We start from the raw sequence: 72,089 nt of genomic DNA, 5'->3' as shown, positions 1-72,089 counted from the left end.
TTCTAGAAGGATTACAGATAAACCTTAGTAAATCATGCATGCTGTTTTCCCAGTGTAGTCAATTTGCATATGATCTGACAACAATGCAGCACAGAAAAAAACAATGCTTTGGAAACACTGAGAATCAATAGAGGGGATGCCTGGAAATGAGCTGTTGCTGGAAAATCTGGGAGTATTAACCATGCTGTCAATTGCAAAAACATTTAACTAACAAGTGTGCTAGAGATCTTTTTATCATTCCCAATTATAAGAGCACAATGCCACAAAGCATAACCCTACAGTAAACTGTAAGTGTTTGGAGCCATCACTACAGAATACAGCAATACAAATTATAAGAGAATAAGGACAGATTGTTAACAGCATTTGTATTTTTTGTTTGACTGACCATACTGTTAGCATAAAGGAGTTACCTTGACAACATACACTATAATAATCTTCTTATAGCTCAGAAGTGGTGCATTCTGTCCAGAATCCATGGAGTTCCACGGTGCTTCCAGGACCTTTTTCTAGGAACCTCAAAACGTGTTGCGTGCCATCACCTCCTACCAACTTCAAAGTACTTAATGGCGCACATCACTTCACAGGATCAGGCCCAAAGTGAATAAGCAAAAGAAGTTTACAAAGTCTCAATCTTTCCTGGAGTTTCTATGGCTAAGCCACCCTGGGTTCCAGCTTTCATAGCTGGCTTTAATCTTTAAAGACACATTACTCTAGTACATCAATAGTGCCCCAAAGCTGTAAAACAATTCCCTGACAGGGGAGAGAGAGCTATAATTAGCCTCTTCCTCCAGGAACCATTACTGCCACCATTGGCAGTTTATTATTATTCACTATTTAAATAGTTCCAAAACATTTACAGACAGACTGGCTACAGATCCTGTGGCTTGGCCCTGCTTCTGTAGTGGTTTCCGTATTTGCTGAATCACTGAGTGTTATGGGAAGCGATTATGCCTCTCAAATCCTTGCCTGTTCTATTTAGGACTCTACTAAAGTAAAACTATTGTGAGTGGTTTGAATGATGCTAATAGAAATGACCTCTTTCTAATTTGTCATTAGTTTAACACTGTTTAAATGTTTTTGTGCCAAGTCTGAATCTTTGCATCTCTCGGTTAGCTTGGCTTTTACAAAGATTTGATCAAATTATGATGATTGATTTACTTTAGTTATTGTACAGTTATTGCACATAAGGAAGTGAGTCCATGTCCTTCCCATCTTACAAGATGGAAATAAAAACACACACCTATTCTGTGGGAACAAAATGGGAAGTAACTCTTGCAGTTTGCTCCTACGAATAAAAAATGGTAAAAACAGTATGTACATACAAAATATGATAAACAGGGCTGTTTCCACCTTACCCTCAATTAATCAAACAACAACAAATTAGCAACTGGCACAAGCTGTTGGTTCAACGTCCCCTCAGCTAGTAAGCTCCTATGCAACAAGGCACAGAATTTTAAAGTTATTTAGGCCTTGCTGTGTTCAGGGTTACAAGATCTAGGTGACTTAGGGTATGTTTACCTCAACACTTGCTGCGCAACAAGCTGAGGTATAAATCTACAGTGTTCCAGTCTGGTGCAGTAATTGTCTGTGTGGCCCCTGCTGCTGCACACTAAAGGTTCCCGAGGGCACATTGGCATATTGCAGTTTGAAAGTGCACTAGGGAACTGCCAGTGCGCAGCAGCAGGTTCCACACAGACAGTATGTGACACGTTGAAGCTCCATTGATTTATACCCCTGTTTGCAGCACAGTATGTTCATGTAAATGTCCCTTAGATGGTTACGTCCTATTTGCAAACACATTAGAGCTATTTTTAATGCTCAAGTGAAAGTCATGCAAACCAAAGTATGTAGACCCAGACTCTGAGACTTGCTGCCATGGTTTCTTTTTCTTTTTTGCCATGTAGACATACCCTAAGTCTCACTGAAAATCAATGGGTTTAGGCTCCTAATTGCCTAAATCATGTTTGAAATTGGGACTTAAGCCTTGCAATGCTGAGCAGATCATGTCTGAATACCTTAAAAAAATCTAGGCCCTAGTCTCCGAGACTTAAAATATATATTTCTGAGGATTGTACAATAACTAAAGTAAATCAATTCTATCAGTAAAGCAATTAAACTAAACTAATTCTGCCAATGGAACAGAAATGATCAAAAACAGCTAACTAAAATCCGATTAACAAAACCAGACGCATATGGGCAATACCTAGCCTCTGTGTCTCAGACTGTCTGTCCACAGTCCCAAACAGTTTACTCTTGAAATATTATCTTTGCATTATAATTGCTGCTAGTGCCAGACCTCTCAAGTGTCTTTCCTTTTGAGGGATGCCACTCAACCGAGTTTCAAATGTATGTGTGTTTCTGTAATTTGCTGTGTCTCTCCCTGACTTTTATCACTGAAAATGTTTTATGTCAAAAATTAAGAATCATGAAAGAGATGATAGAAAGCGTTATTTACATAAGGGAATGAATCCAACAACATTGCATGTTGCTTGCCTGAATAGTTTTGAGGCCTCCTTTATTTTTGGTCTTTGTTAGATATTGCATCCCACATTTAGGCCTTAGCAGGTTGAGATATATGATAGGTTGAAAATGTCAAAGGGCTTTTTAAAATGAAGGTTTAAATTCTGTGGAAACTGAAGGAAACAATGTGGAATTGTGGAAATCCACATAACAGCCCAATCTAACCCTGAGTGGAGTGCAGCAGGTGTTTTCTTGAGCACAACAAAAATATACAAATATTTAGGACAAGAAATGAAGTCATAAAGAGCAAGTTATTTAGAAACCAATAGACCAGTGGTGGGCAACCTGTGGCCCGCGGGCTGCACATTGTCCGTCAAGGTAATCTGCTGGCAGGCCATGAGACAGTTTGTTTACACTGACCGTCCGCAGGCCCAGGTTTCTGCAGCTCCCAGTGGCTACGGTTTGCCATTCCCAGCCAATGGGAGCTGCGGGAATCAATGCAGGCCACAGGGATGTGCTGGCTGCCGCTTCCTGCAGTTCCATTGGCCAGGAACGGCGAACTGTGCCTGCAGACGGTCAGCGTAAACAAACTGTCTTGCAGCCTGCCAGTGGATTACCCTGATGGGCCGCGTGCAGCCTGTGGGTTGCAGGTTGCCCACCACTCCAATAGACTATCTGGGTTATGTTACAAACTTGAAAGGCAGTTGTATGTTAGAGTGAATTTATTTTAGGTATATGTAATTTACGTTGTTTCATTTAATTTGTAGATCTCAAAATGTTCATTTTGAGTATAATAGCAATGTTAGAAGCAGCACAAACCATAATTTTACACTTTTCTACAGGAACTTTATCTGGAAATAACTGATAACTATGCTAAAATCTAATGCGTGGGTGCATGTTATCTTTTTATAAAATGTGTGGTTAAAATACAACTTTTTGTAGAAGGGAATTATTTTTGACATTATGACAATTTCACTGGTTAGACAATGTCGCCCACTAAATATTTGCTATAGTAACGGAAACAGTTCTAATCAGACTGTTGACAAAGCTGTGGTTGTGTAAATATTTCCTTAGGAAATTACACAGAGAGGGTTTTGGTTGGACTTTTGCCAATAAAACTCATAATGCAAATTAATAAGCAGTTCAGTATTCTGCTTACATGGTCATTATTGCATCAATTACTCAGTGAAATCCAAGAACCAGTCCATTTTAATCTGTTACACATGTTGATGATGCATGCATATTTGAAAAACACATAGGTTCATTCTAAAATTGGGGAAAGAAAGAAAGAAATGCCCACATTATTTCCCCCTGGCAATGATATGACTATGCTACCTAAGCCAAATTCAGTTTAATGTTACATCTGTTAGTACTCATTACAGTAAAATCAAAAGGGATGTGGCAATGACTGAGTAACTGTTGTTATGACTCTTAAATGTCGTCTTGATTGCACTAAGGATTTACACTGATACCTGATTCAGCGTCAGCAAGTAGTTTTATCACAGGTACGGTTAATCCCTTATGACACAACCTGTGGTGGAAGTTCATTCACTGAATATGAACCTCCCCAGGTACATTATCATAAGAAGCAGTAATATTTTCTCATGAAGACTTTAATAACCACCTTTAATACTCATGCTGAATATATTTACATAATTCACTGTTTAAGTGCCTAAATTTTTGAATCATGGCTCTCTCAATAAACAAATGTTAAGAAAAACTCTTATTAGTGAAAACCTACAGTATGGGTAGTCATATAAGCGTGAAATGATCATGCTGTTGATCAATAAACAAGAGAAATGCTATGTCTTATGTATCCCAATATATGTCTCTGTAAACACAACCATGGCTACAGACATTTAAACTGCTTCTGCATTTCTGTATAATCCATCATTTTGTTGAAAATACCAAAGTGCTGAGAAATGTATGGAAACTTGTATATATCTTGCAAGTGAAACATGGTAAATATATGTAGGGGATTATTTAAAGAAATTAGTTTTGGTTGCGATTCAAAAAAACATTTTTATAATAATATAGCTTGACAGTAATATTCTTAAGACATTAATTGGAGTAAAATACTCCAGAGAACTTTGACCTACAGAGAATACTTACTGTGGCAACGTATATTATATGCTTTTTTGGCAAGTTTTTATTAATTGTAACATCTGTATAAATTATATTATATGTAATATCATGAAGATGAATGAAAAAAATCTCAAGAGGCCTTTATCTCATTTAATTTAATACTACATAAATCTTATGTTCCTATAAAGTTAGTTGCATTTTCAAACAATCCAGTGTTAAGTCTGGTGATACTTATGTGAAAAAATCTTATTCTCTTCTGTAGTCTCATTAACTGCAGTGTGGCTACTTGTATGAGTTGTAGGATCTCAAGACCAAAGTAGCATGATGTCTAAATAAAAATGTTACACTCTGCTTTCAATCTTGAAAAATAGTTGTACATTAGTATCAAAGAATACCTCTCTCTGAACCTGGAAAAATGTTGTGGTCCCAGGAAGTGTCATTTCATTATTATTACTAATTATTTATTAAGTGCCAAAATAGGGTCATATCACATCATATGGATTTCATAACTCATGCCAATAGGGAGTTCTGCTTCAGAATCCATGGTGTAATATGTCAATGCGATTGACAAAATACAAGACCAATAAAATCATATGTCAAGATTTTCAAAAGTGATGTAGCCATTATGGGTGCCTCAATTTTTGGATATCTAACTTGAGACAACTTGGAGAGACCTAATTTTTCAGACTGTATGTGCTCACTTTTTGAAAATCAGGCCCCTTAGAGGGGACTCACATTGGGCCACTCAAATGGAGCCACTCAGCATCACAAGGTACAAGTAACAGATAGTAAAAAACACAGTGCCACAAGTTCTCACCCTTAATAGTCTATACAGTGCTGCTCTCTCTTGCAACCCTTGCTCAGAGAAGCCTCCATTAACTTTAATTCTGTTTAAGGACCACAGCATCTTGCCTATCTGACCACTTTGCAGGAGCCATGTGCTTCAAGGAAGCACTGTCACTAAGTGTTAACTAAAATCCAATAAAAATATAATTTAAAGAAATGCCTGATTACTGTCTTTCCCTTCATTGACTTTCTCCCGCTTGTTTTATGAATACCAATAAGAAATGTTTGCTATTTTTATATTTATAACTTTAACCCAAGTTTTTCATTTAAGTCAAAATTAGATGCATAGTTTCAAACACATTGAAAGATCATGCATTAAACAAGCAATCTGCAGTATGTTAATGATTCACTTTGAAATCTGACTTTTCAGGTTCTGAATGATGCCTGGTCCCATTCCACATTCACAAATAGTTTTTCACTGATTTGCTTTGAAAATATTTTCATTTAGACTCTTGATTCTTTCATTGGGAAAAAAAAACAAATTACATCCTGGTCTTTTACCAGAAATGTACTATCACCAGAGATTAGAGACCTTCATTTGCATTTTCAACCATTTCCCTCCTGACTGCTACGTGCTTCCCTAACTGATACACAGTCTCTTGCCAATTTATCTAAATCAGTATAAACACCTGAAGAAAGTTAAGTATAATCAATATCTAAGACTTTCCCTGGCCAATTGACTGACCTGGGGAGAAAAAAAGAGTAGGGTAGAGATAATACCTGATCCACAAACAGCATAAGCAAAGATCATGGCCTTGTGTCTCTCACTCATATGAGGGAGGACCTTAATATAAGCCTCATAGCTGTTTGAGGCAGTACACATGCTTATTCAGCCTTCTGGTTTCTATTTACAAACAGAAGACCAGCTGCCCTCTTGGCACCCTGTATCTTCATTGAGTTGTTTCCTGTGTAATGCAAATATATGAAGAGATGTCCCCATCATTGCTGTTGAGGCAGCTGCCATTTTGTGTTCAGATGCCATATGCTACAATGGGGACACACTCATGTTCTGCCATGGAGAGCTTCAGATTTCTTCCTTTGTTATTCTTTTAATGGAAATTATAGAGTTCATTTTAAATGATTATATGTATATGTTCCTTTCTTATGGAAAAAAGTTGGGTATATTATGCTATATTTTAACTGCTAAATCTTTAGAGTGCAAGTTTCTTGGACAGTGGTCTATTTTATGTTTCGCACAACTGTCTTTAGGGTATTCCACCAAAGCCTGAACAGGGCCTGGTGCAGAGATTTGGGGTTGATATCCATTTGCACTAAAGTCCCTCTACACTGCTGGGTTTAAAGAGGCATTAATGTAAATGAGTATGAGTGCACAAGCCCTCACCAACCATTAATGGTGCATAGTCTTTTGTTGCCTTCTTCATGGGGAGAATTTCACCCTGAGAACAGAAAATATTCCATCCTTTTGCTGGAGGTAGTAGCTACTTTTCTGACCATGCCCCTGTACTGAATTGCATCAGAGATAGAATTATAAGGTTAGAAGGGACCACAAGGGCCGTCTTGTCTAATCCCCCTGCCAAGATGCAAGATTTGTTGTGTCTAAACCATCCAAGACCGATGGGTATCCAGCCTTCTTTTGAAAACCTCCAGTGAAGAAGCTTCCACCACCTCCCAAAGCAGTCTGTTGCATTGTTCTACTATTCTTACAGTTAGGAAGCTTTCCCTGAGGTTTAATTTAAATTTGTTATACTGTAGTTTGCACCCATTGCCTCTTGTCCTGCCCTTTGTGGTAAAAGAGAACAACTTTTCTCCATCTTTTTATGACAGCCTTTCAAGTGCTATCATATCCACCATTAATCTCCTCTTTTCCAAATGACACACACCCAATTCCTTCAGCCTTTGCTCGTATGATTTGCATTCCATCCCTTTGATTATCTTTGTTGTTCTCCTCTGGATCCTTTCTAATTTTGCTACATCCTTTCTATACAGTGGTGACCAAATTTGGACAGAGTACTCCAGCTGCGGCCTAACTAGTGCTGAGTACAACGGTACTATTACCTCCTGTGACTTCATTCTATGCCTCTGTTAATGCAGCCTAAAATTGCATTTGCTTTTTTTGCAATAGCATCGTATTGCTGACTCATGTTGAGGTTGTGATACCTGCTTTCCATAAGACTTTGAATTCTGTCAGATCATGATCACCTCCTCCCAACTTCCATCCCTGGTGGTCAAAATCAAATCCAGAGTGGAGGGCCTCCTATCTATTCCCTCAACTTTCTGAATCAGAAAGCTGTCCCCTACACACACTAATAATTTGCAGGATGTGTTATGTTTTGCTGCAATAGTCTTCCAACAGATATCAGAAAAATTAAAATCCCTTATTAATATTAGCTCATGTGTGTTAGCTAATCTTGTTACCTGATTGTAGACAGGGAAGGGGGGCTATGAGACAAGGTGGAGTTTGTGTGTGAGTGAGTGTGTGTGCAGGCCGCTAGGGGCTGTGTGCTGGGAGCGAGGCTGAGCCCTGAGTTGGGGGCGGGGCTTACCTGATTAGGGGTCCTATATAAGGAGCCAGGCACTCAGGCAGCGGCACAGTCAGCTGCAGCGGCATAGGAGGCGGCGAACAGAGCGGCTAACAGGGGAGTTTCAGTGGGAGTTTCAAGGGGGAGGTTACAGGGGAGACCAAGGCAGAGAAACCAGGAAGGCAGACTAGGGAAGAGGCAGGGGTCTGCCAGCAGCCCTGCGCTTGTTGGTGGCCTGCGGTGCGGTGTGAGGCGTGGATTGCCAGGCACAGAGTTGGAACAATATGATGGAGGCGGAGGTAGCAGGTGCAGACACGTTGAGGATGACCGGATGCGGTAGCTGCGGCATGTACATGGTCCTAGAGGGGGTACCTGAAAGGAGTTTCATCTGCATGAAGTGCCGCCTGATAGAGCTGCTGGAGGAAAAGGTAAGGGAACTGGAGATGCAAGTGGAAACTCTGGCTGAGTTTAGAAGGGGATTTGAGCAGATGATGGAACACAGACATGATGAGGCACAGGGGACAAGCTCAGACGAGCGGATAGAAGCAGGACCAAAGGACTCTGAGGAGGGGCTGCTGGGTGAGGAAAGTGGACGGTGGAAGCATGTGAATAGGAGAACCAGGCAGAGGAAAAGACGGGCCAGCGATGGAGAAATAGAACTCAGGAACAGGTTTGCTGGGTTGGAAAATGAAGATGGAGCACAGCAGGCTGCTGAAGGAGAAAGGGAGAGGAAGAAGAGGCGAGCAGCTAGTCCTGCAGAAGGAGGGGAGGAGTTGATGGAGGCGACACCAAGTACGAGCCCTAGGAGGATTGTAAGGGCGAATACAAATCGAGAGGAATTGCGGCCAGCTGCTGTGGGAGATAGACCGCAGAATCGCACTGTCGCCAGGAAAAGGCAAGTCTACGTGATTGGAGACTCTTTACTGAGAAGAGTAGACAGGCCTGTAAGTAGACCTGATCGGGAGAACAGAAGGGTGTGCTGTCTGCCAGGGGCTAAGATACAGGATGTGGACCTGAGGCTGAATACGATCTTAGCGGGAGCGGGAAAGAATCCGTTGATTATCCTTCATGTGGGAACGAATGATACGGCTAGTTACTCGCTGGACTGTATCAAGGAGGACTATGCCAGACTGGGGAAGACGCTCAAAGAAATCGAGGCTCAGGTGATCTTCAGTGGGATTCTGCCAGTTCCTAGAGCAGGGCAACGAAGGAGTGACAAGATTATGGCGATCAACAGATGGCTCAGGCAGTGGTGTTACAAGGAGGGCTTTGGGATGTACGGTCACTGGGAAGCGTTTACGGATAGGCGACTGTTCGCTCAGGATGGACTTCATCTAAGCAAGGAGGGAAATAGAATTCTAGGATGGAGGCTCGCTGACCTCATCAAGAGAGCTTTAAACTAGGAAGTTGGGGGAGATGGTTGGGAGATGTTCGGGAGATCTCCACGCCGGAATATAACCTGGAGAGGGAAGTAAACAAAGTGAGAGGGGATACCCTTGCAGGCCAAAGAATTGATCCAAGGAGGAATAGTGGAGTAGAAACCAGAGTAACGGGTGATGCTGGTGGTAGAAGGTCTGTGCACGACGGGGGAAAGAATGTCACTGACGCCAAACGCCGAAAATTAAAATGTCTGTACACTAATGCGAGGAGCCTAGGTAATAAGATGGAGGAACTGGAGCTACTGGTGCAGGAAGTGAAACCGGATATTATAGGGATAACCGAAACGTGGTGGAATAGTACTCATGACTGGAGCACGGGTATTGAAGGCTATGTGCTGTTTAGAAAAGACAGGAAGAAAGGCAAAGGTGGTGGAGTAGCCTTGTACATCAATGATGAAATTAACTGTAGCGAAATAAGAAGCGATGGAATGGATAAGACAGAGTCTGTCTGGGCAAAAATCACACTGGGTAAAAAAGCAACTAGAGCTTCCCCTGAGATAGTGCTTGGGGTGTGCTATAGACCGCCGGGATCTGATTTGGATATGGATAGAGACCTTTTTAATGTCTTTAATGAAGTAAACACAAAGGGGAAATGTGTGATTATGGGGGACTTCAACTTCCCGGATGTAGACTGGAGGACGAGTGCTTGCAAGAATAATAGGGTTCAGATTTTTCTGGATGTGATAGCAGATGGATTTCTTCATCAAGTAGTTGAAGTACCTACCAGAGGGGATGCCATTTTAGATTTGGTGTTGGTGAGCAGTGAGGACCTCGTAGAAGAAATGGTGGTAGGGGACAACCTTGGTTCGAGTGATCATGAGCTGATTCAGTTCAAACTAGATGGAAGGATAAACAATTGTAGATCTGGGATTAGGGTTTTCGACTTCTCGAGGGCTAATTTCAAAGAGTTAAGGAAATTAGTTAGGGAAGTGGACTGGACGGAGGAACTAGTGGATTTAAATGCGGAGGAGGCCTGGAATTACTTTAAGTCGCAGCTGCGGAGACTGTTGGAAGCCTGCATCCCAAGAAAGGGGAAAAAAACCATGGGCAGGAGTTGTAGGCCAAACTGGATGAGCAAGCAACTCAGGGAGGGGATTAGACAAAAGCAGAAAGCTTACAGGGAGTGGAAGAAAGGCAGGATCAGTAAGGGAAGCTACCTTGGTGAGGTCAGAACATGTAGGGATAAAGTGAGGAAGGCTAAAAGCCGCATTGAACTGGACCTTGCAAAGGGAATCAAAACCAATAGTAAAAGGTTCTACAGCCACATAAATAAGAAGAAAACAAAGAAAGAAGAAGTGGGGCCGCTATACACTGAGGATGGAATGGAGGTTAAGGATAACCTAGGCATGGCCCAACATCTAAACAAGTACTTTGCCTCAGTTTTTAATAAGACTAGTGAGGAGTCTAGTGATGATGGAGGGATGATAAAAGGGAATGTGGATATGGAAGTGGATATTACCGCAACTGAGGTAGAGGCCGTACTTAAACAGCTCAATGGGACGAAGTCGGAGGGCCCGGACAATCTCCATCCGAGGATATTAAAGGAACTGGCGCGTGAAATTGCGAGCCCGTTAGCGAGAATTTTTAAGCAATCGATAAACTCGGGGGTTGTGCCGTATGACTGGAGGATTGCTAATGTAGTTCCTATTTTTAAGAAAGGGAATAAAAGTGATCCGGGTAATTATAGGCCTGTTAGCTTGACGTCTGTAGTATGTAAGGTCTTGGAAAAAATTTTAAGGGAGAAAGTAGTTAAGGACATAGAGGTCAATGGTAATTGGGACGAATTGCAACACGGATTTACTAAAGGTAGATCGTGTCAAACCAATCTGATCTCCTTCTTTGAGAAGGTGACGGACTACTTAGATAAAGGAAATGCGGTAGATATAATTTACCTAGATTTCAGTAAGGCGTTTGACACGGTTCCGCATCGGGAACTGTTAGTTAAATTGGAAAAGATGGGGATGAATATGAAAGTTGTAAGGTGGATAAGGAACTGGTTAAAGGGGAGACTCCAATGGGTCGTATTGAAAGGTGAACTGTCAGGCTGGAAGGAGGTCACTAGTGGAGTCCCTCAATGATCGGTTTTGGGACCGATCTTATTTAACCTTTTTATTACTGACCTTGGCACAAAGAGCGGGAATGTGCTAATAAAGTTTGCGGATGACACAAAGCTGGGGGGTATTGCTAACACGGAGAAGGACAGGGATACTATTCAGGAAGATCTGGACCATCTTGTAAACTGGAGTAATAGAAATAGGATGAAATACAATAGTGAAAAGTGCAAGGTCATGCACTTAGGAATTAATAATAAGAATTTTAGATATCCGTTGGGGGCGCATCAGTTGGAAGAGACAGAGGAGGAAAAGGACCTTGGGGTATTGGTTGATAGCAGGATGACTATGAGTCGCCAATGTGATACGGCTGTTAAAAAAGCAAATGCGATTTTGGGATGCATCAGGCGGGGTATTTCCAGCAAGGATAAGGAGGTGTTAGTACCCTTATATAAGGCATTGGTGAGACCCCATCTGGAATACTGTGTGCAGTTCTGGTGTCCCATGTTCAAGAAGGATGAATTCAAACTGGAACAGGTTCAGAGACGGGCTACTAGGATGATCCGAGGAATGGAAAAACTGCCTTATGAAAGGAGACTCAAAGAACTTGGCTTGTTTAGCCTGGCCAAAAGAAGGCTGCGGGGGGATATGCTTGCTCTATATAAATATATCAGGGGGGTTAACGTTAGGGAGGGAGATGAATTATTTAAGTTTAGTACTAATGTAGGCACGAGGACGAATGGGTATAAACTGGATATTAGGAAGTTTAGACTCAAAATTAGATGAAGGTTTCTAACCATTAGGGGAGTGAAGTTCTGGAACAGCCTTCCGAGGGAAGTAGTAGGGGCAAAAGACTTTTCTGGCTTTAAGACAAAGCTTGATAAATATATGGAGGGGATGTTATGATAGGATCGTTAATTTGGGCAATTGATCTTGGATTACCACCAGATAGGTCTGCTCGATGGTCTGCGGGGAGATGTTGGATGGGATGGGGACTGAGTTACTGCGGAGAATTCCTTTTTGGGTGCTGGCTGGTGAGTCTTGCCCACATGCTCAGGGTTTAGCTGATCGCCATATTTGGGGTCGGGAAGGAATTTTCCTCCAGGGCGGATTGGCAGGGGCCCTGGAGGTTTTTCGCCTTCCCCTGCAGCGTGGGGCACGGGTCGCTTGCTGGTGGATTCTCTGCAGCTTGAGGTCTTCAAACCAATTTTGAGGATTTCAATAACTCAGTCCTGGGTTAGGGGTTGTTATAAAATTGGATGGGTGGGGTTCTGTGGCCTGCCTTGTGCAGGAGGTCAGACTAGATGATCATATTGGTCCCTTCTGACCTATGAGTCTATGAGTGTATGAGTATACAGTTATAGCTATTTTTTTTTTATGTTTTTAATCAGGATAGTGCTGTACTAACACAGCTCTAGGGAGCTGAGTTAACGTGAGCTAGTTCTGAGCCAAAGGGTTCACTGATTTCCACCTGGATTTGCAATTAACTCAGTGTTGGCCAGTATGTGGCTCAAATCCCACCATTGAGGTACCTATTCTGTCTTCCAGACATCATTCTGGTAATAGAGAGGAAGGAAAAAGAGTGATTCTTTTCCAAGTGTCCCCACAGATCCAGAGTTTTCTGAATTTTTCCAGAAAATAGAGCCTAGAGGATTACTGGATGGTGTTCTTTGTTGTCCTCGTACAAGACAGTCAATGGCCACCCCATCTCCAGGAGCTTCATCAAATATTGGGCTGGATGGTGGGACTTTCAGCTTGGTTTGAATGATCTCCATGGATGCCCATGGTATTTCTGGTGCCAGATATCAGTTAAATTATTAATCTAGTAAATCAGACAAAGTGTCTAGTCATCTATATGTAAGCAAGGTCTGAATGAGTTATCCCCTGACAGCTAGCTGGCAGTGGGAGAGACTTCAGGAGCAAACTGTATTTACATGAACACAGCTACTTTGCTTTTATAGGCTGCAGATAAAGTGGTGTTGCTCAAAGTGATCAACTGTGGCTGGTGTTAGGTTACAAATCACTTTAATACCAAATGCAGGGGTAGTGAAATGTTATCAATGTTGTTGTTGTTATTGTATGACTAAAGGGGAGCATAATTGTTCTTAACCTCTCCCAAATGAGGGTTCACTGTCAGCTGAAAGGCTCACGTCAAGCCAGCGGCTCAAATACCAGACCCCTGAGACAGTAATAGGGGTGAGGACAGTGTCCCAGCCAGGCAGCATGGATTCTCCCTAAGGGTCCATAGTCTGGTTTAACCTGTTCCTCCCCACTGTTCAAAGACAAAGCTAATTAGGCTTTATTAGGAGCTTTTTGTTATTTTAAAGTGCTCAAATGAAAGCTGAAATCACTTGTTATGGGACAGGATTTCTGCGCAATCTGCAAAGAGTTGAAAATCACTAAGAGGCTGACCTGCAGAGGTCACAGCAGAGAGGCAGGTGGCAGTAGAAGGTGTCTGACAATTGGACAGTGAGCAGTCATCTGGCAAATGAATGGCTGGTAAGGCATTCAGTGGAGAGGAATGAGTGGCTGGCAATGTGGCCAGCCAGCACAAATGCTCAGATGGCGGAGAAAGCAAGGTGCATTCTTCCCTAGGTGGTAGGTGAACTCACACAGATACACCTCTGAACTCTGGGTCCTCACTGACCATGGACAACCACGGTGAGTGGAGTATGGTAGGGAGTAGAGAGGAGCACTGTTAAGATTCCTTCCCCACTCTGAACTTTAGGGTACAGATGTAGGGACCTGCATGGACACTTCTAAGCTTAATTACTAGCTTAGATCTGGTAACACTGCCACCATCCAGAAATTTCAGTGTCTGGAACACTTCCTGTCCCCCCAAAACCTTCTCCTCCCTGGGCAGCCTTGTGAGGCTTTTTCACCAAGTTCCTGGTGAACACTGATCCAACCTCTTGGATCTTAACACAAGGAGAATTTAACCATCTCCCCACCCTCCTTTCCCCCACCAATTCCTGGTGAGTCCAGATCCAATCGCCTTGCATCTTAAAACAAGGAAAAATCAATCAGGTTCTTAAAAAGAAAGCTTTTAATTAAAGAAAGAAAGGTAAAAATCTTCTCTGTAAAATCAGGATGGAAAATACTTTACAGGGTAATCAGATTCATACAGCACAGAGGAACCCCCTCTAGCCTTAGGTTCAAAGTTACAGCAAACAGAGGTAAAATCCTCTCAGTAAAAAGGAACATGTACAAGTTGAGAAAACAAAAATAAGACTAACACGCCTTGCCTGTCTGTTACTTACAAGTTTGAAACATGAGAGACTGATTCAGAAAGATTTGGAGAGCTGGACTGACATCTGGTCCGTCTTAGTCCCAAGAGTGAACAACCCCCAAAACAAAGAGTACAAACAATGGACTTCCCTCCACCAGGATTTGAAAGTATCTTGTCCCCTTATTGGTCTTCTGGTCAGGTATCAGCCAGGTTTACTGAGCTTCTTAACCCTTTACAGGTAAAAGAGACATTAACCCTTAACTATCTGTTTATGATGGGCACAGAAAAGGAACTTTTGATTATAGAACTCAGGAACATGAGGCAGAAGACAATACCCCACGGACTCTGGAGTAGGTGTCCTGCTCACAGTTTTATGATTATGAATCGTCCGTGTGGTATTTTCCCTAATTAATGTTGAGTGACTTCCCTCCTTTCATTAAAAGAATCTTTTCTACACTCAGATTCTATACTTGCAAGTGGGGAAGTATTGTTTCTCAGAGGCACCCGGGGTGGTGTGTAATTTTCCGAGATTACTGGGTGGGGGCTCAAGTGGTAATGTGTTGAAAAGGAACTCCTAGATTTTGAACTCGGCCCTTGTTGCTGCCAGCTTCACCTGGCAGAAGGTTACATAGAACTAGATGAATGGAATTTTGTTCTTGTTCATACACTTATCCTTACATCTTTCTTTTGTTATTCAAGTTAAAATACCTTCTAGTGGGACCTCACTGGCTTGCATCCTTTTAATGTGCTTGTCTTTCTTCTACTAAACTTACCCCGAGATCCATACTGTTTCTGTAATTTAAAGCCAAGGAGTCCTCACCTCACTATTACTCTGCATTGTATAGGCTTAGTCTGAATCACAGAATCATAGAATATTAAGGCTGGAAGAGACATCAGGAGGTCATCTAGTCCAACCCCTTGCTCAAAGCAGGACCAACTCCAACTAAATCATCCCAGCCAGGGCTTTGTCAAGCCTGACCTTAAAAACCTCTAAGGATAGAGATTCCACCACCTCCCTAGGCAATCTATTCCAGTGCATCACCACCCTCCTGGTGAAATAGTTTTTCCTAATATCCAACCTAGACCTGCCCCACTGCAACTTGAGACCATTGCTCCTTGTTCTGTCATCCGGTACCACTGAGCACAGCCTAGCTCCATCCTCTTTGGAACCCCTCTTCAGGTATTTGAAGGCTGCTATAAAATCCCCCCTCACTCTTCTCTTCTGCAAACTAAATAAGCCCAGTTTCCTCAGCCTCTCCTCAAAAATTATGTGCCCAGCCCCCTAATCATTTTCATTGCCCTCTACTGGACTCTCTCCAATTTGTCCACATCCTTTCTGTAGTGAGGGACTCCAAAACTGGATGCAATACTGCAGATGTAGCCTCAGCGGTGCTGAATAGATGGGAATAATCACTTTCCTCGATCTGCAGGCAATGCTCCTACTAATGCAGTCCAATATGCCATTAGTCTTCTTGGCAACAAGGGCACACTGTTGTCTCATAGCCAGCTTCTTGTCCACTGTAATCCTCAGGTCCTTTTCTGCAGAACTGCCCCTTAGCCAGTCAGTCCCCAGCCTGTAGCAGTGCATGAGATTCTTCCATCTTAAGTGCAGGACTCTACACTTGTCCTTGCTGAACCTCATCAGATTTCTTTTGGCCCAATCCTCCAATTTGTCTAAGACACTCTGGACCCTATCCCTATCTTCTAGTGTATCTACTTCTGCCCCCAGCTTAGTGTCATCCATGAACTTGCTGAGGATGCAATCCATCCCATCATCCAGATAATTAATGTTGAAAAAAACTGTCCCCAGGGGCACTCCACTTGATACCGGCTGTCAACTAGACATCGAGCCATTGATCATTACCCATTGAGCCCAATGGTCTAGCCAGCTTTCTATCTACTTAATAGTCCATTCATCTAATTCACACTTATTTAACTTGCTGGAAAGAATACTGTGGGAGACCATATCAAAAACTTTGTTAAATTCAAGGTATAACACGTCCACTGCTTTCCCCATATCCACAGAGCCAGTTATCTCATCATAGAAAGCAATCAGGTTGGCCAGGCAATGTTAGGATTAATTTTGACCTGAGCCTCTATGTTTTAATGTTAAAAAATATTTGGAGATTAGAAGTGCCAGCTGGCATCTTCTCTTCTCTTTATAAACAAAATATTTAGGGCACCTTACTGTACCACATATCTCTTGATTCCTTGTCAAGAACCCTCTGTAAAAAAGACCACTACTAGCCACCAGCTAAGAAGACATGAGCTTAAACAAGGCAGAAGTGCAGTAATTATGAACAGATCTTTTACTACCATTAGACCTGTGTCTGCTTTTATTGGAGTCAATGGGATCTTTGTCATTAACTTTAATGAGAACAGGATCCAACTCACTAATAGACCCATGCACTAATTTACGGAGCCACTTTTACCTCATTTTAAATAAAGACTGTTTATTAAAAATAATTAAAAACCTATTTATGGAATAGTCATAGAAGCCTATAAATGAGACAAGATGCCCTCGTAGGAAGTAAGTGTTTGGGAATCAAATCAGAGCAGTGTGAACTCAATGAATTCACTGGATCATGGATGTAAGATAACTGGGAACAAAATAACACCCAAAAGATGCAAGCCAACAATGAAATTTCGTATTTCTTCATGGTAGTATTTGGATCATCAGTTATTTTAGACTTAGAGCTCTTTGACCTCCAGAGGAAGCTTTCCTATCCATGCCAGGAATTTGGAATTAAAGTGATTTTGTTGGTCTACTAATAACAACAAGAAAGAAAATTTAGTATGCTTCTGGGGTCAGGGAGACATGAAAAGCAGAATCCACTATAAATCTACTGTGAAGAATGCTTTCTAAATCTAAATTGCCTGTATGTGTGCGTTGATAGTACAGTAACAGGCTGTATAGCAAAATCTGAGATAGATAGAAATGGTAGTTGACTTGGGTGCAGCATGGCTTCTTTGTGCAGTATTGTTGGAAGAATCTGGCAACAGAGCTGGCAATTGGCCATAGGAAGATGACCCCAAGACAGGTGCCAGAATAGGTGCCTGGCACCAGAGTGGATGGAATGGCTGGAACAAATAGGTGTGATCAGGCCTTTTTGTGTCCTAAATGAAACTAGAAAAATTCTCACCATGTTGCCAAAACAGTACACATTACAACAATATAAAAATACAATAGCTCAAGTTATGTCTTCCCACATGGTCAAGTACCCTGGTATCTTCTGGTCATCCTCTCTGTACCTAAATTCAAGCACCCCAGGCCCTCCAATTCTCTCTTCTCAGAAAGCACAAATGTGCATCTCAGTTCCGCCCAGTCTGTCTCTTTTTCTTTCACTATATATAGCCAACCATTACTCAACACCCTGTGTAATATTCAGCCAAATTATCCTCTACTCCCTTCCTCGGAGCACCAATACAGTTTTCCATCTCCCTGAAAATATTGTTAAAATTATACAACTATTTGACAGAGGCTTGTACTGGGAAAGCATCTAGGGCTAAATGATGATTCTGATGCATGCATGGAGCACCTGTTGACTCCAGTGGAAGTTGTAGGGATGACTCTTAAGGCAAAAATTTCCCCTTGCCACCCAGAGAATAGTGGTAAGCACATTTATCTTTTTGAAATATATAGCTATTATTGAGAAGCAACATGTTAATCTGATATGTACCATGCAATTTACACCTGCAAATATCAGATTGAAACCAGCACAAAGGTAATAGCTTGCAGATATAAACAAAATGATTTAATACTTTACAGTCACCTTTAAGCAACTTGCTGAAATGCGTTTCCCACCACACCATATTAATGATAGCTGCTCGATGCTACTAAGCCCCAGTCTTCTTTAATTTCGTAGCAGTTCCAAGCTCAATTTAGATGTGTCTTTTAGTTTATTACTAGTAAATAATTCCCAGGAGATTTAGCTCACCCCAGAAGAATATCTGAAGTGCTATTTTTCAAACTGCTGATTTAAACAGTAGCTCCCAAACTATGGTTCATGGATCAATGTTAGTCTGTGGAGTGCTGGCCAGTCATGTGATGCTAGCTTCTTCATCTTATTTTCTGCTCTAAATTGCATTAAAAGACATCTAAAATATATTTGCTAGCATTACCTTTCCAATTACTGTAGTTGCCACAGGGATGGTCTCAAAGGAGAAGGCAATCTCTGTCTAAAATGGGGTCCACACCAGAAAAAAGTTTGAGGACCCCTGTTGAAAACATCCTTTCAGATTTCAACCATTTTATTTTGTAATTACAGAAAACTCCAACTTTATCAATAAACTGTTGAGATGGTGGAATAGTATTATTTATTGAACCCAACATTTGCTTAATTTAGGTTTTTTTGGTTTGCGAATCTTTCCAGAACCCCTCTTTATTTCTGCAAATCTATTCATTGTTCATATGTATTCAGTGAGGGTAAAATCAGCTTCACCTACATAGAGCCCCATTAGCAACAATTCTTGGGAGTACAGAATTACATTGACTGATTTGTTTCAAAATGCTTACCTCCACCCCATGAGTCTTGGGATGACTAGATAGTTATTTTTGCCTGAAGAGTTTAAATCCTTCTTGCAAGTTATATGGACTTGCATTTTGTGACTGCTCTTCAGTACAATATTTTCTTTCAGAGATATGTGCGATAAAATCTTGCAAATACCATGTTCACACATATATATTTGCAATATCTATATTGAAAATGTTTATGTAAGGTGATTGTGATGGATGGGGATGGCTGCAGCCTTGAGCTTTCTTAACCACTTAGAAAGTGTAGATGTGCAGATGGAGACTGAAAAGCAACTAAAGGTGCCTTTTTTGCATCTTAGATATCTGACATAACATGCAGTTGAGATAAGACAACAATTTTGTAATTACAACAGGCTCATATTTGCTTAATGTCTCTGCTCAAATGGTAAATATGGATAAGCATTTTTCTGACAGAAACATCTGACTCATTAAAAGAGACATAACATACCTGCATGAAGAGCATTTTGATATTTTGTGTAACAAAAACAAAGAGAAAGTGACTTACTTATTCTTTGAGTTTTCTGACCCCTCCCCCCGATTTGATTATCCACCTATCCGAAACAAAAAATGTTGCATGTTGGTATGACTGAGCTGTAGAAAACAGGCTGCTTTACCATTTATAATATGGTGCTGCAGTGTCATTGTCTGCTTTATGAAGTATCAGGGTCTATTATGTATCCATCCAGGGACTGGAACCATTTTCTGGACTTGTACTACTCAATGCTAAAAGTCATGCCTTACAAAATTCAACAAAAAGAAATACTTTATAATCAAATACTTGAATTTTCCAAGAGCCTTTCAGTGCCCTATGAGCATACTGCACATATCTAGAATGACGACAACCATGTTACTGTATGGATATACAGTATGTTATTGTACAGCCGACAGACCCCGGTTGTTGGGATCGAAATGGAGACCTCTGGAGCTTAGCGAATTACGAGCATCTACCACATGAGCTAAAAGCTCACTGTCTCTTAGTTAAGGCTGTACAGAAAACTCATTTAACTCTCTTTAAGTGTTCTTGTTGCCACTAGATGGGCAAAAAGTGTATGGGGTACATAATGTCCTCATGTTCCATTGAAATTTTGCCTGCCATGGTAGGATCTGAGGGAAATTTTTGACATAAAAGTGCCATTTTTATTTGGAAAGCAAAGTGGAGTTCATGTACCACATTTTCAAAATGTATTTTTTTGCATGTAGTTTTGTGACCACAGTTACATGAAGGTGCAAATAATATCAGCTGGAGAGCTATTCATCTAATTCTATTCACACAGAGGTTAAGGAAGTTGCTTGAGGAACACTGTGGTCTATTGTATAAAGAATTAATCTAGCAATCTGGAGACCTGGCTCTGATACTCATTTGATTTGTGATATTGGACAAAACAACTTCTCTGCCTTTCCATTTCCCTATTCCTAACATGTAATAATTACCAACCTTTGTAAAGTGTTTTGAGATCTACTGGTAAAAAAAAGAAATATATAATTGCAGGATATTATTGGTATCCCGCTTTAGAGATGACGAGACTTCTCCACACAGAGATAAAGTGATTTGCTTGGGAGTAATTGTAGCTAGTATGGGGGGAGGGGTGTCTTGGGCCATGAGTGGGGCTCCTAGGTGCTGCGGTAATACAAATAATAATAATAAAAATAATAATTAATAAATAATTAATAAAGCTTCACAACTACCCTTTGAATTACGTGTTATTTCTTCCATGCACAGAGGGAAGAACCGGGACTGAGAGTTTAAATGACTTGCCAAATGATACAGTAAGTCACTGACTCAAGTGGGATTCGAATTTAAGAATTCTTGCCTCTGTACCTGGTGGCTAATCCATTACACACTGCTATGTAATAGACTTTCAAAATACCCTATTATTGCTATTCTTTATTTAAAAAGAGTTTGGGAACCTTAGTTTTACCTCTGACTTCTTCCTAATAATATACCATTCAGATGCAATTTGGCAAAAAAATGGAGATAGTAGTTCAAAGCAAGTCCTGATGATAGTAAATGAGGAACTTACGTAGCTGAACAGATAGCTGCAAAATTGCTGAACAGTTTGTGGGCTTCATTTGTCTGGAATAATTGATTTACATCAGTTCTGCAGAGCTTTAGGAAATTGCTATTTCAAATCAATTTGATCCACTTATGAAGTATAAGACAGTTTAGCTTCTTTTAACTATGCTTTTTGAGATGGATGGGAAGATATTTATTAATCTGTGGATTTTAAACTCACTAAGTCAAAACATACACAATACCTACACAATACAATCTGCTTCTGGGCTGATTGGATTCTAGATATCCAAAATATAATATATAGTATAAAACTAAGTATAATAGTTTTATCATAGACCATCTAAGAAATTAAAATATTTCTCTGAGATCCTCATATACAGTTTGACTCCAACACAAGGGTGCAGAATTGGTGATAAAGTATCTGCAGATTTAATGAATACCCAAGTTAGCCAGAAATTCTAGTACTATTGGGAAATTTAGCACACATATGTTTGTTGAGAATAGTATAGTATAGTAATAGTATAGTATAGTATACTGAGAACACTAGTATATTATCTCATTTGACATTTAAGATCTCATTTTCCACTACTTAATTATCTATTTTGTTCCATTTCATCAATTTGTAGGTGGAAGATGAGATTTGGAACTGAATGGGAATGGAATGGAATATGGTTTCAGCAATTGAAACCCACCAGTTTTTATAATTTAGACTATAGTGTTACTGTACAGACCCTCTACCCTGTTTTTTCTTCATGATGCTTGGATTCTTCCTAAGTACAATTTAAATTAGTAATAAACAATTTGGGGGAAAAATCTCAGTAACTCCCAAAACAATACTTATTGCATGAAGTGAAGAAGAAAGTCAAAGGCCAGGTCTACACTATAAACTTACATCAGTATAACTACATGGCTCAGAGATGTGAAAAATTCACACCCCTGAGTGATACAGTTATATTGACTTAACTTCTATCTTTTCTTCCACTATATCAGACTTTATCAATTAATAGACACCCCCATTTTTGGGCCACAATTATCAGCTGTGATGTGGTATATTACAGCAGACTAGACTTAAACTGGAATCTTTATGGCTCAGTTGCAGTGGGTCTTCTAGGTGAACCAAAGGGGAGCACTGCCTGTTGTGGGAAGAACTGCGCTAAATTTATCTGTTTAAATTTCTTCCCTAGAATAATCTTACAGAAGTCTAACTTTTAGATACCAGCACACTTAGATCAGAGAAAACTGTGTGGGATGTTCTCAACTCTGGATGCATAACCTGGTTTGGTTATAATGAAATTCGACTGAACCTTGACCCATTCCCAAACAGAACGGGATCCAAACCTTTTATTCATAGATTCAGAGACTTTAAAGGTTAGAAGGTACCATTGTGATCATCTCATCTGACCTCCTGCTCATTGCAGGCCACAGAACCTTCCCTACTTCTGAAATAGACCCTTCACCACTGGCTGAGTCACCGGAGTCCTCAAATCATGGTTTAAAGTTTTATTAAGATTTAAACTAGTTTAAATTAAGATTCAAACTAGTTTGATTAAGGAACTTGATATATCACCCTCCTGATAATCTCCTGCAGAAGTTTTGGGCTTGGTTTAACTTAGTTTGAGGTCTGGGTGAGAAGTTGAGTTAGTTTTAGTTTTATCTGACTAATTAAACTAGCACCTAATTGGCACTCGTGATGGATAAAATATCAACAACCTTTTTTCCCATCCCCTGTGAATCAACTCAGGTAATAGTCAACCACAATTAAATACATGCACAGGAGAAAAAAAAAGAATGGCCTGCGATGTAGTCTACTTTATTCAACTATGTATAAGATTTGCATTTAGAAACTCTACAGCTGAATGAAACACAGCTTTTATTCTGTGTTTACTACTGATGGACTGTTGAATTAATGCTTGTGCTCAGTTACTCTTATCAGATACAGTGGTGTGACCATTACAGCATGTCTGTTGTGAACTTCTCCTTCTTCCTGAGCTACTGTTTTCAAATGAAAGGCCTGTTGTTTAAAATCTAGAATGCTGTCTTATTTCTTATATATCAAGTTGTGTTCCAAGCTAATCTCTGTCTATAGATGGCAGTGATCCATCAGTATTGCAGTGACAGCAACTTAAATGAAGTCATTTGCAATAAAAGATTAATTTTTGAAATAAAAATAAAAGTATATGTGTCTGTCTTCAGGGAGGATCTCATGGTTTTATGAAGCATATGAGCCTACACAGCTCAAAATGCTGTTGTGCATAAGGGATGCCTTGTATTTAAGTCTTTATTTTAAACTATACTGAGTTCCATTGTGTAGTGTACTATCTGTGATATAGTATGTTTTGCTATCAATGTTCTGTTCCCAAGAGCACTGAAGAACTAGAGGAGAACAAGGATTAAAAACCCTGCCATAAGCAGCTACTTCATAAACATTTGATTTACCCCATATATGGCATGTGTCAGGGAGTCACCAGCTTGTTTGCTATGGAAATGCAACCTCCTGAGAATCTAGAAGTGACATCACTTGTTTTTTGGTTGAGTAATCCACAGAGTGATGCAATGCAAGTAGGCAAAGTGTAGCACTGCAGCTAGGGTAGGCCAAGCGTTCTGAGTACCTGGCCAAGTACATGTGTTTGAAGTTCCTTATAGCCTAGGAATAGGAGCCAGACTAGCGATTCCATTAATGCTCATTACACCCACTTTGAACACTCAAAAATATGTTGTTCCAAGTGAAGGGATAAATCTTGCCTCCCAGTGCAGAAGCAGAGAGGCCTCAGTACCGTGGCATCAGTATAGCTCCTGCAGCCCACCAGATACCCCTGCAGAGGGAATATTTGGGAATGAGGGTGGTGCATCCAAAATAAATCAGATCCACTATCCATTCCCTTTCCATACATGGGAAAAGGAGGGCTGGAGCAGCAGTAGCGGGCGCTATTGCAACTAAAAGACTGCAGAGGAAGTGAGACTCTGCTGGCATTATGCCTCCTCTAAAGCCTGTGGTCTGAGAAATGTGCAAGGGAGATCCCTCCTGTAGGGGAACCATGGTGCATGCTGTCTAGTTATTTCCCCAAGCCAGTTGAACTCAAGGATAAGAGAAATTGGTGGCAGGAGCCATCTAAAAAGTCATAAGAAACAGATATAAGGTACAGCTGCATCACAGGAGCTAGTAACACCTCTGCAGCTACACCTCTCCCTCAACTCCAGCAGAGGTGCTGGAACTAGGGGTGTTGCCACATCCCTTGACTTGAAGCAGTTTCCATTCTATACTGCATTTACAGTTTGGTTCAGTGGCTCTTTGCACCCCCCACCCATATAAATTGAACCAGCACCCATCAATTTCTGACTGGTCTGAATAACCTTTCCTCTGGCCTTTCTTTCCTCTGTGCTGATTGAGTGTTTGCTCCAACTCCCTCCTACCCCTTCCCTTATACTTCAGCCTCACCCCACCTGTCTTCTGTGCTCCCCCCCGCCTCATTCTCTTTTTTCTAACCTTTCCCAGCAGTATCCCCTCCTTTGTTTGTCTTTCTTTTCAGGTTCTCTCCTCCCAACACATCCCACCAAAACAAACAAACAAAAACCCAACACAAACTGTAATTAATTATTATTAATTTTTATTATTTAATATAGCACTTAGGAAACAAGGGCCCCATTGGACTAGGTGCTGTACAGACACAGAACAAAAAGACATTCTCTGCCCCAAAGAGTTTACAGCCTAAGTTTAAGACAAGGAGTAACAGGTGGATACAGAGAAACAGAGGTGAGGGTTCGGGATGTTAGTCATCATAATAAGCAGTAATTTTAACACATCACCTACCTAACTATAAGTAACATAAGGGGAATAGTAATGGGAGACCAAACAAGGAGTTTCTGTGGGAGTCAGCAATCTGGTAGAGAGTGGATTTAAATTGTTGTTAAATGAACATGCACCCAGAGCATTTGGGCACATTGATGGGTACATTTTAAAAAGTATAAATAAAATAAATATCTAAATATTTAAGTGCTGTCCCACCTCCTTGCCACTTAAGTGGAAGCCAGGTGCAGTCTCATTCCTTGTAAAACCTGGCTCACAAAAAGTGGAGGTGTCACAAAGGCATGGGGCTTCATGGATGTCATAACAGCTGACTCTGCCCCAGCATTCCCAGAGACATTTTGGAAGCCTCAGTCCTGGTACCTCCAGGAGCTGCTACTAGTGTATAAATCACACCTGCTCATGCTGGACTGTGACATAAGGTCTCAGTCTAGCTCTTTCTTCGCTATTTGACATCCTGCTCTAAAGACTCTCCGAAAGGATATTTCCCACTCACCTCAAGGTTTCCCTTACTAGATTGTTTCTGTTCATCAACAGTCTATAATTTGCAGTTAATTTATTTTCCCCTGCAGCAATGGCAACAGCGTCCTTTCACAGTTGAGCACTGAATTATGCTTTATGTTGTGCATCAGACAATGTTACATGGAGAAACACTGAAACATATTTCTATTCACACTCAAGAATGCTTATGGAAGTATAGCCTTCCAGAGACAGTAAGTTACTTTTAGTAATAAGAAACAGACAGTGATATAGGATTGCCTATACACAGAGGTTATAAATGGGAATAAGCCACTGGCTACACTTAGTCTGGTCCTATTTTAGGCTCTCTTTTTGTTTAATCCTGTGGCTTTTACTTGTTAACTTTGTCATTGGTCTTAAAGCTAGTTGACATTTTTCAAAAATTTGATATTTCAGCAAAAAAATTTAATGAAAAATTGTCACCATTTTCAACCAGCACTAATTGGTATGTATACAAATATTGGTGTCTACATAATATATGTTTCAGTCCTGCCAAACCAGGCTCAAGGTAAATATCTGAAACTTTCAGTAATGCTATCAAATGACCATATCATTTATGTGTTTGGCCAAATAGATAAAACATCTATCTATTTAGTTAAATGCCTAAAAATACAATCAGGTTGCCTGAAGAGGCCATTATAATATATTCTTATATGATAAAGCTATTACTGAAGAGTGTCTATAGCCAAAGCCTACCTTGTTGGTATCCAGGCTCTTCAATTTCTGTCAGAAAGCTGTCTTGTTTTCCAGTGGTAATCTCTTTTTTAGGTCACAAAATAAATCTACAGTTTCACTTCTTTATCCTGGACTAGCAGAAAACCATATGTCTTTTCTACATACCCCATAACTTCAGAGAACATTGGTAGATAGCATTTTCACCCCCTTTATCTGCAAGTGCTCCTGTGGCAATGTCTTACTACTATCTTCAGTTACAAGGGTGAGAAAGAAGATGTCTTCAGCTCTGGTTGCTGAGGGCCCTCACAGGATGTGGAGGAACTGAGAAAGATATATATTCATCCTTGCAGTTACATGATTTTCATCAGCCCCTGTTTCTATTCTCTTTCTCCTACTCTATTGTTCTGCCTAAACAGAAGTGGCACCTGAATTGATAGTTCCCTTATCAAACTTCACAATAGGACCTCAGACTGCACTTTTGTTCTTCTCAAAATGCAGTATTTAAAGATTATGAACAAGATGAAATAACAAGCAGAAGGAGCATTAAGTCATTTAGGACTCTCAAAATTAGACTATCAAACTCACATAACTGGACATACCATGGACCTGATCTGTGGACTAGATGTGATAGAGAGAACAATATTCAGATAGCCCCTTTATTCTACTGCCCAGATTAAAGCACGTTATAGTCTAGACAATCCTAAAGAAAGTGACAGATCTTGCTAACTGCCATCTAGTATAAAATCACCCATATCTGAGCGTTTCTGAACAGTCATCTCCAAGTATATCTATCCAAAGCCAGTATCCTAGATCCTTCCCAAGTTAATTTTCAGGTTATGTGATGGAAAATAAATAGAACTGGTGGTGCTGATAGATGATTTCTTGTTGTCTATGGACAACAGGCAAATATCTATATTCATTTCCTTAGACCACTCCGGAGCATTCAACATCCTCAGTCATAGGATGCTGCTTTCTTGCCTGAGAGATGTAATGGTCTGAAGCAAAAGAGCCTGAAACGTTATGGATCTGTCTTGAAGGATACCTCCAGAATGTGATGCAGACAACTGCCCTTCTACCAGGAAACAGCTCAGGCCAAACCTGAGTCCAGTCTTGAAAAGCATTTACATAGAATCATAGAAGATTAGGGTTGGAAGAGACCTCAGGAAGCCATCTACTCCAATACCCTGCTCAAAGCAGGACCAACCCCAAATGAATTATCCCAGCAAGGGCTTTGTCAAGCCAGGCCTTAAAAACCTCTAAGGATGGAGATTCCATTATCTCCCTAGGTAAACCATTCCAGTGCTTCTCCACCCTCCTAGTGAAATAGTTATTCCTAATAATCAACCTAGACCTCCAGCACTCCAACTTGAGACCACTGTTCCTTGTTCTGTCATTTGCCACCACTGAAAACAACCTAGCTTCATTCTCTTTGATCCCCCTCCCCTTTTCAGGTAGCTAAAAGCTGCTATCAAATCCCCTCTCATTCTTCTCTTCTCTTCTATAGACTAAATAAGCCCAGTTCCCTCAGCCTCTCATCATAAGTCATGTGCCCCAGCCTCCTAACCATTTTCATTGCCCTCCATTGGACTCTCTCCAATTTGTCCACATTCTTTCTGTAGGAGAGGGCCCAAAACTGGACACAGTACTCCAGATGTGGCCTTAGCTGTGCCAAATAGAGAGGAATAATCATTTCTCTCGATCTGCTGGCAGTACTCCTACTAATGCAGCCCAATATGCCGTTAGCTTTCTTGGCAACAAGGGCACACTGTTGACTCATATCCAGCTTCTTTTCCACTGTAATCCCCAGGTCCTTTTCTGCAGAACTGCTGCTTAGCCAGTCAATCCCCAGAGTGTATGGGATTCTTCCATCCTAAGTGCAGGACTCTGCACTTGTCCTTTTGGAACCTCTTCAGATATCTTTTGGCTCAATCCTTCAATTTGTCTAGGTCACTCTGGACCCTATCCCTACCTTCTAGCATATCTACCTCTCCCCCAAGCTTAGTGTCATTGAAAACTTGCTGAGAGTGCAATCCATCCCATTAGCCAGACCATTAATGAAGATCTGGAACAAAACCGACCCCAGGACAAACCCATGGGGCACTCCACTTGATACCAGATTCCAATTAGACATCGAGCTGTTGATCACTACCCATTGAGCCCAATGATCTAGCCAGCTTTCTATCCACCTTGTAGTCCGTTCATCCAATCCATACATCTTTAACTTGCTGGCAAGAACACTGTGGGAGATGGTATCAAAAGCTTTGCTAAAGTCAAGATATATCACATCTACTGCTTTCCCCATATCCACAGAGTCAGTTATCTCATCACAGATGGCAATCAGGTTGGCCAGGCATGAATTGTCCTTGGTGAATCCCTGTTGACTGTTCCTGATAGCCTTCCGCAACTCCAAGTGCTTCAAAATGGATTCCTTGAGGACCTGCTCTATGATTTTTCTAGGAACTGAGGTGAGGCTGACCGGGTCTATAGTTCCCCAATTCTCCTTCTTTCCATTTTTAAAGATGGGCACTGTACTTGCTTTTTTCCAGTTGTCCAGGACCTTGCCCGATTGCAATAAGTTTTCAAAGACAATGGTCAATGACTCTGCAATCACATCAGTGAACTCCCTCAGCACCCTCGGATGCATTGCATCCGGCCCTATGGACTTGTGCATGTCCAGATTTTCTAAATAGTCCTTAACCTCTTCTTTCACCAATGAGGGCTGCTCACCTTGTCCCCATACTGTGCTGCCCAGTGCAGCAGTCTGGGAGCTGACCTTTTTTCTAAAGACTGAGGCAAAAAATTGCACTGAGTACAAGTCAGCTTTTTCCACATCATCTATCACTAGATTGCTTCCCCCATCAGTAAGGGTCCCACACTTTCCCTGACTTACTTCTTTTTGCTAACATACCTGTAGAAACCCTTCTTGTTACCCTTCACATCCTTTGCTAGCTGCATATCCAGTTGTGCTTTGGCCTTCCTGATTACAGCCCTGCATGCTCAAGCAATATTTTTTATACCTTTCCCTAGTCATCTGTCCAAGTTTCCACTTCTTGTAAGCTTCTTTTTGTGTTTAAGCTCACTGAAGAATTCTCTGTTAAGCCGAGCTGTTCACCTGCCATATTTGTTATTCTTTCTGTGCATTGGGATGGTTTGTTTCTGTGCCCTCAATAAGGATTGTTTAAAATACAGCCAGGACTCCTTTCCCCCTCATATTAGCCTCCCAGGGGGTCCTGTCCATCAGTTCCCTGAGGGAGTCAAAGTCTGCTTTTCTGAAGTCCAGGGTCCATATTCTGCTGCTCTCCTTTCTTCCTTTTGTCAGGACCCTGAACTTGACCATCTCATGGTCACTGCTGCCCAGGTTGCCACCCACTTCTACTTCCCCTACCAATTCTTCCCTGTTTGTGAGCAGCAGGTCAAGAAGAACATGGCCTCAGTTGGTTCCTCCAGCACTTTCGCCAGGAAGTTGTCCTGAACACTCTCCAAAAACTTCCTGGATTGTCTGTCCGCTGTTGTATTGCTCTGCCAGCAGATGTAAGGGTGATTGAAGTCCCCCCATGAGAACCATGGCCTGTGATCAGGAAACTTCTGTTAGTTGTCTGAAGAAAGCCTGGTTTACCTCATTCTCCTGGTCTGGTGGCCACCACAATGACCACTACGACATCACCCTTGCTGCTCTCGCTTCTAAACTTAACCCAAAGACTCTCAACAGACTTTTCTCCAGTTTCATACTGGATCTCTGAGCAATCAAACTGCTCTCTTACATACAGTGCAACTCCTTCACCTTTTCTCCCCCACCTGTCCTTCCCAAGCAGTTTATACCCATCCATAACAGTGCTCCAGTCACGTGAGTTACCCCATCAAGTCTCTGTTATTCCAATCACATTATAGTTCCTTGACTGTGCTAGGACTTTCAATTCTTCTGCTTTTTTCCCAGGCTTCTTGTGTTCATGTACAGGCAAGTAAGATAACTAGCTGATTGCCCTACTTTCTCAGTATGAATCAGGAGACCTCCCCTGTTGCACGCTCCTCCTAGTGTTTCCTCCTGGTATCCCAGTACATGCAGACACAGCTGTTGACACTGAGATAAATTTAAGGTGTACACCTTATTTTTAAGATCATCCATGGTGATAAATCCATCTTTCAATGTTTCACCTGAAGGACTGAAGGTTTTACCTACCAATATGGCATATACACCCTTTCTTCACTTACGTAGGACCCCAGAGGGGGAAAACAAAAGATTATAAAAGATTACAGATAAGCCTTTGCCTACAAAGCAGGGAAAATATAAATTATACTTGCATTTCTGCTGAGGTCATGAATAGATACTTAACATCAGGGAAATCTAAAGTCAGCATGAGACATCATCATGTACAGAACAGCTATTACACGTACATAGTATGGTCATAGGTAAACAGAAATGCATACATGGATTAATGCTCTCCCTTTGGACCTCCACCCAGGAAAGGAGCTGCCTCTGCATACATTAGAATTCTATAGAAAATGTAGTTGAAAACTCATGAGTGCCAGCCAGAGGATAGAAAGCTCACAGTAAGTTCAAACTAAGCTGCAGGAGTGAAATGTACCTTTGTGCAGTGGTCCAGGACAAGATTTAAATGGACTTGAGTGGTGCATAGACCAGTGCAGTGAATGAATTTCACATGAAGCTTAGTGGAAAACAAACCAAGAAAAGATTCTGTAATTAGTTATTAAGCATTGCTTGAACAATAATTCACTTTTCAGTATGTGCTCTATAAAGTTTGTGATAGTATTAGTATTATTTTAGTTGAATTCTGGCTTCTTCCAGTTGTAGAAGTTGTTCATTTTTATGGACCAAAACTCAGTCCCTCTCAACTAGTAAAGATATATCAGATGAAGTGGTGGACCACATTGTGACAAATCAGATCCACTTCTTTGCAACGAAGAGGGAGTCAAGTTCCTCCATGGCACATTCCCTTTTAAGTCCCCAGATCTTCTAGAGGGTTCCACATACAGTCTGGGATCTGCACATAGTTGGGGGCTGGATTTGGGGTGATGCAATGTTCCTTTCTCTGTCTCTGTTCAACTTCCTTGAAAGTGCTAATATAACTTCAGACTGTAGTAAATTTGTCATGGATCTTGCTCCTTAGGGCCTCCAGAAGCTGCTGCCACAGAGCAGGAGAAGATGCCATGGGTCAGAACCTCATTGGGGTTTCTGGGCCTCTGCATTGAGGATTGTATGAGATTTGACATATTTTTGGCTTTTCCATGGGTACGGGCACAAATCTTGCTTCCTCATGAAAGCATAAAGCAAGATAATCTGCTCAGTGGTTTCTTCATGAAAAATTTCCTTCTATGGTTTTTAACTTGGGCAGGGGTTCTGGAACATTGTGTCATTATATATATATATATATATATATATATATATATATATATATATATATATATATATATAAAATCCTAGACGTATTTTGCATATTACAGAAGGATGACTCACATTTATCTCACCATCTAAAATTAATGGTTAACAAACGAAGTGCCATATTTTAAAAGCAAACTCTTGAGCTGCACCCACAGAATAGGTGCCTGAATGAACAAACAGATAATTGTCTTGTCAAAATGGGTAACCATATATACTTGTCCCTCTCTGCACAACTACCTATGTCTGCATTTTAATTCATATTGGATATACAAATTGTGAAACCTGTTTTTCAAAAATTTGGTCCCAAATGTTCTTTCATTAGTTACTGAAAGTTTTAAAGCTTAATTAAAACATCCTCCTATGATAAGTTTTAGAACACAGAACATGAGTCATTTGCTAGTTCTTCTAATGGGGTGCACTGTCATGTCACCTGGAACAGAAAAATCCAAACATATTAATGATTGGATATAAAGATGTAAAATGCGACTTTTAAACGTTGTGTCACCCAGATAGCTAGAATCAAAGTTGAACTCTCTCTCTGGATATGTGTGTGTGTTTCTGTATTTGTTTCACACACATAGGGATCACATCCAAGCTGACTGAGGGACAAGCAGGCCCCATGAAGTTGTTTTAAAACTAATCTGATTCATTTTATGTAAGAAATAGATTCCAGGTGAAATTACTTTAATGTGCTTAATTCCAAAAGTCTTTCCATCGGTGCCTTAAAAAAAAAAAAAAAGGTCTGTGTAAGAATCTACAGCAATGACAGCTAAAAAGAGAACATTTTCCTTTCTATGATAAGACAGACTTCAATGAGACTGCTATGGAGAAATAGAGGATTTTAGCATCTTTTCATGAAAGGATTCAAATACTTTCATTAAATCTGCATTCATTTTACCTAATTGGGTACCGATTATCGTCTGGATACCAGTAGTATCAGTGCTTCTGGGATCAGGTGATGACTAAGGCTTCCCTGGTCATCCTTGAGAGGATAGCCACTCCTGACCAGTAGGAATAGATCTAGGCCATCCGTTTATTAGCATTTTAAAAAAAGAAACACACAATGAGTATTGGGCCCTGTGCCACAGTTACAAAGCTGCCATCCTCCCCGGTGATTGGAGATCTCAGAAGAAAAGTACTGTCAGCAGTAATGAAAAATGGAGAGTGAGCCTTTTCCTTAGGTGTGCAGCTGCACATTTTTGCATAGTGGTTGATTAGCTGTACAACTCACTGGTTCAGTCTCAGTCAGTGGGAGAAATGATAAACTTCATTGTACTGGTCCCAGCTGTGTATGCTGACAGATTGCCTGTGTGGCACATGGAAGACTATGTGAAATCTGAGCCACTAGGCAGGCCACCAAAGCAACACAGTAGCTATCCCACACTGGACAGCCTATGGGATGGACCAATCAACCCTCAGAAAACTCAAGGACTCTAAGGGGGTGCCACAAAGGATCTTCACTCAAATTCTAGGAGGAAGCTGCTACACCCTCATCACGTTTGCTTTGTTTGTAGGAAATGGAATTATAAAAATGATGTCCTGTGGTGGACTGTGGCATTGGGGAAATCTGTGGTCCTAGCCTCAGCAAGGCCACATCAGACACTGATTCACATTCTAGAGAAAAGCCACCCAGATCCTTCTGTAGTCTGTTTTTTGTATAGAAGATGGGGGCACACACAAAAGCATTATTTTCTTGGGCATACTACTGTAGAAATGTGGTGTTGTGGGTTCTGTAAGCTGGCATGGTCAGCACTGTGCATCCATATCTGAGAGAGGCCAGACCTCCTCACAGTTTTATCTGCTATTCTTCACACAAAGGAAAAAAAAGATGGGGGGGGGGGGGGCGGAATTAGCAGTTCTGAATGGGCCCCAGCCTTCAAGCAGGGCAGGGCCATAAATAGTCTGGGATTAGGCCTGTTAAGCAGGGTGGGGGCAGCAAACAGTCAAGGCAGAGCTGTAGCACCAGCCCAGTCTATGGGGCACAGGTAGGGATGTCCAAGGAATGCAGGGGGAGTACTGTCACCCACCCAATTCCACTGCATCCCAGCCCAGGGCCCTAACTGTGGCAGAGTGGTCCACCACTGGGTCAGCAGGGATCCACCTGCAACACATTGCCCTTGTATTAGGCCAGTTCTCAACCAGACTGTTGCTTGGTTTCCCTGGGCTGCTTCCTACTCTCCCCTTTGAGTGCACCTGCAGCCAGAGATCATCCTCAGTCTTCCTGTGAATCAGTGTCTGATGTGGCCTTGCTGAGGCTGGGACTGCAGATTTCCTCAATGTCACAGTCCACAATGGGACATCATTTTTATAATCCTATTTCCTCCAATTGGCTTGTAGCATTCCCTCCACGTCCGCATCTGAGGGAAGCCATGCCTCCTCGCTACAGTTCCCTGGGATGTGCTGTGCACATACAAATAGAAGAGAGAATGGTAGCAGCAGAGTGGAGTGAGGGTGCATAGGTTTGGTGCAATCTGAGTGCCTTCATGGAGGCAGAATCTGTTCAGGTTGCTCACATCTGCAAGAACTGTGGGACCTATCCATTCATGGTAATTCTCTTGTGAGTGGGTATAAGCGAGGCTTACTCAGTGTGGGGTGCATTCTCACTAAACTGGGCCATTATTGTGAGATGAGACTGGATACATCATAAGTCTCACCTTGGTTTCCAGTGGAACCCAGGAGGTCACAGGATGAACTGATGGCCGTGGAAGAGGAAACATAATAATAATATGGACACCACAAGAATTATAAAACATAGGCAGAAAACAGAGAGCTTGCCTTGGGCATGATTCTGGGAGTGAGGCGAGCTATATAATAGTTTTGCAGCATTTGCTTGAAATGCCCCATCCCATTAACATTTTGCTGGGAAAAGATGAAGTGGCTTTTGACAATACATTGAGGCACATGACATGTTATTCCATATTGCTATAATGGAGTAGTTCTCTGGGAAGAGAGGATTTAGGGTGTGGGCTGAGCAGTGGAATTTGTAGCGCCTGAGGAGAAGACGTGAGTGGAATTTTATGTTACCAGATTGTTGATGTCTTTGTTGATAAAATCAAATTCTGTTAAGCAGGACTGGCGCTAGGGGTTTTAGCACCCTAGGGGCATGGAAATTTCGCCGCCTTGCTCCCTGGTCCCGTGGCTCCGGTGGAGCTGCCGCAGTTGTGCCTGCGGGAGGTCCACTGGAGCCGCGGGAGCAGCCAATCAACCGCAGGCACAACTGCGGCAGCTCCACTGGAGCCGCGGACCAGCGGACCCTCCACAGTCACGACTGCAGACTTCACTGGAGCCGCCTGCCACCCCCTCCAGCAAAATGCCACCCACCAATAATCCTGGCACCCTAGGCGATTGCCTAGGCCGCCTAAATGGAAGCATTGGCCCTGCTGTCAAGTGGGCAAACTTTGCACTTTACATAATGTGCTGTCTGTTTCTGTGGGACAACTTGGTAAAGGTATCCACTCATGGTAAGGTTAAGTAAATCTCTTTCAAAAACAAAGTCTAGATCTGAAATAATGGTGCTCTATTGGTCTAACTGTACCAAGAATAAAGTGCTTGTGAAAATGATGGATTCAACCTTATGCTATATAATCTTATTCTAAATAGTGAACATGGACATAGAAATAGGAACACATACTAAGTTTACTGGCCAACTCACTGATCACTACCAGGTACATTTCTTAGGTTACACACTTCACATGCATAGAACTGGCATACTGAAAGCCAGAATTGAATGGAGGATGATCAATACACTGAAGAAAGCTAGCACAAACTGGAAATTATAAATAAAAAGCAAAGGACCAATCAGAAGAATGACATCTGAGTAACCAGATCCATCCTATATATATATATATACACACACACATACAGGTATACTGTAAGAACTAGCAGGGCTGGAACCTGAGACCATAGTATTCTATACTGCTGATACTACTACATCACTACCAGAGGTTTTAGCTGAGTGCCCACAGAAGGACCCTGGGAGGCTTGGATTGTCAGGACCTGAGTGGTGGCCTCTCATAGCCCACTGATTGGCTGCTATCAGTACTTAAACCAGGTAGCCATGATGGGAAACTGTCTGAGCAACAATGAAATCTGCTGGTCTGTCTCTTTCAGCTGGTGATAGACCCTAGACTCTGGCTTATGACCCTAGTTTGTGCTTGAATTTGCTCTTTGACTTGTGCATGCAACCTGGTACCTGATCCTGATTTCCTCCTAATCTGACCCTGCCTGCCTTCAGATGCCTGATTCTTGGTCTGCTCTCAGGCTTCTCCTGGACTCTGACCTCCTGGTACCTGATTTGGCCTGACTCCCAACTCTTGGTCCAACCATAGGAACTGACTGTCCTCTTCCTGGTTGTGAAACACGTAGCTTTAATGGACACTTTTTGTGCAGGTAATTCTAGAAACTGCATCTAGAACTGCATTCTAGAAACAGCATCTATTAACATTGGCTGTGGCTACTCAAATTCTGCTGTAAAACTGTCAGCATAACAAATAGGGAAAGGTTTGCTCATTTACCATTTTAATTCAGCTTACATTTACAAAGCTATTTTCTCACTGCATTTGAATGAGCCCTGCTTGTCAGCAGCGTAAGTAATTAAAGGGTTCAGTGGTTAAATATTGCTACAAGTAGTTCAAAAATAAATTATTATTTTTCAAGACAGACTGAGAGACAAACACAGATGGATAATAAATATGGGATACATGTGCACATCTGTGGCTGGAAAAATAGCTGCTGACAGGATCTCTTTTCTACAACAATTTTCCATTAAAAGAAGAATTGTTAAAATGTAGGGTGGAAAACATGAAGGAATAAAGCAGTTTTCATTATGGCATTCAATAGTGAGCAGTACAGCAAGCGAAAAATCAGTGCAAAAATTACACTTGCAAACTGAAGCCAATGGTTATTGTTTCATTTGTCAAACCTTTGGATCACAGAGCTGAAACCTTTAAATGAGCTATTTAAATCAAGCTAATCTTTTTAAGATTGTCCCTTTATTCAAAACATTAAATTTAATTGATATTTCAAGACAGACTACATTTTCTTTTACATCCCCTACTGCCTCAACCCTGCCCGCATGCTTTCTCTACTGGCTTTTTATTAAGTTTATTAATACCTATGCCTGAAGTTAATGAGCACCTGCCTGTTCAGAAACAATACACTACCACAGTCTCTGCCCCATCCATTAGCAACAGAGTGTATTATTCACAATGAACAATAGCATCAAGTCACAGCACCAAATGTACCTTTTACATATCACATATCTTGTCTAGGGCCAGCATTTGTCCTATACTGGAATATTTCAAAGATCTCCTATGGGAGGAACATCTCACACTGCAGCAAAACATAGCATACCAGCATCTCTCTGTTATGTAGACAGAAGTGCTGCAACTCCCTTCTCTAGTCAATAAATTCAGTAATTCACTTCTCCGTGAATCCTGTTCTCCATATTGATCTCTGAACATGAAACGAAGCCTATTACCAAATCCTTCCCAATGTAATAACTTCTATAATTGTGAAGATCTGCCAAAGAGATTAGAAAAGTTCTAACATTCCTGTTTTGACCACATCTCCAGTTTCTGTTGGAAGAGATATCAACAAATTTATTTAAGTACTCATACTATGAGAAATTCTTTCCGGTTATTGATTGTCAATGCATTAATGTGTAAAATGCATTATAAATGTGAAAGGGAAGATATTTACTGAGGTTTTACCAACTATTTTAGTTAACAAACAATAGGGATAGATGAATGCGTTCAGAAAAAGTAGAATCCCCTAAACTTTAGCCCATTTTTACATTCAAATGCAAACTGAACCTTTCTTTTTCTGTGAAGGTGGAGGGTCTGAAATGTGTGTTTTTGTTTTCTTTTTCTGTTTGAAAGTGGAAGCGCAAAAATCATGAGAAAGCTATTTCTTGTCTCAGAACATTTCTGACACCATTTTACAGATTAATGAGGTTTGGGTGCATTTTAGATGTAATGTGGATGTTCATCCAAACCCATGCTCTGAAGTTTTGTAGTTTGCCCATCCCAAATAAATGCATTTTAATTCTTACTAGAATTAGACCCAGATTTTCAAATGCTCAATTATACACACTCAGAATCTGCATTCATGAAAGTTGGGGTTTTCACACACTCTTTTCTTTGTGTATGAGTAGTCAAAGCAGCAAATGCAAGTCCAAAAAATGAAATCGGTGTATTTGCATATGTAGAACTGGGTGACTAGTTCATAGAGAATAATTTATTATATGAATTGTACTTAAACTTCTTATAGACAGTTTTCAGAGAGAAAAGTGAACATTGTCTTGAATTCATTCATCATTTGTAGTAATAAAGGGACCAATTCTGCCAGTCTTACCCAAGATGATTACTACCTCAATCTACCAGTAGCCAATCCAGAGGACTATGCCTAGAAAAAGTATCCACTCAGTGTGAGCAAGATGGACAGAACTGGGCCCTCAAATAATTTCTGTCAGTAGTTCTTGGCCTATAAGTTGTTCATGAGAAGTTTGTTGTGTGACTATTCAATGAGTGAATTTTCAACTATGCTGGTCAGCTTTGATTGAATAGCTCATAGACTCATAGACTTTAAGGTCAGAAGGGACCATTATGATCATATCACATGGTTTGTTTCTGTTCTCTGACTAGATAATTATGACTCGGGGGAGAGGAGGGAAATCTGGTTTCTGGTATGAATGCTCATATTTAAAAATTCAAATTTCTCTTTGAATATTTTCCAGTATTCACTGAAAATATGTTTGTACAAATATCTGACAGGAAACGCATTTATTAAAATATTTATCCAAAGAAGATGATTCACCTGCAAAGGAGTGCAAAACAGGAGCTCAGAACCTGTCTCACTTCAGTCCTACTTAACATCTAAAGAGATTCATTGCACAGGGTGACTTTTACCCACAAAGAAAAAAACAAAATGAATGCAAGCAAAGGCAAAGTGCATTTGTTTAGAAATTCATGCAAATATCAGTGGAATATTTAAGTATTTACCAAGCTCTGGTTACATCTAGTAATTGTCACGTTGTCCCTGTGTTCTTCTGTATAAAAAACAATTCATTTCTGGAACATATTAAGCAGAATATTACAAAGAAAGAAGATTCTCAGGGCTGAATTCTGTAAGAGTCTGACATAATGTAGCTAATGACAGCTGAGTGCATTCAGCACCTCCCTGTAGAAATCATGTTGCAGGAACAGGTCCTAAGACTGGAAAATATTTTTTGTTTTCTTTTGGTTCCTGGCCTTCTTAGACATATTTTTGGCCAGAGCTCACCACGCTCTAAGGGTATGTGCCACAAGCTGTCCCCTTCTTTCCATGTTTCAGTTAAGGCAACAGTCATTTGTACACTGCTGATATTAGCCTGAATTTTGGTTTTCATCTTGATTTGGGGAGTATTTGTTTTACTTGTATATTTATGTTCAGCAGACCAGTCCATGGAAGAGTGGGATCTACATTGCATTTAATTTCTTTTTCTTCCGATGGAGAAAGGCCATGGGTAGGTTGTTTCTATGAGGTTGAGGCCATTTTTTTAAACACCTGTGTCAGTAAAGGATCACATGTCCTAGCAATATTATTCCTATCATAGTGTTCTGTTTTAGATATTCTGAAGCTCTAAGGTAGGTGCTCTACTTTTCATATAGGTATTGTACTTGCATATTAATGCTGTAAATTAAATGCATCAATCTAAATTTCTATGGCTCTGATGCAGCTGTCCCTGGAAGGGTGACCATATCTCATCCATCATCTTCACTGGTTACCTACCCACTCCTGAATCAAATTCAATTTCTACCCTGGTTTACAAATCATTCCAAAATTACTTCCCTGCTTGCTGACTCCTTTCCTCTCATTTAGGCATAATCTCTGTTTCCATAACTGCGGATGTTGTTCTTTAATTTTGGGGGCCCCATCAGTTCAGGGTTTCATAATATATGGACATGTCTCAAATACAAATTACGAGTGAGACCTCTCTACTTAAAAGTCTGTCCACTTCTGAGCCCCCTTTCCCATACACATGCCCTTTCTTGTAACTTGCAACAGATCCACTTTACTTCCCTCTCTTTTCCAGCTCCTCCCTTTGTTGTCTCTTCCTCTTCCTCTCTTCAGCCAACCTACAATTCTTTCATGTACTTCGCCTTCCTTTTACTCTAGGTCTTCCTCTTTCTTCATGCCCCTTTTGTTCTCTTCCCTGTCCATGCCCCATTTACCAGGTATTTTGATAGTTAGGCAGGAGGCATTCTCCTCCATGTGTTTTGTTCTCAATTTGCTGCCTCAGGAACTACTGAGGATGGGTGGGAGCTGGGATTCCTCCCCTCAAGAGCAGGAGCATCAGATAGTGAGAATTGTTCTGTTTGAGAAGTGGATGAAGGCAAGTTTGTGGTAGCTTCTTCTCCTCGGCTGGAAACTTCTGCAGCCACTGACACTGCGTCTCCCTGTCCTCTCCCTTCCCTTCATGGACCCATCAGAAGCAGCAAGAAAAGGGGGTCATCTTGGAGACAGTTTCCCTGAAGCAGTGCTGCTCCTGCTGGAACCCAGCACCAGGGCTGGAGAGTAGGAGTTATATGCCTACATCAGTATGAAATACTTTGCCAGGAAGTTCACTATCAACAATATGTTAACAGAGATGCCAATGATCTCTAATCTCCTGTGTGTTCCCTATCAACCCTGCATTAGGGACAATAGAATACCACCTCAGAGTCATAATTAGCACTGCAGCTGACAAGAGAAACTGAGTCTTCTACGTAGGTTTGGGGATGTGTGAATATTCTTAGGTAGTCAGGAATCATAACATTCAAAAAACAGTGGGAGAACACTTCAACTTCTCTAACCACTCAGTGACAGACTTGAAGGTGGCAGTTTTACAAAAAAAAAAAACCTTCAAAAACAGACTCCAAAGAGAGACTGCTGAACTTGAATTAATATGCAAATTAGATACAATTAACTTAGGTTTGAACAGAGACTGGGAATGGTTGGGCCATTACACTAACTGAATCTCTATTTCCCCATGTTAAGTATCCTCACACCTTCTATTGGTCATTTCGATTATCACTTCAAAAGTTTTTTTCTTCTGCTGCTGATAGCTCATCTCAATTGATTGGCCTCTTACAGTTGGTATGGCTACTTCCACCTTTTCATGTTCTCTGTATCTATAAATATCTTCTTGCTGTATGTTCCAGTCTATGCATCTGATGAAGTGGGCTGTAGCCCAGGAAAGCTTATGCTCAAATAAATTTGTTAGTTTCTAAGGTGCCACAAGTACTCCTGTTCTTTTTGTGGATATAGACTAACACAGCTGCTACTCTGAAACTTAGGACGTCAGTTTACCCGCTTTCTCTCCAGAGGATGGGATTCACATAACAAGGCTTTTTCCCTTCCACACAAAGGATAATCATATTACATAAAAGTCTTAGCTAAACCCATGCTATATATTACCAACCATGCTTAAGTATGCTTTAAATGCTCTTGAGGCTAATCTGGGTTATACTGGGCCCTTCAGTAATAACTCTTGTTTTTTCAAGCCTAGTTTGTTTTTTTCCCCTTCTAATTTTTATACACATTTCTACTAGAGTCCAGTGGTGTAGCAAGACACAGCTGGGCCCATCTTGCTTCTGATCCTGCTACCCTCAAAAACCAGCCAGGAACACCTCAGGTTGATGCAATCACCAGTGTACATTATTTATATCTATTCTCCCTCCTGCAGCTCTACACAGAATTTTACAGCCAGGCTTCACAATCAGCAGACCAGAGCCACCCACCCCTCTTGCCTCTCCCTTTTGCTTCCCCTCTAGCCTTCATAGCTCCTGACTAATTAGGCTGGCAGCTGTTTCTAGTTGCCAGGCAGGCACAGACCTATTCAGCCAGCTCCAATCTATTCCCCTTAATTGGGGCTGGTGTGGCAGAGGGCAGCTCCTTGTCCAACACCCTGTCACAAATGGTAAATAAATGATAGTTTTATATGTTATTTTCCTACCCCATGGACTCTGTTTTATCAGAAATAACAGCACTAATATAAAAAAGAGGAGAGAGTTAGATTCTAACATTACCCACCATTATAGTGGGATTAAGGAATCAGCCTTTTCCCTGGTGAAGCTAACCATAGGGTTAAGTTGGTGCAGTTAAAAACTAATTAATTTTACTCTCATTTGAGAAGATCCATCATTTTGTGAATGGCTAGCAATCAGAGAAATCACAGACAGTAACTGCAATAATTTGCAAGTGTGCTTGAAAATATTTTCAAATACCATTATAAGTTCAGTGTAGACAAGACCTGAACTTAATAGGGTAGTTTAGCCCCTATGACTGTTCCATTGTTTATCTCCTTCTGAGTCTTCCAGAAAGAATAACAATTAGTTTGTACCAAGTGTTATGTGGATAGATGTATACTAGGACCACCAACCCACTCTACACAGATCAGTGAACAGCCATTGGCTAATAACAATTTCCATGTATTATTGATCTAGTCCATACTCAAACCATAATCTTGAGGCAGAATCTTTTCTGGTGGATGTCCAGTCTCCCGAGCTCATATGTGTGAGTACATTTTTGGTAGTGAACAGTAGCTATTTTTTCCATTGCGATACTTGCCCATCTGATCTGAGTTTAGAATTTAGCAATTATAAATATTAATTAATTTGGCTGTTCTTGAATGGGCACTAGGAACCAAGTTTCAACATTACGAATAAATCGTCCTCTGTTGATTAAAAAACAAGAGAGAATATATGGATTTTACATACTGCAGAAACACCATGTGTGAGCATTTCATGTTGTTAACTGTTAATGCAAATCAGTGGCAATTGCAACTCCAGCTGTGTTTGCAGCTGTATGAGCTGAGTTGATAACCTAGAAAATGCCCCAAATGAACTTTTCCTCTTAGGTTCTGAAGGTAATAATGCTGATGAGTTTTGAAATTGAAGAGGAGAGAAGAATGAGCATAGGGATGGGAGCTAAATAGGAAAAAAAGAAAATTTGAGGTTTTTGGGGTATTGACTCCAGAGCTTTGTAAGTATTTCTCTAAAATGTTTGATAGAATTCATTATTTTTTCAGATTTTCCTTTCAAGATTTTTTTCTAGTAACTGGTTACCTTACATCTCTTGCTAATCCACCTTCAACTGTCATGCTATTGGATCTAATCATGGTCAGGCTGAGCCAGTCTGTGTACGGGAGACCTGGAAAGTGCACTTACATGTTGCAGAGAGTAGCACTGGGCTTCAGCAGGTGGAACTCTTCCCTGTAAATCAGAATTAAATTAATACCCCAGGGCGGTGGTAATGGGTGATAAGGTACTATGGCCAAGTCTTCTAAGGAGACCTAAACCTTAAGTTCTGATTATTTGCTGGTTGTTAAATATTCAGTTGCACTTGGGGAAGGATCTTGATGTTGGTGCAATTGCCAGTTCACAAATTAGGCAATTACACAATTGCCTATTCAGAGGATATATATCCTCTGAAGTTTCAGCTGGAAAAAGTATTCATTTTTTCTCCTATACTAGGTTATGTTTCTTAAACTGTGCAATGCTAAAGATATAAATCCTGATCCTGTAATGATCCCCTCCAAGGGTCCATTAATCTACTCCTACTGAATCAGTTGCAGAGTCAGAACCTTTGAATATAAACACTTTTGTGTTTTACTCTCTGTATAAAGTGCAATGCACAGATATTGTTTAAAATTTGTATGTAAGTGCAGTAACAACTACTATTTCTTCACTTTTCAGTGCTTTCTTGTAAAAACATTTCTTGTTCCTCATACAGACTGGCCTTGCCTCCATTCTTTGTTTTGGGGTAATTTGTAAAGAACTGAGAGTGGTTGTGATCATTCAATACATAGCATCTGCTGGAAAAATAATAAAGTTGAAACTAGCTTTGGTTTAGGCGTTTATATTCATTACCCTCCTCTTTCAAATGTCTTTTAATGTTCCATTTCTCTCACGATACTTGTGAGAAATCAGCCAATTAAGAATGGCTGGGTTAAGCAATAGTCAGGGTTAGCAGATGTTGTTTAGTATTTTGCAGTAGTGCCCAGAGGTCTCCATGTGCATTGGGCCCCAAAAGTATTAGGCATGCCACAAACACACCGACACATTCCATGCTTCAAAGAGGGAGCAGTCTAAGCCCAGTCCTTCCTGTTGTTTTCTACATTAGTTTACTGAAACTTTTATTTTTCAAATTAGATTATCTGGGTTTTGGTGAAAGTACTTTCCCTCTTTGTATTTGTACAGCACCTTGCACAATAGAGTCCAAGTCCTGAATGGGACCCATTCACACCAGCACTAAACAAATAATATAATAACTAGTAATTTCAATAAGCCTGTTTCTCTTACCACAGGTATCAAATAACTTTCATCAGCTTCAATTCATGCTGAGGACAGGATTGGACCCAAGGTGTCTCCTCCTCCATCTCCCCCACCCCCTGGACTTAACATTGATAATATGAATAGAAGAGCAACAAAGGTAGGAATTAGTTATTGAAATTTGGGTGGGGCAGGGAGCAAGGTGTGCCTGTGCAGAAACTAATTTACAACAAAAAAAAAAGTTAAAAAGAATCAGCATGAAGGAATTAATAAGTTTAGCTAATATGATATGCTATTTATTATACAAAATAGAACAATAGTAGACTCAGGTAGGATAATTAATTAAGAACAGAATAAGTAAGGTGGGTTTTATGATCGTTTCTACCTACAGTGATTCATTCTTTTGAGTTGAGACTGGCTTTTGTTCAGAAGTATTTTAGGAATATCAGTCTATTCTCATTTTCATAAAAGATAGAAATAAGACAGACAAAGGGTAAAATTGCATTCCAAAGTCTATTCCAGCTGAGAGGGTGCTTGAAAATTTTGTAGTATTCACCCCTATAAAATGATTCTGATGTTCCACCAGTATAATGTCCTCAAAAAGACACAAATAGGTGTCCTGTCAGTCTAATACATCCCTGAGGTCCTTCTAGGAATTATAACAGAGTTTCATTTTTTTTTCCGTTTAGCCTGCTACATGTTATACATTTATTAACAAAATGGAACTTCAGTAGAGCTACAGTGAACTATGTTCTCCCTCCAGGCAGACAAGCCCCTCAAAGCTCAAGGGCTTTAGCTCACAAGCTGTCTGCTATTATGTCATCTTCTCATTGCAAATCTAAATGCACTCAACAGGCACACCATAAAGGGAAAGCCTAAAGGAAATGTGAAATAGTTCAACACCGAACTGGGAGGAAACTGACACATTGAAAAGGAAAGGAATCCACACAACCATTTTAGTGTAAGCTGATGGTTGGAGGGAGATCATGGTATCTTGGTACCTAAATATGTTTTTTGGAGGGTGTGACAGTGTACCCCATAAGGTTTTATGGGGTGGGGGTGCTCCTAAATGTATGTATGATATAACTGGAATAGGGTTTTGCTACATATGCCATGTGACATATCTATGTAAAGGTTATGATCTACTGGTTATGTTCATCCTAGTTGATCCCAGGCATCATTTGTGTGTTCAAAGTTATGAACATGGGCTGTATAATTGCTTGAATTCTAAATAGCCTTAGTTAGAACATTTGGTCACTTCTTGGGAAAGGAATGTGCAAAATAGGTGCTCAGTCAGGAAGCACTTAACAGACAAAAGAGCTTGGAAGGCTCCAATCCATGTAAGAAGTCTTCCTGGAGACATACAAGATATCATGTGGACAATGGCGTCTGCCTGTAAAGACTGAGCCATGCATGGACATGTGACTTGACTAGGTGACTCCAGAAGTCCATCTTGGAGCTGGACTTTACATAGGGGTGAGGAAGGGGGTCTCCACCCACAAGAGAAAGTCTATTTAAACCTGTGGAAGACCCCTCCATTTTGTCTTCAGCTGGCTAAAGAAGGAGACTTTCCACCCCCCAACCCTCCCCCCCCCCAGGATACTTAAAGGAAACTGGAATAAAGGACAGTAACTACAGAGGGGGCTACAGGCGGCTCAAGCCTGGGTCCAGCAATCACTCACACTCCCTGTAGCCACCCCCTGTAGTTACTGTCAGCTACCGATTAACTGCTAAGTCAGCAGCCAATCTACAAAAAAGGCATCAACTGAAACAGGAAGCCCCAAGAAAAAAGTGTCTCTGACCAAGACAAGCAGAGGACCTATCTTACTGGTAAGGACAGATAGACAGTCAGATGGAGTTTTGGGGAAGTTACTGTGTGCGGCCTGGGTAGATTGCTATAGGGAAGGAGAGAAGAATTGCTGGAAAACTTGCTTGTTGGCAGGGAAGGGAGGAGAGACCGTGATCCTTATTTGTAGGAGGGGAGGAGGCCATGGAGCAGCCTACAAAGTTTGGCCACTACTTCCTTAGGAGGCTGTGGAAGGAGAAAACAAGTTTTACTTCCCAACAAGGTCTACCAGAGTTGCTAGAGCTTCTTGGATTTCATCAAGCAGTGGAACATTTAGCTCATAGGCTCCATCACTATACAATCCAAAGCCTTTGTGACTTGCTCAAGAATGACCTAACGAACATGAAACAGAGGAGTTACACTCCAATTGTTCTAAGGTCACCAGAACACTGGTTATCCTGGCAACAAGCTCCTTTCTAGGAGCTCAGAGAAAACTCCTCTTGACACCTAGGGGACCAGGATATAAGAACACAACATTTAGGCCAGATGTTTCTGAGAAAATAGAAACACAATATTTTCTATTAAACAATTCCTATAGAATCATGGACAACCAGTTTTGGCCACCTATAACAACATCTTGGTGCTCAGAAGGAATTTGCAAAGCTGCTTAGTTACCATCAATAAAACTTGTAGCTATAGGTGAGTACTTTGAAAGTGGCAATCCCAGAACACTGGGACATAACCTGCTAGGATGCATTTTCTTCCATAGGCATGTTAGAGAAACAAAGAGTGGGGCAAATGTTGTCAGCCTCAAATTCCACACGGTAAGCCTATGCACCTCAAAATGCTCATAACTGAAAAAAGAAAGGAGAGAAAAGGAGATTCCAAAGGAGCACTCTTTAAATGCTTCCTCACAACTCCTCACTCTTGGATACTTATTTTTTTTATATCAGGCAACACAGAGACTGAAAGACTCATATTGCTGTGGAACAAATAATAAAATACTAGGTTTTACTGCTGTTGTATCTCACATCCGTCACACACAGAGAGAAAGCACTTAAAGCTTCATGAGTACATTAAACTTTAAGGAGCACTGTAGTGGCATGAAAATTTGATATTGCTGTCCTCCCAAGTGGCAATAATAAGTATATATTAACCCATGAGTTATGGAGAAAACTTGAGTTGCTGCTTTCAAATTGAAACACTGCCAGACAATTCAGGACAGGTTGGAGTGCCTTATTACCATTGTAGTGATTTGGTTTTCAACACATCTTCCCAAATCTGTCTTTTCATAGAAGACAGCAGGGTAGATCCAGCATATCTGATGTTCCAGTCACAACCCAACAGTGTTCTGGAATCCATTGAGGAAATATTACAAAGATGCATGTGAATTCTTTTCTACTTTGCCAAAACTGGGTAGGGCAATCCTAGAATTTTCTTGAGCAGGGATTGTCAAATAGTGTCACCCTGTGTGCTGTTCATCAGTACTTTTCATACTTTGGGTATGACTAATAGCCTTCTTCATGCTGCTATCCCTTTAAGAGTTTGGGTTAGCTGGCTCAATGTCTCCAAAAGTTCCTTTCAGGCCCTTACCCAAGAGGATCAATAGAGATGGAAAACCTGCCTCTCAGTGAAAGGCTAAAGAAGCTCAGTCTGTGTAGTTTACAGTACTGAATAAAAGGTTATAAGATGACTTGATCCAAGTTTATATGGATATAAGACCTCAAAGCTCTTTAATTTCCCAGAGCAAGGCATAAGTTCCAATAGAAGGAAGCTGTAGCTAGACAAATTCCGACTCGAAAAAGGCAAATTTTTAATAGGGTAATTAACCAGTAGAACATCATAGCTACTGACGTGCTAGACTTTCACTTGAACTCTTTAAATCAAGATTGGATGTCTTTGTAAAAGATATAGCTCAATCAGAATTAATGGGCTTGATGCAGAAATCACTTGTGAAATTCTATGCATAGGCTTGGCAGAACCTGAATTTTATTTTTTGAATGTTTAGTGTCTATTTTTAAGCATTTTAAAAATTGATTTAAATTGTCACAGCTGTGGGAAATTATGGGGAGATCAGAATGGAGAAGGTCAATCAGTAATTGTATAATGACAACAGACATTGAGATTCAAAAAGTTAAAGCTTTATAACCATTAAAACACAAATTGTCAAAATCACATGTCAAACCTTACAAAGTGGGTGTAATACCACAACACCCCAGTGATCAGTGGGTGGAATAAAACCTGGGACCTTTGGAGTCTAGTGCATGAGCCTGTACTGCATGAGCTAAAAGCCAAGCGACTCTTAGCAAAGGCTGTAGAGCAGACTCATTTAACTCTCTCTCTCTACGTGGTCTTGGTGCCACTAGATGGGACAGAACACCACACTCAGGAGGAATGTGGGTGTAATAAACAGATAGTTAAGGGTTAATGTCTCTTTTACCTGTAAAAGGTTAACAAGCTCAGTGAACCTGGCTGACATCTGACCAAAGGACCAATTGGAGGACAAGATACTTTCAAATCTTGGTGGAGGGAAGTCTTTGTTTGTGCTGTTTGTTTTGTTCTTTGTTCTCTCTTGGAGCTAAGAAGGACCAGACGTGCAACGAGATCTGTCTCCATTCTTTCTAACAGTCTCCCATGTTCAGAATAGTAAGTACTGGCTAAAAAAGGCGAATTAGTTTTATGTTTGTTTTCTTAATTTGCAAATGTGTATATTGCTGGAAGGTTATTTTACCTCTCTTTGCTGTAACTTGTATCTTAGGCTAGGGGGGAGAGAATCCCTCTAGTCTATATAAGCTGAAGACCCTGCAAACATTTTCCATCTTGATTTTACAGAGATAATTTTTATTTCTTCTTTCTTTAATTAAAAGCTTTCCTTTTTAAGAACCTGATTGATTTCCCCTCCCTTGTTTAAGACCCAAGGGGATTGGGTCTGAACTCACCAGGGAGTGGTGGGGGGAAAGAATGGGGGGGAAAGGGTAATTTCTCTCTCTCTGTTTTAAGATTCAAGGAGTTTGGATCACAGTGATCTCTCAGGATAACCCTGGGAGGGGGAAAGGAGGGGGAATGGTTTATTTCTCTTTGTTTTAAGCCAAGGGGTTTGGGTCTTGGGTCCCCCAGGGAAGGTTTTAGGGGACAGGAAGTGTACCAAAACACTATATTTTTGGTTGGTGCAGCGCTATCAGATCTAAGATAGGAATTAAGCTTAGAAGGGTACATGCAGGTCCCCACTTTTTGGACACTAAAGTTTAAAGTGGGAATAATACCTTGACAGTGGGTTACATAAACACCCTTAAATCAACTCTAAGTTCTCAAGCAGCTTTTTTCTTCACATATCTGTAAATTTCATATATCTTCACATATCTGTACATTATTATAATGGAAATATTTGTTTAGTCTTTGTGTGTGTGTATGGTGAAATCAACATTTACCAACAAATCTAATCTTTCCAAGCCTAGTTATTACATCTGACTAATATGAAAGAGGTTTTGAAACATGGGTAAGCTAAGATAGGAATGGTCGTAAGTGTCCTTTTTAACTCTGCAAATGCAAATCACATTCTTAATAATCATTGAAATGGTATCCCTTTCTCCCCAAACCTATAAAATATTTTTTGCAATATTGGCAAACGCATAAATAAACCTGTAATAGGGCCAAGAGTCTGATAAAACATTCTGTATCTGAGGAGTTGGTTGGCTCTATGCTATCACAACTTTGTCTCTTTCTCTTTTCCCTTTCCCCTTTTTTTCTCAATGGAAATTACCTCAGCATACAATCAGTGAGTAGGCATGTTACCTCTGTCTGGAATGGCTCCTTTTCTTTTGGTTCACTTGCAGATTGGCACCTTAAGCTTATCACAGACAATTTGTAAATGCATCAGTTTTTGCTCCAATGTATTATGTAAGATGGGATAAGATGATGGATTCAAGGAGAAAAAGAAAACTACTAGGGTGGAAAGAGTTCTCAAATCTGAAAAGGTAATTAGAGGAAGAAACAGGAATTTTCTAGAAGCTAGTTATGCTAGGAACAAATATCAAAGGATGCCCCCAAATGTGTGAATATGAGCTGAAGAAGAGCTGTGTGTAGCTTGAAAGCTTCTCTCTCACTAACAGAACTTGGTCCAATAAAAGATATTACCTCATCCACTTTGTCTCTCTAATAGTAAGTTTGCAGGTCAGCAGATTCACCATATAATTTTAGCTCTGCAGCTAGAATGTGGAACACCATATTCTCTGACCATGCCATTATTTTCTGCATCTACAAAGAGATAATGGAACAGCCTCACTGTTAGTAGATTCTCTAAGTTTCATAAACCAATTGGCTTACAGTGGGTAAATATATCAAAATATGACCATTAGTAACTCTCCGGCAACATTTTGGGAAGCCTGTAGGTTGGTTTTGAAAGGTAGCATAACCCCCTATTACGCAGCAGTAAAGAGTTTCAAGGAGGAACTAGACAGCTTAGAAAGGGGTAGAGGAATGTGGCCAAAATGGAGAATTTTTTTAAAAGGGAAAAAAAGTATGATCTGTTTGAGAATAATGGAAAACAGAATACAAACTCTTAAATCTTAATTTTACTGTCCTGTGACTAAACCCAGAAATTCTTGGCCAGATTTATCTTTAGCTCTCCCAAACCAAGAACAATCCTCATCATTAGAAATCATACCAGGCATTCTTATTCCACGTTTTAGCAAAGACTTCCACAGTTTCCTAATTCCTACTAAAGACATTCCCAATGGGAGTTTAACAACTGACTTCAGTGTTAGCTTAACTCCCATTGATCACTTTTGAAACTCCTTCTCTTATTCTCTGTCTCTGCTTATTTTACATCCACTCAGCTTCCAGATCACTAGTTAACACTTTATTGCTAAAGAAAGGGAACACTCATTCTAAATTTGCCTCCAATGCACCACTTTCCTAATTAAACACAAACATCAAGGTTCTTATTAAGGATTAGATTTTGGCACTGCTCAGTGTGGAAGGATTATGCCTCAGGGAGACTCGATCTTTCAAAGTACTTTTCAGTGTGCAGTAAGAGTGCACAGGATAGCAAAGCTTGCTCCTTCTAGTGCACCTGGCCCAATCTACAGCTGGCGTAGGTGGAGCATAGCTCCATCACCTAACCTCCTCGCTTTGGCGTGATTTGCCTGACTTTTGCATGGAGCATGTGGTGGGTGAAGCTATGCAATGCTAAAGGTTCTGAGATGGTGGTTTTGTCCAGAATAAAAATTTTGCATAGCGATTCAGAAACAGAAATCTGACTGGCAGTGAAATCTCAACACATTTCAATTGTTGCAGGAAAGGCTGTCCCCGCTGCCCTTGCTTTAGAACTCCTAGCTAAAGGAGTCTAGATAGTCCTATGCATTTCAAGTACTTACTATTGGTTTAACAAAGTTCCACTTGTTCAACTTAATCTGCACTAGGTTTCATTCTTTGTAAATAAAACATGGTGGCAGTGTCTGAGGTGGGTTTGCTGCAGTACAGCAGCAGTGCAGTTCTGAATCCATCCAGTAGAGGACAGCAGTATACTTACACATTTTTAAATCAAAAGCACTTCCTGTGCACAAATATTTGCTAATAAATGTTCCATTTTACCTAGTAAGCAAGGATTCATACTGGTATTGTATGTATTTTCTTCACATAAAAATCAGCATGATGTAGTCCTTTATTTTAAAATATCATATAAAAGTAAATAAACAACATGTTGAGACTTGAAGTCTGGTGCCTCTAGATTGTCCACTAGTAGTATGTGTTCAATAAAAAAACTACAGATGACTAAAGGATAGGAAAAACAACAACAATATAATAGCTCTAAAAAGTGCCTGTCAGCTATTCTTATACCAAGAAAGATGTTAAGTGAGTGGTTGATCTATTGTTATGCTTTCATCCCAGTGTTGCAAATGTGTTCCTATTAATTACTATTGTTTACTATTTGCATTGAAATTTCACCTAGGAGCCCTGGTTCTGGATCAGGGCCCTGTTTTGCTAGGTACTATACAAACATAAGAACAAAAACAACAGTTCCTGCCCCAGAGACAGGGCCCCCCGAGGGGGGCAAGTAGGGCAATTTGCCCCGGGCCCTGGGCCCCGCCGGGGCCCCTATGAGAGTTTTTTGGGGCCCCTAGAGCGGGGTCCTTCACTCACTCCAGGGACCCCACTCTGGGTCTTTGGCGGCGGGGGGGGGTGCCGGGTTCCGCTTCGGCGGTAATTTGACAGCGGAGGGCACCCACCGCGGGTCTTCGGGGCACTTTGGTGGCAGGTCCCATAGCAGAAGGACCCCCCACTGCCGAATTACTGCCGAAGTGGGGGTCCCCACTGCCGAAGACCCCAGGCCCCCTGAATCCTCTGGGAGGCCCTGCCCAGAGAGCTTGCAATGTAAGTTACGTATAGTGCCTAAAAATTCAACCTAGTTAAAGAGATTGATGCAAGCAGAAGTTAAAACTAACAATAACTTATCTCTTTTATTTAATTTGGTATTGTTTACCTAGAGCACAAATCCTTCAGCAAACTTAACAGTGTGGATGTACAAAATTCTATTTGCTTGTTGAAGAAATGTATTCAATAGTGGCAAAACCAAAGTAGATCTGTGAAGAACTTAAAAACAAAAACAAAAAAAGAAAAGGAGTAACTTATAAAACTTCCAGACAGAGAGAAGATTTTCAATTAATTTCAGAACTGTCGTTCAGACTGAAACCTTTGACATGCGCTGTTTTAAATAACCCCCTTTACTGTTGAAAGAAACATTAGGCTGCAAAGAAAATTTCCTCCTTGCAGCCCACAGAGTTGAGAGCCGTGAAAAACAAGATTGTACGACTGTGGGGGCTGAGGGAGAAGGGAGAGGAGTGTATGACAAATCTACAGTAATTCTGCTCATTACCTTGACAGTGAGCTCTAATATGGCCAATAAATTCTCACCATTTTCACTTGACATGAAAAGCAAGATTTGGGGGCTTAAAACAGCTCATGACTAGAGGCTGGGTGAAAATGGATTTGTTTTAATTAACTGGTAATTCAAAGCATTATTTAAAATTTTTCAAGCTTGAACTGAAAGAGATCAAATTTTTAATTTTCAGCAAATAGAAAAGTTTTGTGTTTTTTGTTTCTTTTTAAATTGTTTCAGATTGAACAAAATGTTTTTTAAAAATGATTTGAAATCAAAATGAAAAAAAAATTTGAATTGTTTAAGGATATTCCTAAACAAAATGTTTTGAATCAAAAAGTTTCATTTAAACATTCAAAATAAATTGTTTATATTTTTCAGAACTTATTTTTAATCGTTGTCGTGTTTTTTTAAGCCAAAGAGGTTTGGCAAAATTGATAAGAATCTGTGAAATGTTTTGGTGTCATCAGACTTGCATTTCTTGCCAAAAAATTTTTGCCTGACAAATTTCACCCACCTCAGTACTATTTATATAGGGCTAGATCATCAATTTGTAATCTGCCATTGGTAAGAAGCAATGTGTTACTTTGGAACTGCTTCCTAGACTCAAAATCTCCCTCTTGGCCCACCTTCTGCTTAAGGGGGGAGACACCACAATAGGTCTATACTGACACAGAATATGTTCCCCATTGTACCAGGGTAGCCAACCCATTTTCACCCCCGTATTCCCACTTGCATGAGTGAGGGATATAGAAGGTCTGTGGCTCCTGCTAAACTCTGCTCTCTGAAAGCAGTAGTATGGCATACCAGTGCCTCCTTAGTCCCTTGTGGCAGCATGGCAAACATAACCTAGCCCATGAGGATTTAAGTGTGCTGGGTGCTTTATAGACTATTTAAGACAATGTAGGAACCTCAAGGAGCTTACAGTCTCAGATAAAATGCAATAGGTGAAGACAGAAAATAGAAGGATAGTAGAGTGGGAGATGGGTTTGTTTAATAATCTTTATTACCACTGTCTTTATACTTCTCTGTTAGGGTAGCTGTATCTAATTATTTATAGGTCAGCATAGCAGGGAGCAAAAGTATAAGGAAAAACTGAAGTGGAGGAAAGGGAAGAGAAACTGGCAGTTGAAAGGGTAGAGATGGATAGACAGGAAAAAGAGGGAAAGAATAGATGAGCCTGCCCCCTGTAGCTGCCTCTGTGCAGCAGAGAAGTACAAGTTCTCCAGTACCAAGCCCTTACAGTGTCAATGGAAATTTTTTTGAATCCCTTCATTTCTTCTCCCCATTCTTTGCTTTCTACACTGCTCTTCCTCCTACACTTGTTGTGTAAATTGACATAGCCTTATTGACTTGAGCTGAGGATCTGGCCAGATGTGCATATCTTACAGATATTTAACTGTGGTTTTTTTGTTTTTTGGAACAATCACAAAATATTTGTAATGGCTTATTTCTTTTGAATTGATGGTACTATTGTGTCTCTATGCACAACAAAACTTCTCCCACCGGGATTCTTTTTAAAAGAAAAGTTGACCTATAGTATGTTAGATGCCAAAAGCAGACAATATTGTGAAGTACAGCTTCTATTTTAGTGTTTGCTGAAGAAGAAAATACCCTAGCATTAAATCACATCATACTGACAAACAGGTTTTGTAGTAGCAGTACCCTGCTTGGTCTTATATTAACTGTATAGCCCTTTGACAACCTGTTTGTGTATACATAAATTGAACAAATATTTAGGTAGAGATTTACTGGACAGTACCACTTTTGTGTGTTGTGGATTGCTCAAATATCTTCACATATCATTTCTACTGATCATTTTTCAATACAACAACAGTTTTAGAGAGAGCCAAACTAAGTGAAATTTACTTTGATTAAATGTTCAGTTTCCCTCCTCTGCTGTCACACATAATTTACAAAAAAAGTACTGGTAAAAAGTATTGATTTTAATTCTATCTTTTGACAAAACCGAAGGAAATTGGGGGGGAAAAATCACTCATATTTTCAAGGTCGCCCAGAGGATTCAGGGTGCCTGGGGCAAAGTGGAGGAGCTGCGGTGCTTGTACTCACCCGGCGGCAGTCCAGGTCTTCGGCGGCATTTTGGTGGCGGCGGGCCCTTCAGTTGCTCTGCATCTTTGGCAGCACTAAAGGGCCCCCCGCTGCCGAAATGCCACTGAAGACCTGGACTGCTGCCAGGCCAGGGCTCGCAGGGTCCCTACGGGGCCCAGGGTCAGGGGTAAATTGCCTCTCTTCTCCCTCCCCCCCAGGCGGCCCTGAATATTTTATGTGCAAAGTGTTTCATGCAAGTTTTCTTAAAGTACACTTAATTAACAACTTCATATCACTAATTCTCTCATACACAAACTTCATCAGGCTGTGTTCTTTATAAAAGACTAAACTTTATTTTAGTTTTAGTGTTTAGTACATTGTCTATATAATATGCTCTCACTGATTTATTTTGAAGATACAACAGTTTACAATAGTATTATATTGGTGGAGGCATAGTATGTTGTAGGATAGGTCTACACTTGTGGTAGCATGTAAAAACATTGCACACCCAGCTAATATTGGTAAAAATAGCAGTATAGAATGTGAGACACTGCTTAGGCACGTAGAGTAGAGACACACCAGTACCCTAGGGTATATACCCTGTATGGCTCTCTACAAGCCCAAGCAATGCCTCCCAATCTATGCATCTAGATAAGGAATTATCACTCCCATTTTACAGCTTGAGAATCAAGGCACAGACTTGAATCAGCAAAGCACTTGAGAATGTTTTATTTTGCTCTGCTGAATATGGATGATCTTAAGTACATTCCCAGATGCTTTGCTGACTCTGGACCCAAGTGATTTACACAAGGCCAAATAAGGCTCAATCCAAAGAGATTTAGGAGCCTCAATCCAAAATTTAGATCCTCAAACCTCTGCTCAGCTGCTGCCTAACCCTTTAGGGACCTAAATTCCCTATGCATCTAAATCTCTGATGATAAAGTGCCCCCCACACTGAAAAAACTTCCAGTGGCCATATGAATAGATGCCTAAATCCTGATGCATGGCTTATGCCTATTCCCCAGTGGGATTCACAAACCAGGTATTTCCCCTACCTATCGCACCTGTAGGGACCAATGCAGTAATCATGTTCTTAGGCAGAAGACCAGGTTCAATCCCTCTGCTGTCTAATGTGGAGAAGGTATTTGAATCCAGGTCTCCAATATCCTAGGTCAATGTCTCTCTGTTTCTCCTGCTACAGCTGTTCCACGTTGTATAAATAATTATATTAATCGCAGATTCCAGGCCCTGCTCCATCTCCCTCCTTCTAGGCGGATGCCTTAGTCATCAGGATATAGAGTCATTCTTACTGTCCTTCTGGACCAATGAATATCCAAGATAAATGCTCCAACTGGTGGGATATTGAGTGACAGGGGGGACGCATCCTTGGCCTTTCTTGAGAAAGGGCTGACCTGATTTAGCCACCTAGCCCTAGGAGTGGGTCCATAGCTGTGAATTCTGAGTGAAAATAAGCACCTTTCTCTGATCTGGATTTAGGTACCTAATTTCCTTTGAGGGGCAGGGCTTGGTATTTTCTGCTGGATAATTTAGGTGGTTCCCCACTCAGCTTGCTGGCTTTTATTAATTGTATTCTGAGGTGTCTAACTCTCACCATGCATTGCATAGGAAACCTGGATGCCTAATTTGGGGCTGAAGATTCCACTGGGGTGCAGGGTTCCTTAAGTTAGGTATTGCAATGCTGAGACCCCTTTGTGGATCCTGCCCACAGGAAATCTGTGCCAAAGGCAAGACTTGAGCCCAGCACTCCTGAGTCCCAGGCTAGTGCCTTGTCCACAAGACCATCCTTTCTCCCTTTAGGCTCATGCAAATAGTCAAACTAGAATCAGGTATCTAAGAGTATGTCTGATCTTCAAGCTGGGGGTGTAATTTCCAATTTGAGGAGACATCCCTGTGCTGGATCTGATAGAACGCACATGCTAAAAATAGAGTGCCACCATGAGTGGCAGGAGGGGCTTGCTGCCCTGCGTATGTACCCATCCAAGCCATTAGGCACATGCTCTGGGTGGCTAGCCTCTCCTGCCACTCATGTTACTGTGGCTAAATTCTGTTTTGAGCATGCTAACTCAATCAAAGCTAGCTCAGTTATGTCTCCCTGAGTTGGGAATTATATCCAGAGTTCAAAGGGTAGACATACCCTTTGATGGCTGCTTTTAAGATATGTTTAGTGGTGGTGTAGATATGTTGGTCCCAAGATATTAGAGAGGCAAGATAGGTAAGATAATATCTTTGACTGGACCAACTTCTGTTGATGGAAGAGACAGGCAAGTTTTTGAACTAAACAGAACTCTTCTTCAAGTCTGATAGCCAGTGTATTCCCACTGAAGCCCATGTCATGACTCAGCAACTACCATACTCCTTTTTTTGCATTACCAGTGGTTGTAAAGAACATATGAAATTGATATTAATGGGGTACTATATACATTGAGTCATAATAGATTAAAATAAATATTTGTTAATACATTATGCTTTATGTATTTAAAAGTACCTTTGCATAAATATAATGAATGTAAAAGAGAATGTATTTAGGGAACATTCCACATCTTCTTATGATTTCAATGCACAAATGAAGTTTTATGACTATAACTACTAGTTAATGCTACATAACAGTAAGTACATTAAAGAAATGTTATTCACTTTAATTATAGATAAAGCAAACAGCAGATGATGGCAGAAAGCAAACTGAATGTGACCAAACACTAAAGTGAAAATGCACATATTGCAAATCAATAATGTTACAGATTATACACTTATAGCCCAGTTATTCCGTGATGAATAAAACATAGACATCTACAAAAAGCCTATGTTCTCTGAAAAACATAGGCTACATTCATGCAACCAATGTTAAATTATAATGTGTCCTTTACAATTCTCCCTTGCTAAACAGTATACTTTGTATATAAAAGCCATTGTATGATATGCATAGAGGGCAATTTAAATTCAGTAAATTTTGCAAAGTACATGCCCATAGCTAAGTACTTGGAAATGTGACAACAAAAAATGAAAGAGATCTCTAAATAAGTTTTTCATCTTTTGGGTTAGTTAATACATCATAGAATGGTTGACATTACTGCAAAAGGATAAATTGTTAACTCTTTGCTAGTAAATGGATATTCAGTCAGGATTCCCCAGTGTTCTAAGGCACTCTAAGGGCCTGATATGAAGGGGGAAAAAACCCTTCCTTTTCTATGCCTGCTTTTTGTAATCTAACTCCGACTTCAGTGGGACAACTCAGAGTGTGTACAGTTCAGCATGTATACAAATCTTTGCAGAACTGGAACCCAGGAACAGCAGACCAAGTGTCTGAGCTATATAGATATACTGAAAATATCCTGCACAGATGGTCATTGGTCTCAGGTTGGCAGGAGCTTCTGGCCCACCTCCAGCATCTGTAAGCCCTCTTGATATGCCTCCTCACTTGATGACCTTACTTCTGTAGTGCCTCCTGCTTCCTCCTCTTAAGCTGCTTCCTCTCTGCACGCTCTCTCACCTATCTTCTGGATCCTCCAGAAATTAACAGCATCCCTTCCTTTTGCCACCTGCCAGTCAAATAAAACAGCAGCAGTAAAGACCTTTCCATGACCTTGTAGCTGCTGCAGTCCACTATGCTGTTATGGCTGTGGTGTGGAGTTCTTTTTATTTGCCTACTGGTGTCAGAGTATTTATGGTCACCATTTCAAACTTTTCTCTGTAACCATGATGGCTAGCAACATATTTTCTTTTAGATAAAAACTAAAATTCGTATGTAATCTAATAACTTTAGCAGTCAGTATTGTTTTATGTAATACACCAAATATCTATCATGAGACTCATGATAAATTCACAAGAATTGATAATACTGTACTTTGGAACTTCTATTTGTCAAATTATTTCTAGGCCTCCCAAATTTCTTTAGTCCTTGGTGTGCCTGAGAGTGAACAGTTTAATTGCACAGTCAGACACTAGTTAACCCAACCTGAAATCATCTGGAATCCAGAGGGCACATTAGAAATGCCTAGGAAAGACATAGACATAGAGTAGTTAGATACTTTGATATTTAAGCCTTCACCTTCCTCTTTAAGGAGTCCCCTCCTCTTTTAAAGACATGGAAACACAAGGCAGTGTATAGTAGCAGTGGACATTTACAAGAGTTCTAACACTTCAACCAACTGAAGTAAGTTGTTAAATAACATTAAAAAATCAGCGACATATTTCAGGGCAAAGGGTCCAACAGTTACATTTATTCTTCTGATTTAGAGAACCATAACAGTGGCCTTGAAATTTGGGTGCATATTGTCTGCTGGTGTAAGCTTTCTGCTGTAGCCCCATGACTTCAGTGAAGTTTTATCCATTTACACTAGCAGAGAATCTGGACCCAAAATTTTCTTTGTCATTATTTGTATAAAATTAATTCAGTTAAGACCAATATATATTTTACATTCCCAGTACTTTATTTGTGCTGGATATCGGTCATTGCTATTTTGATGTAAAAAATCCTGCTTATAAAGAAAGGGAAAAAAGGACAACATTCTATAGTAATGACCCAGACTAATACAAGGCACATTAGGAATGATGCAGTACATTTGATTAATACTGTGGATTTTATTTTTTTAGTATATTTTTAAATTAGTTTCTTTTGAAAGTATATTTAGAAATATATATATTGTGTGTATACAAGAGTGTTTTCAAATGTACAAGAATGATAGCTATCTAATATAACTACACTATATGAAGTTATGTTTTTATATATATAAAAACATGCTCACATATCTAAAAACATAACTTCATATAGTGTATTTATATTAGATACCTATCATTCTTGAATGTTTGAAAGCATTCATCTTTGGGTTTGTTACTCCTCCCAGTATATGGTACCATATAACTTGTCATAGCATAAATATAAAGATTAGTGCAGCGACAAAAATCTGATGCTTTCCACCTTTGCAAAAAAATACTCCACCAAGCATTTATATTAGACATGTCCGTAAACCAAATCCCAGCTCCAAAAATCATCAAATTTTAGGGAAGTTTGGATCAGGATATGAATCTGCATCTAAACTTTGCATTTTGATCTCATTTTTATAATGGATAGACCCCTTCAGAGAGCACTTTTGTAGCATCATATCTGCATTAGACTTGGTTCCTCTAACTTCTTTAACTTGCTCTAACAGGGTGCTCCACATGTTTAACTTCCCACATTTAGTCACAATGTGCAGTAGAAAGAAGTTCAGGATTTCAATTCTGAAGGCTTTAACATAACAGCACATTGTCACCAGCCTCTTATTTTCTTTGCTAACTTACTGTGTTCTGTCACAGGATTAAAACACAGTTCTTCTCTTTTTCATGCCTGAGTAGATGTGCTGACTCAGTTCCATTGAATAAAGCCATCAGATCCCAGCTGTACAGTTATCAATGCCTGGCTGTGTGCTGTTCCTGTCTGGTGAAGAAATACATCGTTCTGAAAGCCCCACTGTTCTGTAATACAGCTGCATATGGTAGCAATAGCTACCTCTTGTTTAAGTTACACCAGGCCAATTGGACTGAGAAACACACTGCTTTCTGAAGTGAGAGCCTAATGCTAAGAAAATCTATACATAAGTTGACACAGAAAAAGGCCAGTGCTACAGGACACATTTCGTTTCAAAATACATTTCCACATATGCAGTGGATTGGAATTACATTGTTTTACCAGGTTGAATTAATTCTTCCAGAAGTGAGAGTGGGACTCAAAATTTTGAGGTAATTATTTGACTTTGGCTAAGAATTGACATCACAAAAGAGAACAGGAATGTTTTAAGAGAGGTTTATCTGAGATTTGCTGTAAAGGAGCATAGTTCCACTGAAATCAATTGAAGTCATTTTACAACAGCTGTGGATTTAGTGCCAAATTCAGAACTATTCCTTATTTTCATTGCATCAGGTGGAATCATCTCCTGGAGATGTCAGACTATTTATATTAAAAATCATAGACGCTAGAGAAGGAACAGATCTACTAGATATTCTAGCCAATTTCCCCTGGCACTGTAGTAGTATTCCTTATGGTATACTTTCTAAGTCTTTTTCCAGCCATGTTTGAAATGTCCAAGCTATTTTGGGACTGGGAAATATTCCACACTGTCAAGAAGTGCTCTTTTTCCATATACAGTACAGACTCATTGTTACTTTTCCTAACTTTGTGCTATTGCTTCCAGCTATTACCACTCCAAACAATTCTTCTCCGCTATTAGAATTTACTCCCTTCAGATTATTGTAGACAATTGTCATGTCCTCCTTCATCCACATATTACATTTTTAGGAGCTAGCCTAGAACCTAGCTTGAACATATCAGCTAGGCACTGGAGGAAATACCATGGAGCAGCAGCCGAGCCACTGCAGGGAGGTTACTCCATTAATTAACTGATGTAGGTGCATGCCCCTTATGTAAGGGAGAATACTGAAGGAGCTACTTATTTGTAGAGTCCCTGTCCCTAAATGCCACATATGCATGGCTGTACATGGATTTCTCTTTGTATATCACACCCAAACTCTGCCTCCCCTTGCACACTGGAGTTGCACAGAGTCCACTGCCAGAGGATCTCTGCACCTGTGGATATAGGTTCAGTATTTGCCTCTTAATCCTTCTTCATCAATCAACTGCAAGGATAAGCAACTACTCATAAATTCTACTTAATATGCATATAGTTGAACATAACTTAGGTGTGCTAGAAGTCAACAGGATAGATCTATTTCTATTCGTATTGTTTCCAGATGTGCAGTTTCCATTGAATGACTGTTCAGTTTTTATTTTTTCCAGCATACACAGTATTAGTACCCAATCCTGCAAACACTTAAACACATGAGTAATTTTACTCGCAACTAACCCCATTGAATTGAATGGGACAACTCGCAAGAGTAAAGTCACTCATGTACGTCAGTCCTCATAGAGTGAAGTCCTCTTTCATTTTTCCAATCTAATCTCATGTTGTTATTCTCTGACCATGAGCAGTGCAGGTAGTCCCCATAAGCACACCATGTAATCCCCATAAGATACAGTATAGGTTTCTCTTGCAGAGTTGCCATCTGATCATTCCATAGGTGACATTAAATCCTTAGCATTGACAAAACAAAGAACTGAAAGGATCTTGGCTTTTGCCAGTGGGTATAGAATCTCTGTGCTAGCACACTTGCAGGCATTCCCTGGTCTGGAACACATACAAAAAGTGGGTTCCATTGGATGAATGAACTGTGCATCAAAGCTAATACAACATCAAGCAGATTCTTTGCTGTTTTGCAGGTGGGACAGTACATATAGTATATTCACTGTCCTGATATGCCATTTCAAACATGGATGCCCCATGTCCTTCTGCAGGAGCAAGGGGATATCTACAGATGAAAAGTCTCCTTTCTATTAGACTTTTTTCTCTATTTAGAATAATCTGTCAATGTAACTGAAGTGTTCTTTACTAGAGTTGTGTAAGTAATCAATTTTTTTTGGTTTGCTGGATATTCCAAGAAAACTGGAAAAAAATCGATTTAAAACATTTTTTTTTTGGTGAACTGAAGAGTAAAAATACCCAAACATTTATTTTGGTTTGAACAAAATGTTTTGTTTTATTGAGCTTTTAAAAATGTTTTCCTTTAAAAAAAATTAAGTAAATTTCAAACTGAAAAATCAAACATTTAATTTAAAAAATATCAAATCAAAATGTTTAGAATATTTTTTCAGATTTATTTTCCTAACCTAAACAAGTCAGTGAATTTGACACAAACCCCCAAAATGTTTCAGTTGACCTGCATCTGCTCTTTCCTGTGAAAAATTTTTGGCTAAAAATTCCCCCCCAGCTCTACTGTTTACCCATCTCTCTACAGAACATATGAGACAAGACAATACCTGGCAAGGAGGATGTTGCTAAGCTGGAGTGGGTTCAGAAAAGAGCCATGGAAATGATTAAAGGATTAAAAAACCCTACTTTAAGATGATAGACTTGAGCTCAATCTATTTAGCTTAACAAAGAGAAGGTTAAAGGGTGACTTGATTTTAATCTATTAAGTACCTACAGGGGGAACAAATATTTGATAATGGGCTCTTCAACCTAGCAGAGAAAGGTATAATATGATCTAATGGATGGAATTTGTAGATAGACAAATTCAGATTGGAAATAAGGCATACATTTTTAACAGGGAGGGTAATTAATCATTGTAACAATGTATCCAGGGTCATGGTGATTTTTTTATCCAGGGTTGTGGTGGGCTATTTTTAAATCAAGATTGGATGTTTTTCTAAAAGACATATGCTCTAGGGATAATTCTGGGGAAGTTCTATGGCCCATGTTATATGGGAAGTCAGACTACATGATTACAATGCTCCCTTTCTGGCCTTGGAATCTACACATTCATGAAACTCTACCAGACACATTTCATCAGCTGTGTTCTCTCCATCCATTGCATTTGCCCTTCTAACAAAAAATAAATTGTTTGACAAAATTATTTGTTTTTAAATCTACGCTTCCTTAGTGCTATGAGTCTGGTATCCATTAGATGTTTATTTTTATAATATAATATTGATTCTATTATTTTACTAGGGACTGAAGTAAAAATTAATGGAAAACAGATCATTCAAGCCTGGCACCATATGAGCACTAGTTTTCCCCTCCTACATTTACATTATTTCTACCACCTTCTCCTGGTATGTACCCATTCCTCCATTACTCTTCAGAATGAATTGGTAGTAGTTCAGTAAGTCTGTGAATTAATTATTTTAAACTTCAAGCATGCACATCAACCAGACCCACTGATTCATTTATAAATATCTTTTCCAGATATTTCCTTGCCTGGTTTTTAGCTACAGCTATCTGACAAGGTCTTCTTTAGTTTTGTATTGCTCAAACCTCTTCATTTTCCTGCGAAAGATGGATTTAAAATGGGAGCTGCTATCTCAGCCATTTTAAAATCATTCTTGATTAACCCTTCCTCCCTCTGTTATTAATGGATCTGCTCTGTCACCAGTTCTTAGCACATCTTGCTGGATATTTCAGTTTTCATTTATGTTCATTAAGTCTTTATTCCTGTTCTTTGTTAGACTGTAACCCCCAAATCACTCACAATTGCCATCATTGCCTCCCTGTGTTTCTATCCCTTAACTTCATCTCTCCCTATCATTTTGAATGAATCAGCTACTCATAGTTTTATATTTCTGTAAGGAAGTTAAATGAATATACCCGCTATCTGTGTTTTTAATCCTGAGTTAATAGTGTTCTTAGAGCGGCTTCACAAATTCTTGCTCCAGGTAATGGATGGATTAAATTGCCTCTCTCATTAGGGAAAGTAATATTACATGGAGAGAAAGGCCCCACAGATATGAAAAAACCTAGATCTGGATATGGATTTTGTAGCTGGCTGTTATTCTGTAACAATCCTGAGCTGAACGTCCCAAGCTCCTGGAGATTCAAAATCTAGATCCCAATCCACATTTTATAGCTCAAGCACATCAGTACTGTCGGGAGTGCGGGGGGGGGGGTGCTAATCTAAAGGCCACTGAAGTCAGTGTGAAGCTTTGTACTGATGTCATTGGGCACTGAATTAGGTGCTAGTTCAAGTCACTTCCACGGTGTTCTTCTCTTTCTCCAGCTATTCTGATATAGCTTCCTAGTAAGTATTACACCATCTCACTACATCCCCTTTCTTAGGGCATGGCTATACTTACAGATGTAGAACCCTCAGAGACTGCAGCAGGGGAGATGCTGCCATGTGTTCACACTGTCAGCTGCAAGCGGCTCTTGCAATGCCACAGAGAGCAGTGCAGTGTGCGAGTAGCTGCAGCGTGCTTTTCAAATGGGGGGGTGGAGTGTGACAGGGAGTATGTTGTGTGTAAGTGGGAGGAGAGACAGTGTGTTTTGGGGGGAAGAGTGTGTCATCATGCTGTCTTGTAAGTTCAGGCAAGGGAAGGGGGAAACCCTGACATCAGCCCCCACTCCCACCTCTTTCTGACACACATGCACAAACTCCTGCCTCTGCAGCAGGAGCATTCCACAGTAATGGTTTGCTTTGTCACGGAGCAGATAAGCATGCTGGCTATCAGAAATGGAGCTTTGAAAGGGGATATCTGCATGCCTATAGCCAAGTTCAAAACAATGGCCAGAATGTCCACTTGACTTCAGGGGATATGGGATGTTTCCAGAGGCCAATCACAGTGCAGTAATGCAACGCATCATGCACATGCCAGGGTGCAGAAAGCTCTATGCTTCTCATGGAGGTGGATTACCAGGGGTGACTTCAGCTGCAGAGTCCAGGTGCTCTAAGTGCCTTGCCAGTGTGGACACCTCAGGACTTAGGGCACCCGAGGCTGATTTAATGCACTCTTACCTGCAAGTGTAGTCAAGGCCTTAGTCTGAGCAGTGAGGAAGATAATTTACTCTGCTATCATCAGCCTTAACTGAGCCTCCTTTTTCTGAGTCCCGTAGGGCAATAATACTTTCTCAGCTTGCCTTTAGTTGCCCAATTTCATGGTACTTCTATCATTATAGGGTGATGCTTAGATTCAGTTTCAACTCCTCTATAAGCTTTCTCCTTCTCTTATATATGGCTATAATATGCTTTCTACTCATCTGTAGACACTTATTATTTCAACCATGATATTATCTGAGAAGATACAGGAATTTGTCACTGGTTCTACCTAGACATAGGCATATAAAAGTTTGCAGTAGCAGAGATTTGCCCTTTCACTAGTGTTATGAATAGCCAAGAAATTCACAGTTTGATCAATGTTGTTTGTTATTAATGATTGTATTTCCATAGTAAAATCTAGATAACTAAGTTTCATAAGAGAAAAAAATCATAATGTGTGTTATTTGGGCTTGATTTGAATATTACCATCTTAGTCAAGAAAACTCAGTTTTACAAAACAAGGGCTTTGGAAGAATGAATGTTAGAGTGGGCATCTAAGAAAATAGAAGAAAAATAGTCATAAAAATGTGGTTGAAATAGGTGAATTGATTGTTGTTCAGTTTTCAAAGAGACGTCTCTGGAATTTCCTTGCCAAAGTAGCAATTGATTTCATATGTCCCTAAATGTAGAAATCATAAGTTACCAAGAGGGTTCTGGTTGAATCATTTGCAGATCTACACCAAGCATTTTGAAAACTTTTATTACTTTCAACTTCTACTGTTTGGCAAAGAAGATAATCCATACAATTTGATATTTGATTTCCATTGAGAATGGAATTTCCACTAAGAATCAGTGGAGAAGAACAGTAACAGGGACTCAAAACAATTATCACATCCACTTCTCCATTCAGTATCTTTAGATTTATTGGAACATATAGAATTAGGCTTACTCCTTTTACTGAACAAAATCTAAGGAAGAATTTTGGTTTCTGAAAGAGAAGAAGAGACTGAAGGAAAAACTACTTAGCTTGAAAAGATTCAAGTTCAACTTTCCTTTAACTGAGTTGGATTTTTTCATTCAAAAGGTGGAGAAAGATACTAGAGGAGAGGCTGTTCCAGATTTGATTTTGACAAATAGGAAGGAACTGGTTGAGAGTTTGAAAATGGAAGGCAGCTTAGGTGAAAGTGATCATGAAATGGTAGAGTTCACAATTCTAAAGAATGGGAGGAGGGAAAACAGCACAATAAAGATAATGGATTTCAAGAAGGCAGATTTTAGCAAACTCAGGGAGTTGGTAGGTAATATTCCATGGGAATCAAGTTTCAGGGGAAAAACAGTTCAAGAGAGTTGGCAGTTTTTCAGACACATTAGTAAGGGCACAAGAGCAAACTATCCACTGCTTAGGAAATATTGGAAGTATGGCAAAAGACCACCATGGCTTAACTTCCATGATCTGAAACTCAAAAAAGAGTCCTACAAACAGCAGAAACTAGGTCAAATTATAAAGGATAAATATATACAAATAACACAAGTATGTTGGGACAAAATTAGAAAGCCCAAGGCACAAAAGGAGATTAAACTATCTAGAAACATAAAGGATAACAAGAAACTATTGTATAAATACATTAGAAGCAAGAGGAAGACCAAGGACAGGATAGCCCGTTACTCAACAAGGGGAGAAAAACAATAACAGAAAATGTGGAAATGGCAGAAATGTTAAATGGCTATTTTTGATTCAGTTTTCAATAAAAAGGTTAGTAGTGATTGGTCAGAAAACATAGTGAATGCCAGTGAAAATGAGGTAGGATCAGAGGCTGGGATTCAAAATGATCTGGACCAACTGAAAAAATGGTCTGAAGTAAATAGGATGAAATTCAGTAAGGACAAATGCCAAGTACTCCATTTAGGAAGGAACAATTAGCTGTACACATACAAAATGGGAAATGACTACCTAGGAAGGAGTACTTCAGAAAGGGATCTGGGGGTCATAGTGGATCAAAAGCTAAATGAGTCAACAGTGCAACACTGTTTCAAATAAAGCAAACATCATGCTGGGATGTACTAGCAGGTGTGTTGTAAGCATGACACAAGAAATAATTCTTCTGCTCTACTCCACAGTGATTAGGCCTCAGCTGGAGTATTGTGTCCCGTTCCGGATGTCACATTTCAGGAATGATGTGGACAAGTTGGAGAAAGTCTAGACAAGAGAAACACAAATGATTAAGGTCTGGAAAACATGACCTATGAGAGAAGATTGAAAAAGTTGGGTTTGTTTAGTCTGGAGAAGAGAAGACTGAGAGAGGACATAACAGTTTTCAAACACATAAAAGGTTGTTTCAAGGAGGAGGAAGTAAAATTATTCTCCTTAACCTCTGAGGATAAGTCAAGAAGCAATGGGCTTAAATTGCAGCAAGGGCAGTTTAGGTGGGTGTCATAAACAGATAGTTAAGGGTTAATAGAACAGGAGTACTTCATGTCTCTTTTGCCTTTAAAGGGTTAACAAGTTCAGTGAGCCTGGCTGTCACCTGACCAGAGGACCAATCAGGGGACAGGATGCTTTCAAATCTTGAGGGAGGGAAGTTTTTGTGTGTGCTGTTAGTGGTTGGTTGTTGTTCACTGTGGGGGCTCAGAGGGACCAGACGTGCAATCAGGTTTCTCTCCAATCTCTTTGATACAGTCTCTTATATGTCCAGAATAGTGAGTACTAGGTAGATAAGGCGAGTTAGGCTTATGTTTGTTTTCTTTATTTGCAAATGTGTATTTGGCTGGAAGGAGTTCAAATTTGTATTTTGCTGAAAGGGTTTTAATTTGTACTTGTATACTTAGGCTGGGAGGGTATTCCCAGTGTCTATAGCGGAAAGACCCTGTAACATATTCCATCTTAAATTTACAAAGATAATTTTTACTGTTTTTCTTTCTTTAATTAAAAGCTTTTCTTGTTTAAGAACCTGATTGTTTTTTTTTATTCTGGTGTGAGATCCCAGGGGACGGGGTCTGGATTCACCAGGGAATTGGTGGGGAGGAAGGAGGGAAGGGGGAGAGAAAGGTTAATTTCTCTCTGTGTTAGGATTACTTTCTCTCTCAGGGAGAGTCTGGGAGGAGGAGAGAGAAGGAGGGGGAAGGTGAATTTTCCTCTCTGTTTTAAGATTCAAGGAGTTTGAATCACAGTAATCTTACAGGGTAACCCAGGGAGGGGAAGCCTGGGAGAGGCAACAGTGAGGGAAAGGGTTTACTTTCCTTGTGTTAAGATCCAGAAGGACTGGGTCTTGGGGGTCCCCGGGCAAGGTTTTGGGGGGACCAGAGTGTACCAGGCACTGGAATTCCTGGTTGGTGGCAGTGCTGCAAGTACTAAGCTGGTAATTGAGCTTAGAGGAATTCATGCTGGTACCCCATCTTTTGGACACTAAGGTTCAAAGTGGGGAATTATACCATGACAGTGGGACATTAGGAAAAACTATGTAATGGTCAGGGTGGTTAAGCATTGAAATAAATTGCCCACGGAGGTTGTGGAATCTCCATCACTGGGGATTTGTAAGAGCAGGTTAGAGAAACACCTGTCAGGGATAGTCTAGATAATACTTAGTCCTGCCATGAGTGTAGGGGACTGGATTACTTGACTTGTCAAGGTCCCTTTCAGTTCTACACTTCTGATTCTATTCTCCTATCAGTGGAAGGAAGATGGTAGAACTAGCAAGTTCTTATTATGTAGAAGAAGGATTTAGTTTAAGCTGGTCAGGAAATGTTTTTCCCATCCTGCAACTATTTTAAGAATTCAAAAATGTTTAAGGTCCCAAATCAGAACAAAGAATCAGTCTCTAAAATGTTTGTGAATGGAAAAACTGAAAAATATTTTGGTTCAGGTCAATAAAAATATTTGGTTTAAATAATTTTGAAACATTTCATTTGTATTTCACCTTTTTTTCTTTTTAAAAACATTTTTAAGTTTAATCTGATTAAATTTCTAAAAAGTTGTTTTGAAACAGAAACCCAGATTTTCTTTTTTTTTTTTTTGGTTTTGAAAACACAAAAATAAAATGTTTTGACAATTTTATTTTCCAATTCTTTCTTCAGATGACAGATTTGTGGAAATTGACTGTTTCACAAACACTTTTGGTTTTGACAAATTGGCATTTTTTTGACCCTCAAATTTCTTTAAAAATTCCCAATCAACTCTAGAGATGATACTGACCACAAGTCCTCTCAAGAATATTTTCTAAGAAAAAAACTGGAACTTGCTCAGAAATTAGTTACGCTGAATTAGCTAGGGGTAAATATTGCCCTGATCTTTCACAGGTGCAGAAGGGGAAGAATAGCACAAATGGCCACTCTCTATGTGCCGAAATAGTACTTAGTCATATCCTTTGCAAGCAGGACTGATCCCTTCCAGAAAAGATTTTATCTTGTCAGAGTCTGACTGCAGAAACCAGTTAGTTAATATGATGCAACCATGTTTTCACAGTCAATATAGTCAAGGACAAATCATGTTCAGCGTTATGTCAGCTAGTCATGGATGAACTCTGTAGGACCAGGGTTTAATTATGACTAGCTGATACCATGGTGAACGTGACTTGTCTTTATCTATACTGACGTGGTCATGACAGGTTAGCTAAATTGATTCTTCAGCTGTGCTCTAGCCCAATAATATTATTTAGGCACAACTGCCATGTGGGGTTTAATCCATCCCATCTCAAAGAGAATTGCAAGAAGATCGCTCACTGACCCAATTAAATTTGTGTGTGTAAGAAGGGGTAGCAAGATGTATCTGCTTAAGAGATGTCCAGTATGCATGCTCCTCACTGTGCCTCTGGAGGCAAAAAGCCTCCTTGAAATCCCATAGAGTGGTGTGGTTCTGCACTGCTCTATACAGAGGCCTATGCTTATCTAGCACAATCCAATCCTGAATGATTATGATAAAGTATATAGGGAAAGAATGTTGGTTCTGATCTCTCCTACACTGGTTTTATACTGGCATAACTGAGATCAGAATCAGCTTCTTTGTCTCTTAGGAACATTCAATATTAACAGCTTATTCCTCAACAATGGATACCTATTAGAGATATATGTATCTATCATTAATGTATTTGCCTTGTCATGTGTTATTCCTTTAGCTGTTCAAAGCCATGACTCAAATTGGTGTCTAGTAAAACAAGTCACAACAAAACACTATCTTTTGGGGATATTAATTTGGTTTATTACATTAACCAAAATTAGACTATGAAATGCAGCGTAAGACAATAAGAAGGAATAAAATATTGTTGTTCAGCAAAATATCAGCATTACATATCAGCTCGATAAATATTTAAAGGGGAAGTTCAAAATATGACTTTTGAGAGAGGATTATGAAGTACCTATAGAGAGATGCCACAGAAAGAGAACAGTCAGTGAATCATCTATCCTGGAAATTTATTTAGAGAGATCAAAGGATTCAAGTGAGAGAAATGAGACAAATTATTTGCTTGTTCTCTAGTCCTTCTAGAATTGTTGAGATTAACATAAGATCCTGGGTAAAAATGAAGTTTAAGAAGTGGGGATTGATGATATGAGTTTCATTCATTAGTTTCACTCTCTTTATCTATAAAAACAGATTTGGATGTTGTTGGGCTGCAGCAGCCAGGTACTCCAGCTCAGAAACTGTCGTGAAACATTAATGAGACTATCAGATACAGAGAAATAATGGGCCTTGATTGCTATCAGAACCATGAACTAGAGGTTGTCATATCTCAGAATGTAAAAATATGCATTCAGTACTAAATCATATGAAAGAGAATTTTATGACTTTTATGATTATGTAATTTTTTTCTCATATGATCACTGTTTTTCACAGACAGATATATTATTATAATGAATCTCATATCTGATTAACTTTAGAATTAATGACATTTTCTTGTTTTTTCCAGCAAGAAACCTTATTTCCTCTAGACACAGATTCACTATCAAGAAAAACAGAAGAGTGGTGATACAAAACAAAGAATTCACTGATTTTAATATGATATTTTCTGAAAACTAGGGACATACACCAAAATTTTCCAAAGTGGGTACAGGGATGAGATGTACAAGCCCCACATTGGTGAACTAGGGGTTTCAGAATAGCTTTAGGGCCAGAAGGCCCCACCCAGCTGTACCTACTGGGAATGATCACACTGGAGGTGGGGTTCGAAAGGAAGCATCTGAGGTCAGTCTGGGTGGACAGAGCAAAGGGTGGAGGCAGTTATGTGCTGAGAAACTGCCAGGATTCGTCCCCATGCTGAGCCACCACTGGCCTTTCACCCCATGTACACTGGGAATGACGGACCACCACTGATAGAGGAAGACCTTCCAGAACTCCAGCAGGAATCCAGGAACAGACTAGTGGCACTGACAGAGGAACCAAAGCCGGAGTAGGAAGTGGCACATGGAACAGGTGTAAGGGAGTCCCTTGACCATATATGTGAGCTATTATTCACAGGGTCCTAGATTGGAACCCGGTGGAGCAGAGAGGGCCCAGGTTCCCCAATGCAGGCCACTGACTCTTACCACTGGGCAATTTGGCCACTGGCTGTAGCCACTGGGTGGTACTGCCAAGTTTGGAGTTCAACCCCCTGACAGGTACCTAAATCTATTGATTTAACTGGAAGATATGGGGGTTGAGCTCCTCTGAAAATCATGCCATTTATTAGGATGTCTAAATATGGACTTAGATGCCCAAATTTAGACTTTCACTTCTGGCCACAGTGGATTTTTTAAAATTGGACACTCAAGGAGAAATTTATCTAGCAGGGGGGAACTGCAATAGACTCATAAGACAGAGAAACCACTTCAATTCCACTGTTGGGAAGAGAGTGAGCACAGAGATTTTGTTCAGGGAGATTTTTCAATCCCTTGAAAGCCATACAGCTGAGAAACTAGATATTCCATTCAGTGCATGGGGAAAAGGTTGTGGCTGATTCCTAGAGGTGATAATGTGTTGCACTGAGAACTGTGTTGGACTTACGTGTTAGAACTTTAAGGCCACGTCCAGACTAGGGTATTAAAATCGATTTTAGATACGCAACTTCAGCTACGTGAATAACGTAGCTGAAGTCGAATTTCTAAAATCGAGGTACTCACCTGTCCAGACAGCGCGGCATCGATGTCCGCGGCTCTCCGTGTCGATTCCAGAACTCCGTTCGGGTTGATGGAGTTCCGGAATCGATGTAAGCGTGCTCGGGGATCGA

This window comes from Gopherus flavomarginatus, chromosome 3 (assembly GCF_025201925.1).
Source record: "Gopherus flavomarginatus isolate rGopFla2 chromosome 3, rGopFla2.mat.asm, whole genome shotgun sequence".
In the NCBI taxonomy this organism is placed as follows: Eukaryota; Metazoa; Chordata; order Testudines; family Testudinidae; genus Gopherus; species Gopherus flavomarginatus.
This window is presented reverse-complemented; position numbering follows the sequence as displayed.